This window comes from Carassius auratus, unplaced genomic scaffold, assembly GCF_003368295.1.
Source record: "Carassius auratus strain Wakin unplaced genomic scaffold, ASM336829v1 scaf_tig00035917, whole genome shotgun sequence".
In the NCBI taxonomy this organism is placed as follows: Eukaryota; Metazoa; Chordata; class Actinopteri; order Cypriniformes; family Cyprinidae; genus Carassius; species Carassius auratus.
Window position 1 is genome coordinate 10890 of NW_020526274.1, and position 62019 is coordinate 72908.

Consider the following 62019-nt stretch of genomic DNA (forward strand, 5'->3'; position numbering starts at 1 on the left):
ATTCAGAACAAGGAGAAGACTGTCAATTATGCTCAGCTTCAGGCAGATTGACCAGTCGAAGCACGTCTCAGAACAAAGGAGCAGAACCTGAAACATCTGCACATGACAAGCTGTGCGGAAAGGAAGAGGGCAGGCGGACGGGGAGATCAGAGGAGGACTGGGAGAATGAAATGCAGATTGGAGGTAAAAGAGAAAGAGTATTGGGAGGGAAGCTCTGTCAGTGTACGGACATACTGGACCTGTTCAAAGCTTCAGTGTTTGTTGGTTTGGGTGCAATTAGAAAGGTGCAGCGATCCCTCACCATCCACACAGCACAGGAAACACTGACTTCTTTCCAAATCTGAGACCTTCCCCAACCAGTGAAGTCGACAGCAGGTCAAATCAGCCATTACTAGAGTTTCACCATCAGCTCATCAAACGCAGAACTGCTGATTAACGTCAGAGCTCTAGAGCTAACCTCACACCCTTCCACATATTCACTGCTCATTCACTTCCATACAGTAATTGGAGAAAGTGTCTATCATTGGTAGCTCTTTTCTTATTGTGCGTGCTCATAATCCACAGCTAACCGAAATGACTGGAGAAACTGGAGAAGAGCTGTGGCCACCTAATGTGACTGGTTGAGCAAAGTTACCATATCTCATGAGATTATATGATACTGACACTGATGCATTGTTGAGCTGGGCATAATTACCATAAAATGAACAACAGCTATGGGCAAATTGATGTACTTCAGCGCAGATGCACTCTAAATGCAGGTGCATGAAAAATGTTTATTTTAAGTTTGGATTTAACTGAACTATCCAATGTTGTAAGTAACTGAGGTAACTGTTTCTCCTATCAAACCGTGAATTTCCTTTGCATGAAATCAAAATGGACTTTATTAACTTTTTTTTAGCCCAAATTGCTAGTCTTGATCCGATCAAATAATCAGATTAATTTTTTTTTGTCTTGGTAACACTGAATCAAATCTGAACTTTTACTTGCGCTCTGGAATGACATTCCTTCTCTGATGACGTTGGTTTGATGGCTTGGGCAGAATATCCTTAAACTCACCCCTCCAACCGTTAGGTTGCTACGAGTGAAAGACAGAGAGGAGAAACCCAAAAATAAAACCAAGCCCTCTATTCATTATTCCATTTCAGCTGGAAATATGTCTCTACACTGAAATAAAGTCAGCGGCAACTTCCAGTTCATGTGGACTTTAAGACTCCATCTTAACATATAGACCACAGAGCCCCAGAAAGCTAGTCATCTATAATTGCTTTCTTCAAGACGCCTTCTTTTAAAGTCTATGACAGAAAGCTAGACTAGGTGGACTAGCTAGACTAACTACTATCTGGTCAAACTAGCAGTTATTGCAACTGGACACTGAACACCATAACAACTGCACATATGTCCCCTAGCAACCACACAGAACACATCCTGGTGGCATTTTTTTCTTTTTCATAAAATGTGAAAATCTAGATAAAAATGAACTCCATCAGCAGATTTATCAGGGAAACCACTGAAGCTTGGTTTCTGAGTTTGCAGCGCTGCACGCTCTGGCACCACACGATTGTGATTCAGAAATCCAGGGATTAAAGAGCGACACCCCCTCACACACCACAAGAGACCGCCCACCCAGCTGGAGAATTTCACAGATGATGATCTCCTAATTCACTCTTCTGGGAATTGCTCCTCTTGTCATCGAGGTGACAGTGTGAGCACTCAAAAGACCACTTCAGCTTCGCAGAGCATTTATGCTGTTTTCTTGCTTTTCTGTTTTCTCATAGATGGAGCGGAGCCCTTGTGCAACTGCGTCATTTTAAATTCAACACTGTGAGATTATAAGAAATTAGATTTGCATACTTTACCTGCTGAGGATTATTTAGCAATTTCATTTGACTTTGAAGAAATGCATTGCTTGATGCAGTAATGGATGAGATGCAATAAGCAATGCTTGAGCTGCACTGATTGTCAATAGTATGTTTCAGTCGCTTGTGCCAAACATCATATACTGTCGTGTAGGAAAATAGGAGCTCATACTCAAGGATATATACAAAATAAAAAATAAATAAAAACATTTTAAAAAATCTGTTTTTATTCAAATATGGTGTAGTTGCTGATATATGTATAGCCTAAAAGTAAGATGAATTTGTGATAGCTTGTAATGTAAATCAGTATGGCAGACTACTTACTGTATATAAAATGCATATATCTTTAAGTAAAATGTTTTGGAAGATGATATTTAAGTGCTTAGTTTTCAAAGCTCTGAAGTTTAAAAAATGCAATGGAAGCCATTCTTGAATAAATGCTCCTCCAAAGCCTGATGATCATTTGTTACAAAAAAAAGATGTAAAATCAAAAAAAAAAAAAAAGGATGCATAATAAAGTAAATCTAAGTTGCTTCGATCCAGTAAGGTTTCATCTTATTCTAACAAATACTTTATAAAATGAGTCAAGCTTTTACAGGCAGTTATATATAAAATGATACTAAAAGGCCTTTTTTCTTGCTAGAAAGTATTAACCGTGTAGTAAACTGTTTACAACAGGTCTTTCATCATGTTTTGATCATGTTGATTTAGATGTCTTAGAAATGTGTGTATCAAATATGATAAAGGGTTAAACACTGGTGCATGACTCATCATTCATGAAGCACGTACTCTTGAAACATGCGCTTGTCGATTGTGTTTTTTGATGGTTTTAATTACATCTTTATCTGTAACCGAACAAGGTTTCTGGTGCTCTTTCTCTCTCCACGTGTTGGTCAGTCAGTGGTTGTATTTACTGTCGTCTTGTTATGATAAAGACAGATGGGGTTTCTTCATCAGTGTGGAAAAAATAGATCTTGTAGGCATTAAAGATGATGAATCGCGTTCACCCACACGTATCACATGTTTCACATGTTGTTGTTCTCAATCCTTTTTCTGTTTCTCTCACTTTCATTCTCTCTTTTTCCATTCTGTTTATTGTATTACCGTACTGGGTAACACTTTAGAATAAGGTTCCATTAGTTAATGTTAGTATTAACATGAACAAACAATGAATAATACATTTATTACTGTATTTATCCATCTTCGTTAATGTTAGTTAATGACAATACAGTTATTCATTGTTAGTTCATGGTAATTCACAGTGCATTAAGTAATGTTAACAAGCACAACTTTTGATTTAAATAATGCATTAGTAAATGTTGAAATTAACATGAACTAAGACTTATAAATGCTGTAGAAGGATTGTTCTTGCTTAGTTCATGTTAACGAAAGTAGTTAACTAACATTAACTAATGGAACCTTATTCTAAAGTGTTACCCTGTACGGTTCTTGTGTCTCGTATGGTACAAAATATTACCACGGTTAACCACAGTTTTTCCTATAGTTACATCATTGTATGTAGAAAATTATGTAGACAGCTAGACACCCAAACAAACTAAACCATCTGTCAGAAACAGGTGAAACAGTCTGATAATTTCTTATAAAATAGACTGCCAAACCCCATGTGCTCAAGAGATATTGTGGAGAGGTGATATTTTTCTAATGGCAGATTAATAGAAACATGTGGTTCTGTGAAAACGTGAGCATTGTCTCGAAACGACCTGCTGGATATCGCCAGACCTTCTCATGCAGCCATTATAAAACTCCTTTTCTCTCATGAACTCACAGGTTTTATAAAGAGCAAAATCTCAGCTTTAATGAGATATCACAGCCTCTTATGGGAGGTGAGCAACTGTTTTTTTCAAAGGATAAAAATGATTTTCAGATGAACCTCAGTACACAATCTCGGCTTCCTGTCAGTCATTTGACCTGGGACATAAATTAATGTGTGAGAAAACCTTCATGCAACTGGTGAACAAGACAGTTACTAAGAGATTTCATTATTGCACTAATGAGCAATATAAAACTAGAATTTAGGATGAGGTTTGTCCAAGATATTTAAAATAACAAGAAGGACAATTAGGAGTCATAAAACTGTTCAAAAGCTCCATGCTGAATACTAAATATTTGCTTATATGTGTGTGTGTTTACTTAGCTTACTTTAGCTTTCCTTTGCAATATATTAAACATAACTGATCTGTATGATCCTCTGCAGTGGATGGGTGCCATCAGAATTAGAGTCCAAATAGCTTTTCGAATTTTGTTAAATTAGTCCCTAAAGTATGCAAAAGTTTTATTTACAATATGAAATAACACTTTCATTACAGTGAGTGGACTGTGGAGAGTGTGCAGGACTGTCCATACTTGTTCAGGGTGAGCATCTATTATTATTTGCCTTATACAAAGACAACAGAAGTCTACGTCTCGTTTGAGACAGTGAGGAAGATGAGTGCATGCTTTAATTGCTCAGACAGGTGTGAAACAGACCCCAGCTGTGATGTGGAAGTGAAACAGAGAGAGGTGCCGAGCCGGGGTGCAATAACAGCAGTCAGACCCACTGAGACAATAACTCAGCATCCACACGCTTCCCCTCAATGAAATTAATGTTTTCTTCAGGCTAATTTTAGCTTCTGCTCATTGATTTTAGTGTTACTTTTTAAATTGCATCCCCCGTCGCCGAACTGTGTGGTGCACAATGTTATTTGTTTAAGAAATCACACGGTATAAGTACATAAGAAATTTTATAATATTGTTGAGGAAAGTAATTAAGAAAGATAAAATTACAGCTCTATCACAGATCTATTTATTTTCATAATTTCTCTCTTTGCCACCGTAATGTTAACATTGGTTACCGTATTTTTCGGACTATAAGTCGCACCTGAGTATAAGTCGCATCAGTCCAAAAATACGTCATGATGAGGAAAAAAACATATATAAGTCGCACTGGACTATAAGTCGCATTTATTTAGAATCCAGAACCAAGAGAAAGCATTACCGTCTACAGCCGCGAGAGGGCGCTGTATGCTGCTCAGTGTAGACTACAGGAGAAATGAGCGCCCTCTCGTGGCTGGAGACGGTAATGTTTTCTCTTGCTTCATTTCTCTTGGTTCATGTCAAATTAATTTTGATAAATAAGTCGCACCTGTATATGAGTCGCAGGACAGCCAAACTATGAAAAAAGTGCTACTTATGGTCCGGAAAATACGGTACACAGAATTTAACATGGAAACTATGGTTTCACCAAAGTATCATATTTACTATACACTCTCAGAAAAAAAAGGTACAAAAGCTGTCACTGGGGCGGTACCTTTTCAAAAAGGTACACTTTTGTACATTTTAGGTACTTTTATGTACACTTTCCTAATTAAAAGTACATTTAAAGTACCAATATGGACTGTTTAGGTACAAAAATGTGCCTTTTGAAAAGGTACCGCTCCAGTGACAACTTTTGTAGATGATTTGAATACTGTAAAAACACTAATTTATGACAGGATCTCTTTCTTTCACTTTCTTTAACTTGTATTCAGTGCTAGCTAATGCCAATTTTTTTAAAGTCATAATTTTAAGTAAAAAATTATTTAAATAATAATAATAATTTGTTATTTAAATGAAAAAGAAATGCATCATCTAGAATTTGATAAACATGATAAACATCACCTAGGCTACTGTAAATGCATTGATCATGAACACCTTTTCATTTCCGGTCTCCGTCTACATGGCTCAAATTCTCCCTGCTTTGCATTATTGTAAAGAGCTTGAGTCACAGACTCACAGTGCAGCTCTAAATGGTCTTCGTTAGCCTTCTACATTCGGATGCATCATTAAACTTTTGCATGTATAAATGATGAAAGCCTCTCGGTGCAGAAGGCTAATCCCTTGCTTTTAAGAGCCCTCTCTGGAGTTCAGATGTGTTGTTGCCTTGTATTCTTTTGGCTTTATTGCTGTCACCCCAGTGCAGCATGTGAGCGCTAAGAGACTGTCCTCAGTGGGGGGCTCGTCTCTCCAGTTCAGACCTGCTCTAATTGGCCACTGTTTGCATGTAATATTTCTTGGCACTAATAATGAAAATAGCTCATGGATGCCTTACATACACCAGTCTGATCAGTAACAACAAGAAAAATAAAAAGGAACTAACCATGCTATCAAAAGAGGACGCAATTCAGAAAAGAGAAAATCCATAAACAAGAACAGGGATAATGAATAGTGGAATGTTTTTTGTTTATTTCATCAAATTGCATGGTTCTGAAGTTTCATTTAAAACCTCAAGTTTTACCTCAGATCTTTTTTCTGAAATTTCTTTGGAAAAATAGTAACAATTTATGCAGTTGTTGACATGCAGTTAAAAAATACTGTGGATAAAATTATATTATTCGATGAGAAATATTTGAATTTGACGCTCTTTGCAGACTTCGGCATCTTGGTATGTGTGATCTCAGTTTGAGAGACTCACCTTGTCAGGAGAAACATTGAAATATTAAAGAGATCTTAGTTCTTTCATGTATTTTGACACTCGTCTTCATTCGTTTTATCAGTTTGACTTTTTTCCTGATGTAAGTAGTCAGGATTTCCAAGGATTTTCTTCCTTTTTTCCATAATTCTCTGACGATTTGTCTGATCTGGTAATTAAAACTTGCAGTGGATAAGGAAACATTTCTTAAAATTACACTCTTGACGTACATATAATGTTAACCTGTATCTGATATCCTTGTCTGTAACACTGATGAGCTGTTTTTATGGAGTCATGCAGCCATTTTTGGAAATATCGAGTGGTGCTTGGTGCTGGTTTCATCACATTCACATAATATCAAAACAAAACACCGTAGTCATTTAACAGACTAATAAATTATAAAAGGAATTCAAATTAATCTTTTAAACTATTATTTTATTTCAAGATTTCTATTTGGAAATCCAATTTCCCCCCTTGGTGGCAGTGATTTAAATGTGAAGTGTGTAATTTCTTGGTCATAAACGGCACCAAATGGAATTGAAGAAAATAATTGCTGTGTTAATTCTCAGGGTCCCTACACAGTTTTGACTGCAACAACATAATACTGAGACAAAACTTAAGCTGAGCAGAGAGCACTTAAAGCTGTTTTTAGTATGACTATACTTTCACATTTATGAAATGTTTTGCTTCATTGTATTCAGGGGTTAAATTGGGATTTATTATGCAGGGGGTCTGTGGTTTCAGGCCTTTGAGGGCTGCACGTGTGTATCCAAAGCCTACAAAATCTTATATTAGCTGACAAACTGTAACATATAATAAGTTGAGAGAGACTGTTACTGTGTGAACAATAAAAAGCTGATTAAAATCATTCTAGGTGTTGGCAATGTGTGGAACATAGAACAAGTTTTGGTGATAACTAAAGGAATATTTGATTACTATAATACTTATTTCTTGCTAGAAATAACTTCAAAAGTGCAAAACGTTAATCATTAACATGCATTTATACACAACCTGATCACCAAATGCAACTTTCAGACACCATCTTTATTTTTAGCTCAATCATCACGGAATGGAACGCACAGGATTGTGGGATATCAAAGGCAGTGAAGCATACATCTATGCTGCTTTCAAAATTTGATCAGAAGAAGGTACCTCTGGAGACAAGAGGATTGCCTTTGAAGGCAGCATTTTAAAGCTTTCGGATGCAGCCAGGCTTATTGAAAATCCAAATAGATTTTCTGCCAGTAGGAGGCGCTTTGTCCGAAATAAAGCTGTTTCCCCAGGAACGGCTCTAAACAAAGCAGCGCTGCGCTCATGAACGCTCCTTCATCAGATAAAAAACTTTTCTGAAGACACTCTCTTCATTTCAGAGATACTAAAACATCCATGTTGCATTATTGCTTGAATTAGTAAGAATGGTTAAGGTGTTTAAAACTATACCCTATAATGTTGAAAATGTACGAGGAAAGTCCTCTGATGAGTTACCAGGGTAAAGCCCCATTCATATCTATCTATCTATCTATCTATCTATCTATCTATCTATCTATCTATCTATCTATATATATATATATATATATATATATATATATATATATATATATATATATATATATATATATCTGTCTGTCTGTGTCTGTCTGTCTTTCTGTCTGTGTCTGTCTACATTTGTCTCTCTCTCCCTGTATTATTTTTTGGAATTGTGCTGAATGTGATGACATCCACTTTTCATATTGCACAATGAACATGCAAAAAAACTAAACAAAAAAGATCCACTATAATCTTCCATTATTCAGTTAGGCTGGGATATGAGAAAGCGTTTTGAGATCTGAAACAAATCACATTTCTAAAGTTTATTGCTCCTTCTGGCTGCTTTTGCATATTGGAGCAAACAAATGATTCTTCCCACTGTTTCACTGTGACTTTCATGCCATCTGGAAATGGCTCTCGTGCCCTTGATAAAGCCAAGAAATCTTCGCTTTTTGGCTCTAACAAGATTTTTAACAAGAATATTTGGCAGAAGTGCGAAAGGTCTTTAGCGTGAGTTGATTCAAAGTCCAGTTGATTCAGGCACGCTCTCATTACCTTTCCGCCCACTTATCTCTCTCAGCAATGAGGATTTCATGATCAAAGGAAACCTCTGCGGTTAACACACTCTTTCCACACAGCATGGATTAATGAACAGATTTACCCAGCCTTATCTTGGTCCGCTTCACCTCTTTCTTGTTTCTAGCCCTCTGAACACCAGTATGAAGCTGAAACCGCCGGCGCTGCTGGAACATGTGGTGTGTGTGTGTGTGTGTACCAGTCTCTAGATGGGTGTCAGTGCACATGTTGCACATAATTAAAACCTTTGTGATGTGTTTCTTCAGCTCACGGGACTCTTATATAATACCATCTCAATTATGTGGCTCTTTCTCACAACCGACTTACAGAGGGATCAATCCATCTAAATGCCACCTCACAAAGGAATAGCACTAGTTAAAACCAATGAACTTGGCTCTGGAAAGCGGAAGCATGTGATCAATATTTCCTTTCTTTTGATAAGTTCTTGTTGGTCAATGGTGCATTGAACATCTCAGACTGACCCCTGTACTAGAGACGGCAGGCGACGCCACTCTCTGACGCTGAAGTCAATTACGGAAACAAAAGCTACTCCGAAATGCCACTTTAGTCACGACTGATTCATTCAGAGCGTACAAAGCACAGCTGTTGTGTTCCCATTTACTGACGTACGGTAGAAAAGAGAGTCAACAGCAGCGGTTTTAACTGCAGAATCAGCCGCTGGGGCAACTTTCAATTTCAGCACTCAGTGTGTGCTGTGGAGAGATGGGAACGAAGGGAAAATAACAAAATATATCACATTTCTCAACCTCGCACCTCCCACCGGGTACAATTTGCTCGCAGAGTAATTTGCAGTAATGGTAATTTACGATGGGACGTGGCTGTAAAGTTTCTTTTCGGTCTCTGGAATCAGCCAGTGAAAAAAGGCTCAGCGTTTACAGGTTATTACCAACCATAATGATCGAATGCTGTTCCTGCAAAAAAATAAAATATGGCTTCAGATCCAAACAGGTGCTGAGGCTTTTTTGTTTTTCTCTAGATTCTGAGATGACAATGTGGACAGTGAACAGTAGGCTATGTGTTTTGGAGGGCCTGACACGGCTCTTCACATCACCTGCAGCATCTCACACTCCCACACTCTCGTCAACAACACCTACAGGAATAAAAAATCACGTTCACTCTAATGTCTTAATTGTTGATCCTGTACAGCAAGTGGAGATTTTATTTTGTAACTTTCAAAATATTTTTTTCTTCTTCTGAAAAAGACTGCACCAGAAAAAGCAGATACATTTTGGCTAATCTATTTCGATAAACAAACACTTTATTATTATTATTATTATTATTATTATTATTATTATTATTATTATTATTATTATTATTATCTACGTACTATACATCTTTTTTATTTTATAATGCTGACTTTTTTAATACATTAATCCATTTCACTATACAAACACTTTTTTTTATTTATTTGTTTTATGTTTTGTTTTGAAGCCCTGTCCAGGGACATTATCTGCAAATTAGCATTGTGCTAAAATCTTTATGTACTATACATATTATTTTTCATTTTATAATTTTGACTTTTTTTATTATACTGAAACAAACTAAATGAACGAATAAAAATACCTAAGTCTGCTAGCAAACCTCAGAGATCTCAATGTTAATTATATAAAAATATAAATATATTTTTTTCAAAACCAATTGATCAGTGTTATTTTAGTACCACTGAGATAATGTACTATTATAGTTTTTATTAGTATTCTGAAATTATTTTTAATGGTATTTAAAGTATGAGTAATTTTTTTGTGTTTTGTCAATTTTATTATTATTAATTTCTGTAATTTATTTTATTTTTGTAAATATGTCTATATAGTTTTATTAGTTTTCATTCATTTTTAAGGCCTGTTCACACCAATAACAATAACTGTAAAGATAATTACAGGTGCTGGTGATTTAATTAGAATATCATCAAAAAGTTGATTTATTTCACTAATTCCATTAAAAAAGTGAAACTTGTATATTATATTCATTCATTACACACAGACTGATATATTTCAAATTTGTATTTCTTTTAATTTTGATGATTTATAACTGACAACTAAGGAAAATCCCAAATTCTCGGGATGGAAAAGATGTTGTAGAAAAAAAAGTGTACAAGCAATATAACCGCACCCTGGAGAGGATTGTGAAACAAAACCCATTCAAAAATGTGGGGGAGATTCACAAAGAGTGGACTGCAGCTGGAGTCAGTGCTTCAAGAACCACTACACACAGACATGTGCAAGACATGGGTTTCAGCTATTGAACAACAGACAGCGTCAGAAGGGTCACGCATCAAAAAGGACTGGACTGCTGCTGAGTGATCCAAAGTTATGTTCTCTGATGAAAGTCAATTTTCACAGCCGTATACCAGGAAGTTTTAGAGCACTTCATGCTTCCTGCTGCTGACCAACGTTACGGAGATGCAGATTTCAGTTCCAGTGCCAAAGATGGTATCCCTGTTCTTAATTGGCCAGCAAACTCGCCTGACCTTAACCACATAGAAAATCTATGGGGTATTGTGAAGAGGAAGATGCGATATGCCAGACCCAAGAATGCAGAAGAGCTGAAGGCCACTATCAGAGACACCTGGGCTCTCATAACACCTGAGCAGTGCCACAGACGGATCGACTCCATGCCATGCCACATTGCTGCAGGAATTCAGGCAAAAGGACCCCTACTAAGTATTGAGTGATGTACATGATCATACTTTTCATGTTCATACTTTTTAGTTGGCCAAGATTTCTAAAAATCCTTTCTTTGTATTAGTCTTAAGTAATATTCAAATTTTCTGAGATACTGAAGTTGGGATTTTCCTTATTTGTCAGTTATAATCATCAAAATTAAAAGAAATAAAAATGTGAAATATATCAGTCTGTGTGTAGTGAATGAATATAATATACAAGTTTCACTTTTTGAATGGAATTACAGAAATCAACTTTTTGATGATTTTCTAATTATATGACCAGCACCTGTATATTATTCTCCACACCAGCAGATAATATCGTCTGTTTATTCTAAGCCCAAGCTTGTCTGCTGCTTTAAATTCTTCGCTTGCTATAGCAGGATTGGATGTTTTTATGGTTCATCAGCTCTAAAAGAAAAAACTGAAGAAAGTGATTCCAATGATATTGTTTCTCTGTGCCTTTTTCATTATGTGACTCTGGACCACAAAACCAGTCTGAAGTCTCTGGGGTATATTTGTAGCAATAGCCAACAATTCATTGTATGGTTCAAAATTATACATTTTTCTTTTATGCCAAAAATCATTAGGATATTAAGTAAAGATAATTTTTCATGAAGATATTTTGTAAATTTCCTACTATAAATATATCAAAACTTAATTTTTTATTTGTAATATGCATTGCTTAGAACTTAATTTTGACAACTTCAAAGGATATTTTCTCAGTATTTATTTTTTTATTTTTTTATTTTGCAACCTCATTTAAAATATACAAATAGTTGTATCTAACCAATGGAACCCATACTAGAAAGTGGGCTAATTTAGTCCCAAGGAGTACACTTACAAGTATACTACTAGAACACTGATATTTGTATACTTGCTACATGAAGTATACTTAAAAGTATACTTGAACTTTACTTAAGTAGTACATTTAGTCAAATTAACTCGTATACTACTTTTCCGTAAGGGGTGCCAAAAACACACAGATAGCCTAATACCACAGTAGGTAAATCAAGTCTAAATCAAGAAATAAGAGTCGACACAACTAAAACTTTAGACATATACATACATTGTTTGTAAAACAACCCATACAATTTCAACAATTGTTTTCTTTTGCTTATTAAAGATATTTAAGGAGAAACAGCTGAAACTATGTTGAAATCGATGTAGAAGTTAATTAAAAGCTATCATAAAGCATAGATGAAATCTCCTGGAAATACAGGTGGAACAGTGGGAAAGTACATTATAGCATTTTAAAGGTAAGAGGGATAAGCCAGCCTTCAGGTGAGTATGTGTTCTCTTTCTTTAGAGTATGAGCTAGTTTCTTTGGTTCACACTTTCTTTTATTTAGTTTCCCTCTTCCTGCTGCTGTGCCAAGACCGCCGTGTAATTATGGTGTTTCTATTTGCAGGTATGACTTCTCTGTGTGGATAATCAGCTCCATGGTGATGACAAACTACTTTGACATTATATTTCACATCCTGATTTCTACCGAACACGATGACGATGACGCTTGTTTGTTTGCATCATTATTACTAGTGCTCACATTTAAGAGTCAGTGATTTGACCCCTAAATATTTATTACGATCTGATGTTTTCTGTCTTTCATTCAGTTCATTTATTTTAATGAAAGGGACCCAAAATGACAAGCTTCTTCCAGTTTAATGGTACACTGAGTCACAGGAACACCAACTTACTCTCATTATCTGAGTACATGAACATGAAATGGTGACTAGTGACTGAAGATAAGGAGAAGACCATCTTTATGAAACATTTAACTTAAGGAAACGTTGCTTTGAGGTTAGTGCATATGCTCTAACATATATATGTTATGCATACATGTGTGTGATAAATCCAGTTTCTTCATCATTTACAGTAGCTTTTTACATAATAGTATGAGTATAAAAGGGTAAAAAAAAAGAGAGAATGAAAGTAGATCATATCATTCGGTACAAGTGTGAGTACAGATGTATCATTTATTTAGACTAAATGAGTTCTCTCATTAATGTATTAAATACATGCAAATTTACAAACAGAAGTCATCTGTTAATTAGGAAGGTGAGTCAGAAATGTGGTAATTTATAGATTTAAGCAGCTTAAGAGACTTGAGGGCATTCACAACAAGAACAATTAAAATTTCTAAAATTTCTAATGATAATTAAATTAGCACCCACATCAGTGCATGCTAACATTTAGTTTATTATAAGCACATGCTGCAATTTATTGTCTTCAAATTCTTGAGCTCTTCAGAGCAAAATGGATATCGATTGGCTGTCAGTGTTTTTATTGTTGGTCAGCTGGGGGGGAATAAATGCTGTGAAATTGATTCCAACTACATCATTACGTTCTGTCTTTATTTGCTATAGTTGTGTTGTGGACTTTACTATTCTTACAGGATTATAACTATTAGTAAAACTCTCTAGTAATCTTTATCATTACAGTCATTGTCATTGGTGTGAACAAGCCTTTAATGTAGATCTCTGTTGAATTATCAGTTTTGTCTTGGATGTTACTTTCAAAATCCCTAGGGAAATAATAATAAAAAAAACAAAAAAAGGTTGCAAACAAGACAATATGTGATATACAGTAGGAGTATAGAGCTATAAAGTTAATGTGGCATTGACACTGATCTATATATAATGTTCTCTATTATAGATCAGTGGGCATATCTCATCATTAGTTCTTGGAAGAATTTGAAGAGAGTTCATTAAGGCTGTGAGATTAATCCTGGTCAAAGTCAAAAAGGAATATAAAACAATTTTAGTGGACTCAGAACAGTATGATTTTGGCCGTCCTTTAGAGCTCTGATTTAGACCATAACCCTTCAGCCTCCTGTTGCTGGACAATTATTTCCTTGATTTCTCATCCTGGCCGACAGCGGACCTGTTCCAGGACCGACCGCTGTGCCTTCGTTTACAGCCGCTCCTATTTAAATCCCCTCCCTGGCAATTAATCACTCTCTTAATTGGATCTGTGCATCTTAATGGCAAAGGGCCTCTTGGTTAGTTTCAATCTGTGACTCTGATGTGGAAGGAAGGAGGTTTTAATTAATGACTTAGGTTTGTAAAAGGCAAGATACCAGAGATATCCCACTGTTTTCCTTCACCACGGGACCCCGTCTACACCGAGCTCTCTGTGATAGATAACTGCAAACTTGTCAAAAACACGCTGTCAGGGATTTTTTGGAAGCTGATTTGTAAGCGTGTGTGTTCTTTGTAGAACCACAGGGATGAAAAGTTCTCTTGCATGTGATTTATGCAATGAAATAAGAAGCAATTTGGTCTTCGGCGGTGACTGTCCCTGATGTGGAAACTGTCTTAGTAATCCTGACATCAAGAACAGAAGACAGTGAGCACTCTGGGTATTTGTGTGGCCGTTTCCTGCTGAAGCATTCGGGAATATTTCAAATCCTGATGAATGTTTTAACCTAATAAAACACTGAGCTGCTATGCTAGCACCTCAAAAGCATTAAGCAACTTTTTTTTGTGCAACAACTGGTGTAGTAATTGCCAGTTTAACGATAGCAGTTTGAACAATCCCATATAGCAACTGCATTATTACTCACTATGACTTAACAATGTGTGCTCTTGTTTTTGTGACATATCAGGACACAACTCTGTATAATGACATGGGTATGACACAGGTATTACAAGGACAGGGTGACTTATGAGAACATAACCCATGTCCCCATTTTTCAAAACGCTTATAAATCATACAGAATGAGTTTTTTGGAGAAAGTAAAAACGTTTCCTGTGAGGGTTAGGGTTAGGTGTAGGGTTGGTGTAGGGCCATAGAATATACAGTTTGTACAGAATAAAAACCATTACACCTATGGGATGAACCCACTTTTCACAAAAACAAACATGTGTGTATGTGTACGTGCGTACACCTGACAGATCTGAAAATATTGGCCTTTTTTGCCTGATTAAGTAAATCGTGCTGTTTTTATCCACTTTTTAAAAAAATGATACACAAATATATATAGTAAGCTGGAAATTGTAGCTATCCTAACTTAATAATTATGATGCAAATGTTACTATACTGAAACAGTGTGATAGTGACTGGTTGATTCAACATATTCTTAAATCAGCACAATTTGAAAACACACAATACATAGAAAGGTTCACAGTGCAAAGCATAAGATTTTATGTAAAATACTGATAATGCACTGATGGCAACTAGTCCCAACTTCTCTTTCCATCCTTATTATTGAATCCTTTTATACATGCCAGTATTTATGTCCTTATGGTCCAATAATTAGCATCAATGATGAACGTGTACATTTGTTTTTATACTTTGCAACTTTATTTAAATATTGTTTTAGCCAATTCTGTAAGCGAGGGAAATTGATCAAGCTGGCTGACATAGATGAGGTTTTGTTGTTTTGTTGAAGTCTGACGGTCTTTGTGTCATGATTGATAAATGACTAATGTTTGACACCGTAGGCTATGCCATCATTCCAGCAAAACTGTCACAGAGTTACATTATAACTTTACATCTCTTCCTATTATTGCAGATAGAATAGAACATAAATTATTTGTTGTAAACTGTCTTTTCAGTGTTGATAAAATATTGCATACATATAGTTTCTTGATACTGTTGTTATGGTTAATTTTTTAGCGAGGCTAGTGGAACAGAAATGTCTATTGTGTCCCAAAATAATAAGGCCTCGATAACAATGGTGAATGTCCATGCATTAATTGTAAAGGAAATCCCTGAGGAAGAGCCAGAGTTAAGTGCCCAAATCACGTGTATAATGACTAGAAGGCAGAACTGACGTCTTAATAATACTTCAGTTTCATGGGTCACCCCTTCTCATAAATGATCATCTGACCTTTATAGCAGAAACATTGATCCTGAACAATTACTGTGTGTCCACACTGGACAGCAGGCACAAGCAAAGGACTGTGAGATTGACTACAGCAGAGCAAGCAGTGAGGGGGGAAAAGCTGCTTGCTCTGGGATGACAGCTATTCTCTGAGGGGAAGACGATCCAAGGTTGTGATGTCTGGCACAAACTGCAAGCTCGCAGGAAGCATTCAATCAAAAATTGCACCCTCGTGTCATTCTAAACCATTCATGCTGTTGAATGCAATAATTCAGAATCCACGATTGTCAAAAATACACTTTTAGAATAAAGAGCTATCACTGGGGAGGCACTTTTTCAAAATGTACACCTTTTTACCCTATTTACCCATAAAGGGTGCATTTTAGTCCCTTAATGGTACATATTATTACTTTTTGAAATTACACCACTCCAGAAACAACCTTTTTTTCTAAGAGTGTACATAAGCACACCTGAAAATGAGATTTGTGAACTGCAGCAGAGAGGAAGATTTTCAGTGAATCCCTGCATATATTTCTCACAGCAAATGCATTTTGCACGGCTTCAGCGTGAGTAAATGATGACAGAGCTCTCATTTCTGTGTACAGAGTTCTGGCATTCAGCACATTTTCTGCCATTACTGGTCGGGTGGTAAGATCGCAAACTTCCCGCTGTGCAGTCAGATGACGAGAGAAAGTTCTGCGTTCCCCGTGGAACTCTCTGGTCGCTGCGCTGAGCTGCACATATATGGTTGCTATTGGAAACAGAGGCTTGGAAGAGCTCTGGCGGGTATAAAGTGATCTCGGGTGCTCCCAGCTCAGATCCAGTTTAAAGCACATAAATCCAGGACGAGACCTTCACTATCAAACATCAGAACTAAAATCAATACTGCTTTTATTTCTATCCACCTTATTTTTAATATGAGAGAGGGATGCCCGTTTGTAGCTTGAATAGGTTGGGCTTCTGGCGTCATTGGCTCCAATGTGCAAAAACAGCTTGATATTGCAAACTGGTATATCATTTTCATTTATTATCATAAATAGTTTTTTAGTTGACTGCATTTTTATATTTCTTTAATTTATTTACTTACTAATAGGGATCTAATGAATCAAAGTCTCGCACATTCATATATATATATATATATATATATATATATATATATATATATGTAGGCTAGTACATTGTGCTCATTGTAAATTGTGGGAATAATTTTTCCTATTAAAAATTGTGATAATGGGGAGGGTTAAATTAAAAGTCTGAAAAACCAACCAACAAAGGAGTTAGAAGCCCCTGAGTGCTTCTTTCCTAAAGGCGGGCGAAAATCTCAAAAGGTCTGCATAGGGACACTTTGGGAGTGTGTTTGTGTATGAGCTGCCAGTGGCAGCAATGCTGAAGCATCTTCTCTCGAACTGTCAGTGGCCATGCATGTTACTCACAGCTTGCCTTTGCGGATTCACAGCTGTGGAGAAGCCCATATTTCATCTAGAGCAAAATGAAGAAGCATGCAAACACAACATTGCCATTGAAATGAGCAATGTGCTCTAAGTTAATATGATATGTGAAGCAAGTTCCAGTTCTGATAGCAATGTAAATGATTAAACTGTTCTTGAGACTTGTTAGACTAATTATGGAACTTGAAATGGATCTGTACACGGTTGAATAAGTAGATGCATGTCTGAGAGCATTTGTAGTCAAACAGTGCCCTCTTTTTGTTTGAAGAAACAACACGTGAACAACAAGAATAACCGGATTATTGATCACAAACATCTGCTGCCCTCTGCTGTCAGAGTCTACTCTGCAAATCACTAGGCTACTGTTGTGCAAAAAGTTTTTTGGGGGGGAAATAGCAAAAAGAATTTGTATTGTATTACTGCAAAGACATGATATAATATGAGACTATTATTTCCCATATTTAGACTAGAGTTAAAGATTAAAGTAATAGTATTATTAGTTCACACAACATTGAAAATTCATAATTTACTCATTCTCATGTCGTTTCAGAGCTAAATGGATTTTTTTGTCTGAGGGGGACAATAATAAGAAATGGCCAAATTGTCCCTTGAATATTTGACAATACATATCTTCCTCTTCAATGAATGAGATGACCAATCAAATCAAAGAAGGCGGGCTTCAGTGGGGAGAATCTGTTTTTAATGGTGAAAAAGTTTGAGGTAAGATGTAAATATCTAAACAAGTTGACAACTTTTATAAGGGATGCATACAACCCTTTATTTATTTTCATCCCTTTTATTTCTTTGTTTTTGGTTAAATGTCATTGTTTTGAATTGATAATATAGACTGCCATTTACGTGATTGATATAATTCATAATTAAAAAGATAAGTCGTTTTGCTTTTCGATTTTCATAAAAGATTAATCATATGAAAAATGGTCATCATAAGAATGGAATAATGTATTGACAAAAATAAATATGGGCATATTTTTGTCTACATCACAATCATTGATTTACATGATAGCACTACAGGTGTTCTGTATAGATTTATCTGCTATATTTTATATATTTCCATGAATCTTAAAAAAATAAAATGCCTGCATAACATACAGCATCCACCAGGAGGACTTGATTAAGATTAATATAATTTTTTTAACATGTACTTCCAGATGTGCCCACTAGATGTAGGCAGAGTTTAACAATTGTGATGTTTAATTACAACACCGTTAAATTATTAACATCCTACCTACAGTCACACGCTATATCAAAATATAGCCTTGTCATATTTCTTGTTACATGCACAAGATTTCCATAACTTACTCCTTTAATTTCTGCCTTCATAACTAAGAAGTATACATTACTATCGTTTTGTGAGGGACAGTAATTCCAGAATTATATGCTGGCAATAGATTTTACATTTTCATGTGGCTATTCAGATTTAAAAAAAGTACTTTAGTAGCATTAGTAATCATAACAACAACAATCCTAATAATAATAATCGAATCTCATATTTTCACTTTAATGATCGTTATTCACTTTTTTTTATCCGCGGGATTAATAAAGTACTTGATCTGATACAGTAAGTGAAACAGCAAATCATAATTATTTCGTTTAATGATTATTATTTTTACAATTATTATTATTATTATTTATTATTCTTATTATTATTATAAATCGTATTCACAATTTCCCTTTTGAACCATTAAAGTATATTTATATAGAGCGAGCTTTATATGTAGAAATGTGTTCTATAATGCGAGACTTCAATGCAATAAGAATAAGAGACACACCCCGGGAAGCGAGCACTTTCTGAACGCCTGACTGACTTGTGCCGTCGACCAAACTTGACAGTTTCTTCCTGTTATCCGCATAGACAGATAAAAGAAATGCGCCTCCAGAACATTTTCTTCACAGTTCCCGCCTCCCCTCTCCTGCTGGAGCCCTCGTTCCCTGTCAATCATCCGTTTGGATTCAAGCTAGTGTGCGCCGCAGCTCCGCTGATGTAGGAGTAGACGCTGCTGCTGTCATCTGCAAAAATTAATAAATAAAATGAAAAAAATGGCATAATCCATTTTTAAAAGCAGCTGGCTTTTTCCCTTCAAGGAATTAAAATTTTTCTACAAGTGTTGTGACTGAGCGCTCCCAAACGACGCGAAAGGGAATGTTTTTGACCACTATCAGTGAAACTGACGATTCATTCACCACCTTTTCTGAGAAGAAATCTGGTTTCCCATCATTTGAAGGGGTGGAAAAGGCTGGAGAGGGGGACACAGGAACAGTGGATGTTGCAACTGTGTGATCTGTCCCGTTTTCACCGGGACCCGTGTCGGTGGTGAGCCGTTGTGGGAGTGTCGCACGCACGCGAGGATAGTTTGCCCTGGATTTTTCAATCATCTGCGAGATAAGGTTCCTGGACCTCCTCCTCCTCGTCGTCGTCGTCGTCGTCGACGCTACCCTCCCTTCCTCATCCTCCCGGTTTTTTCTTCCTCTCCTAACGGTACCTCCGTAATTTTGTCGCGGTCTGCACGCGCGGTAGAGGCTCGCGCTCACCGCGGGAAGACTGAACACAGCGCGCGCGAGGCCCCCGACCCCCTCCCCCACTCTCAAACCCCGTCAGATCATCTCCTCACCTCCCTTCTCATTTTTTCCTTAATTTTTTTTCCTCAGAGAAGTTGAATTGTGAGACTATTTGATTTTTACCCGCCTTTTTACAACGGCCACTCGAACCGAGTGATATTTTCTTGTTTGAGTGGAGATGACTTTAGAGTCGATGATGGCCTGCTGCCTGAGCGAAGAGGCCAAGGAGTCGAAACGAATCAACGCCGAGATCGAAAGGGAGCTCCGTCGAGACAAACGCAACGCTAGACGGGAGTTGAAGCTGCTTCTGCTCGGTAAGAGTTCTGCCGTTAAACTCACTCATACACACATAATATACAGTCAGTCGACAGGCTTCGCTGTGGTTTTCAGTGGTGCTAAACACGCCACCTCCGTTTTATCGCGATTTGAGGTGGTTGCGGTTAATGTCTTTTTTGTGTTTTTTAAATCCAAGTAAATCGTTTGAATACTATCTGCGTTAGTGAAGAGTGCTAAGGCGTTAGCGCGTTAGCATATGCGGGCCGAATGCTGGACAGGGCCTGGCATGCAACAGCACACAAATCTCAGCATGCTCTCTGTTGTGTACATATACACGTAACTTCCATGTAAGTGTACATCGGATGCGAAATGGTTGTACACTGGGCTGGTTTGTTTTTGTAGCTGTCAGTTTTGTGTTATGAGTCAATCCAAGTGGTCTGTTGTATGATATTGCATGTTTGCATGCAGTTAGAGAAGAATATGTGCAAATGTGCAACCGAGGAGGACTACTATATGGCAGAGTTGTTTTGTAAATGCAAAATTAAACGAGAATGCTTTGTGCAACTGCATGAATCCTGTCGGATTACAGTATTCAAATCTTTAAGAAATCAGGCTGAGGTTTGTGAGCATGTGAGCTGAGCATTTATTGCTTTAGTGATGAAGGTAAATGCTTTTCAGTAAATGCAAATGATGTTTGTTTGAATGTTTTTTTTTTAATGATAAAAAAGTCAATTAGTATGTAAGTATCAGCCTGGAGTGCTAACACATCAATCATTTTGGGCATCTTGGGAGCATTACCACGTCAGTCTGTGCCACCTGTTAAATTTGGGTCGTGTTGCACTTTTAGCATTTATTCCTGGGTTGAATTATCTCAAAATGGTGGAGAGTTATTGCCTTATGAGGGTGTGAGGGCTCTGCACACTGGACTCTGGTTACTCCCAAGGAAGGAGAATTGGATGCTTTATCAAGTCGTGAAGTTTGGTTGCTGTTCTGTCTATGACGCAGTGATATCTGACAAGGACAGCCTTCATTTATTTCCTATTAGTCAGGACTGTTTATCCTCTTAAAACCACAAAATGAGCTGCTTGTATTAAAACTGGATCATACAGTAGGATGAAACCATGTGTTGATGACAAAGTCAGAAAGGGAGATGGACAGAAGTGTGAGTTTTTGTGAAATCATGTGGAAAAGAAGACCAGTTGACCCTCGCTGAACTCCACCCACCTTGGTAACGGTTGCCAACTCTTAGAAGCTTTACAGAACATCCCTTTGGAATAACTTGAGATTTCCATGATGAAGTTCCAACAATATGACTTCTTTTTGGTATTATGTTTTCTTTTAAATTAAAGGTCTTCAGGATTCCCAACGAGGTTGCATGTGTTTGAAAGAGATACATTTAACAACTGTTCTGTTTCATTTAACCAAATATATCTCTTCTTATTAATATCAAACAAGACTTTAGTTGACTGGTCAATTGAAACACTGGTGAACATGTATGCAGCATTATTTTACATTTTATTTGAAGTTGCCACCACGCAAGCTTGTCAATGCAAACCAAGCTTTGCATAATTGTTCTTGAATGCTGGATAGGAACAGGAGCAGTTCTGTAACAGTGAATGATTCTGAGGACACAGTGGTTCCTATGTGGCTCTGTGACCTCTCATGTGAATACATGAGATTGACCTTTACTGCTATGAGAGAATTAATAAGTTAAAGTTCTCTTGTGTGCCACAAAAGGAAGAATAAGAAAAAGCAGCTTGTTACTGCTCAGTCATCCTATTAATGGCCCATCCTGAATAAGTTACAACTGTCAAGCTAACTCTGGATAAATCTTGGCTAGTCTGGATGAGCCAAGACCTTAATAGGCTTTGCCAACACATATTTGCTCCATTGCTGATGAGACCATAGCTGCTTTGTGTTAACCAGCGTCTCACTTTGTAAACAGATTAGTCTAGATGGTTAAGCTTTGGGAAATTGTGGTTATTAGTAAGGCTGGGTGATATTTCAGATATTCACTATGCAGTGATTTTTGGACAAATTTGTGCTATCTTGTTTTGCGGCCTGGATGTATGAGAACATTGTCACTATGTGGCAATATTCCTGTGGTGAAATTTTTTCTGGAAAACATTTTTATTGTAAATATTGCTGCCTATGTGTTTTTGCCCCTGTATTGTTCTGTATTATGTCATGCATTACATATCATGCATTTAATTGGCCACAGTGGTTCTTTGGTCAAAATGGATTATCTGATTGGAACTATATATATATATATATATATATATATATATATATATATATATATATATATATATATATATATATATATATTTGGCAGAAGTCTTAGATGTTTTCGTTGTTGTTTTTGCAATACGGCCCATTTCTAATTATATCAAATTTGGCATATTATATGAAATTTAGATAGCTGTGCTTTTGATAGATTGATAACACAAAAATGTCTTGCATGTATAGATTTGGAAGATGTTTTTATCCAAAATACAAAGATTGCATCTTGTAGGATTCTTTTATCATTTTGCTTCATTCATGCATTCTAGTGCTGCAACGTCGCATCATCGATTATGTCGACTACAAAAATACGTCGACGTGCGTGAAATGCGTTGACGCGTCACACTGTTTGTTTACATCTCGCATAAATGACATACTGGGAATGGAGATAGTTGCATTCTATCACAAAAACAGATAACACCGTTATCAAAAGCATGGGAATACTTTAAATCGAGGACAAATAAAATGGCCCTTTGTTCCCTTTGCAAAACTGATATGGTGTACCACGGCAGCACAACTGCGATGTGCGCACGCCTCAGAGGAGAACATGTTGGCACTCTCCGGTGTTACGGTTTAACTGGTTACCGTGTGATCTGGTGACCAACTTCCTGGTTCAGGTCTGAAATTCTTGCGCTTGCGGCATTCTGAAAAGTTGAGATGTTTTTAACTCGATGCGGTGCAGACGTGCCTGGAAAAAACGAGCGCATAGCACCGCGTGCGCGTCGCTTCCATTATGAATGCACTTATCGCGCGCTTAGAATGGAAATAACGAACTTGAGCATGCAAAAGAGGTGATATGTGAACAGCCCCTTAAAAGACAGCGCGCCGCGAGACAACAGTCACAAAACACCGAGCCACCCCGAATCAACCAGATCTCTTTAAACCATGCTAAACCATAGCAGAACCCAGACTACATTTTATGGTTTGTGATGTTAAAGAACATTTCATGACGTCTCAGACAACTGTAAATTTATGACTACTGTGGTTTAATTATAAACGCTATCATAAACTCATTTACCATAGTAAAATAATTTTCTTTGCCTCTTTATTATTTTATACTTTAAAAACTTCAACCACATTGGTTAAAAATTAATAAAGGTTGAAATATTATATTAGAAGTTGTACTTATATTTTTTTTGTAAAGTTATCCAAAGGATTCATTAGCTAATTAAAAAAGAACATTAGATTAATTATTTTTTTGTAATAAAAATAATCGTTAGATTAGTCGACTAATCGAAAAAAATAATCGTTAGATTAGTCGACAGAAAAAATAATCGTTAGTTGCACCTTTAATGCATTCCCTGAGACTCAAACGCCTTGATCTTGGCGATAACAGCGCTATGATCTACCTGTAGTCAAACAGTAGAGCATGGTGCTAGCAGCACCAAGATCATTGGTTTAATTCCCAGGAAATGCACGAACTGATAAAATGCAATGTAAGTTTCTTGTATAAGAGTGAGCATTTTCTTATATTCTCTTACAAACGCTTTGAAGTAATTTTTATCATCTAGAGCTTTTTTTATTTTAGTCCAGAAAGAATTCTTCATTGTGCCGTTTTGAGTCTGATTCAGGTTTCATTAGGATCAGGTCTTTGTGGCTTTACCGTTTGCTTGGGCTACAGGTAATGCAGATTCACTGTTGAATTCAGTAAAATGTAGAATTGTCCTATTTTTTTAAGGACTTTCATTGAACTCTTTAACTCTGAAACATACTAGGACAGTGTTCTATTTTCAATGGGCTGTAAAATGGAAAGCAAGTGTACTGGATGCATTGAATTAAATTAACAGGACAAGCATTTTAATTGCTGATTTTCTATTTTGAGGTCACTGGCTTAACAATAATTGTTTAAATGTTACTGCAAAAAAATGCATTATTTAAAAATGAAATGTATGAATTTCCTGCTGTCAGCGCTCTAGTAATGTGCTGTGTGTTGTTTGAAAGCTCAGAGAGTTTTTAAGTAGCTGTGATCTTTTGAACTGAAATATGGATATGTTATGTCATTCACAATGTGATATATTAAATAATTTTAGTTGTACAGAGAAAGGTATTTTCTGTATGACCTTTGATATCAAAGTAGTGTTGCATTTATCCAACCTTAACACTAGAACAGGAGATTGGGCCTTCTGGAGATGTAACAGACTGTAAAGGTTTGTTAGCCCTGCAAAAATATATTATGATATGTAAGGGATAATGTACATCGAGCCATTTGTTATCTCAGAATAAACCTCAACAGGGTGATCAGGACCCAGATGCGAAGCGGGTATTGAATTTAAGGGAAACGGTGCAGACAAACCACTTATTACACAACATTTCACCACAAAAATAATTAAGGCAATAAAATAAAGACCAAATTTTTTTTAAAACCTTAACAGTTTGATAGTTATCTTCTAATCCATTACAGCACCCAAAACAATTGTAGTAAAGTGGACGCAGATGCGTGTGTATGAAATGAGAGTGAGTCCGCGATACCAGGATGACATAATTAAATAATTGTATACCATTTTGAATCGAGTTTTAATATTTTATTGGCTAAACAAATGCAAAGGTTCCAAGAAAAAAAATTTGTTATTTGCTTTTACTGGTTGTTATCGAGGTATAACATTCCCCGGATTTTTGTGACTGGCCAATCAGAATCAAATATTCCACAAAGCTGTGTTTTTAATAAATAAGAAATTGGAAATGTTAAAATGTGCTGGTCTACTTCCCTGGAAACCATGCATTCTAGGGCTGTGCAATTAATCGAAATCGAAATAAAATTGCGATTTGAGTTCAGTCACCAATCAGGATGCAGCACACCTAAGTGGAGCACGAGAACAGAGCAGACTGGGCATATGTCTAACTCCAGGTTCACACACACTGTCTGTGATGTGTAGCCTTTTTTTTTCGAGCCCATGTTACTTGAACAGGACGTTCACACTGCACGCGGTAAAAGATCAGAACAGAAAAGGTTATAAATAGAAAGGTGCGAAAAGATTTAATATATTGTGAGTTGTGAGTGCACAGGACACAAGTTGAGCGAGAAGAGACACGTTGTAAGGCAGCATATATCTGAGCCTTATACAGTCTATGATCTGAGCACGCGCATCTGGTTTTGTTAACAGAGCGAAGGAAATCTGCGTGCGAGTCAGTGATGTGTGGGTTGATCCAAAATGAGCGGGTGCCTGCAGTTGCCCGCGATTACGAATCATCCAAAAATATTTTTAATGATATTCGGGTCGCGGTCGCGCGGGTCCTTTGAAATAAAAATGCCAATTAAACCTTTGTCATTTATATAGTTTTTTATTATATACATAGGCCTACACTTTATTGGCTGAATAACTGGTGAAGATGACGTACGATCTCAGTCTGCACGTAGAGATGGAGGCGGCAAAGAAGACTGCATGGGGAGCAACGTCGCTGTTTTTGGTAAAACATGATTTTGACGACTTCATTAAGTTTTGTTTTATAGAAAACTATTTTTAAAATTTTCATTTTGTATAAATTTTATCTTAATTTTGATCAATGTTTTATCAATCACTTGCCCGTATTTAATAAATAAGAAGCAAATATATAGCCTAGCAGATAATGTAATAAGGCGCCGGCACGATCACTTGCATTGCATGCGAACTAAACTCAGCGTGTGCCTCACAGATTTGAGAAATATAGTCTATATATTACAGAAAGCTTTAAATGTCTTTTAAACTAAAATATTCAAACCGAAATAAATGGGCTACTCTCTGATGATGTAATCCATATGAAATGTGCATTTCTCTCTGGCGTTCATGGCGAGTCTGCATTGTCAACTTCATCTTTGCAATGACACAGAAAACACCAGTTTATTACTAAACAATAAAATGACTCCTTGCATATTTTCGCACAAGCAGGCCGTTCTGGGTTGTGCGAGACCCCACGAAATGAGCGAGCGGATCAAAATATTCAGAAATGCGCTCTCCGCTCACGAGATCTGATCGGAACAAACCTTAGCCTCAGTGTCTGCTGACCTTGCAGAAACATACAAATAGACATAGCCAGACTAGACTATTTTAGTACAAATTATGAGCTTACTGACGATTTTTAATAATTCTTGATAAAAAATGTTTATAATATATTAAGTTTTGTTGTTGTTTTTTTTTTTTTTTGCCTACGTTCCTATGACCCAATGACGCTAAGATGAGCATTTACTGCTTTTTAAAAAATGCGGGTCAGGAAGTGGAACGGGTACAAAAAATTTATTTATTTTTATTTTTTGTTGCGTCCGAGTAGTGGGCGGGTTAGTTGAAAACGTCGGTCGGGTGCGGCTTATTAATACATTGACCCTCAGTACAGCCACTTCCAAATATAGCTCTTGAGCGTACCGCCACCTCTCCGTGCGCCCAGAACGTGCTTTTAGCGTACCGGTACGCTCATTTGGACATCTGTTTTAATAGAGGCTTTAATCTTTTACCTGCACTGCCGATTTTCAGAGCGTCCTTCACAATGCAAGCTTCCTAATTCATCCCACCGAGAGCAGAAACTACATTACCCATTCACCCTTAAGTTATACAAGTGAATAGCGCATGTGTCGCTTTTCCCACTGTTAAGTGTCAACAACTCAACGTGGCCGGAGAAGATGTGTGAAACTCGTTATGAGTGTACACCACACTCGGTTCGGTTACACAACAACACTTAATATGTTTTCTTGGCTTCAGACTCTGAATATTACAAGAACAAGACCAGAATCAGATGATTCGCTGACTGACACCTCACCAAAATTGAATCCTATCACTGCAGGTCAGACTCAAGCTAATGAAGTAATGCAGCTTTTTCAGGAAGGGTGACCAGACGTCCCAAAAAATTCGGGACAGTCCCGAAATCTAAACTGTTGTCCCGACTCCCGAATCTGGCCCTAATTGTCCCGAAAATTATACTAAAGCAAAATCTTGAGTATTTATTGTCTGATAAACATTAAAAACTGTCTGCGGAGGTTGAGTCGTCCTGCAGCCCCCGCTGGCTGCTCATTGGCTGCAGCATCTTTTTTCTAAGTTCTAAAAAAATACCGTAGACGGCAAGGCACAAATTTAAATATTCATTTATCTAATTAATCTATAGCCTATGCACAAAGACAATATGATCTTTTTGTCCCCTTTTTGTTTTAAAGCTTGATGAAGAGAGAGAGCGCAAGTTGCTGCAGCTGCGAGGAGGACAGTGATGCACGCGTACAGGAGTGATTGACAGTTCGCGGCACTGTGTACAAAAAATACTCCGCTACACAATTATTTTGTTATTTTCGTTTAAGCTTATTAACGTTAGCGTTACAGAAAGGTCTGATTTACGCACTGTTACATTCATTGTTTTTTTTTTTTTTAAACAATGACATTTGAGTTCATGATTTTAATGTTGCTGTTTCTTGTGGCAGACTGAAGAGTAATCCGGCAGAGTTTTAGACTGAAACTTTCCGTCTAAAAGTCCTTCCTTGGTCTTATCCATTTCTTTGCACGTTGAACACACGTAGGCCACAACCAAAAAAAAAAAAAACTGCAACCACGTTAACTGCGTTATTTTGTTTTTACGCGTTAAATATTTCAAATTAATCGAATGCGTTAACGCGCTAATTTTGACAGCACTAATTTTTTAGTATTTTTTCCATATGTCTAGACATTTTGTTTGACATCTTTACTTAGGGTGTACTCACACTAGGCACGGTTGCCATGAACCGGGCCCGAGTACGATTGTCCCCCCTCCCCACTCCCCCTCTGGCCTGCACTCACATATAGGGTTTCAGCATTCGTGCCGGAGCACGCTTACGTCATTATGGTGCTACGGTTTCGGGATAAACAGGAAGAGCGGCACTCTCTGAACACAATGGAGTCCATCGGTCTGTTTTCTTTGTGGATAATTTTGTGTTGTTTGGTCCACAGCCTGTTGTTAAACAGATGTGTCGCCTTAGTGGCGCGAAAATTTTCACGTAATCGTACTGCTCGTATGAGGGTGTTTGCAAGGTACCAGCTGAAGTGCAGCAAGGACTTTGCAGTTTTTAGTTTTTTTATGCGTTTTGCACCTCTGCCGTAGACCAAAGCGACCCTTTCCCTGCCATGTTGGTTTTGGAGCGTCGCAAAACCGTGACGCAACGCGTCCTTTTCCGTGCTCCGGCACGGTTAGCGCTCACACTGCATGCGAACCGCGCCCGAGTCCAACTGAACTGTGCCCTGGCCCACCTCTTCCAAGCGGGCCAGGGCCGGCCTATCGAGCCGTGCCCGGGCACGGCTCGGAGCACTCACACTAGTCAAACGAACCGCGCTTTGGTGGTCAAACGCACTCAGGCACGGTTCAAACTGGCTAGGTTGAGTACACCCTTAGTGATTATTTTAACTTATGTCTGTTCTAGAGACATTTGATAAGCTCTCATTGGTTTTCTTTTGGAAATATGTTTAAAATTTATACTGAATGCATTTATAACTGTAAAGCATGTCTGTGTGTGTCAAAATCGTGATTCAAATCGAAAATCGCAAAATTTATCAAAAAATCGTGATAGTTTTTTTTTTGTCCATATCGCACAGCCCTAAGCATTCTTAGTTTGTATTTAGTAAAGTCTATTAAGAGGTTAGTCTGTGTTTAGCTTCTCGGATCTTCTCAGAAGTCTTGGGTTCTACGCCTTCAAAAGTTTGGTAGCAGCAAAAAACCTATGCATATACACATCTTAGAAGTGTGTGTGTGTAGCCTTTTCACTTAAGCATGATTGCTCATTTAAGAAATTCCCAGAGAATCCTAATTATCATATTTTTCGGACTATAAGTCGCACTGGACTATAAGTTGCATTTATTTAGAACCAAGAACCAAGAGAAAACATTACCCTCTACAGCCGCGAGAGGGCGCTCTATGCTGCTCAGTGTAGACTACAGGAGCGATGAGCAGCATAGAGCGCCCTCTCACGGCTGTAGACGGTAATGTTTTCTGTTAGTTCATTTCTCTTGGTTCATGTCAAATTAATTTTGATTAATAAGTCGCACCTGACTATAAGTCGCAGGACCAGCCAAACTAAGAAAAAAAGTGTCACTTATATTCCGGAAAATACGGTATGTAACCGAGAAGCATTCCAAAATATGCTGCATCTTGGTGTCATCTGATGGGATCCAAGTATAAGATCTTCACTAAGTTGTAATCTCATGCACTCTCTCAATTATGGAGATGTTCTCCTGATATAATCATACTGTTGATGTTAACAGTGCGTTTTATGAACCACGTTTTATGAGATGCTTTCACCCATGCAACTTCGACATAAATTGACAAGCATGTTCTAATGGATTTAATGGACTGTTCATTATTGTATGTATTGCTATCATATGGACATAAGATGTTTGGCACAGTTTTTATTTCGTTCAGTAGTCATCCACAAACTCGTTGTTCTAGTCACTGTATTTTAACTCATCCTAATCCGCTTCTTCACCTGTCTGTCCCCCGCTCTGTAAAGAGTTCCTTTTATCCAGCTTCTCGATGGCTAAGTTTGACAGGGCCATGACTTCCTGCCAGTGCCATTCATTTTGTCTCTCGCTTCAATGAGCTGCCCGCTCCACCCTTTCCCGCTGTCCGTGCGGTCTGTGTTGCCCCTGGTCTGCCCTGAAGCCCTTATCAGGTTATGGAAGGGCTGGATGCACTGGGGCTTGTCACTCTCTGTACTTGGTCAAAACAGATTAAAGCTAGAATTTGTCCCCCAAAATTAAGTAACCTCTATTGGAATGGAGGGTATTGTCTGTTACTGGTGCAGAGGTTCTTGCATTGGGCTGCATATTTTTCTTGCTAGTTAATGGTTTGAGGTCAGAATTTGTATAAGGGTCTCTGGTGGCGTACTTTCACGCTATTGTCTTAAGCCTTGAAGATTTTATTAAGGATGAGTTGAATGACTGCTCAGCCAGTTTTAAACATCAATCAAGCATGCAACATCACAATTGTGTAATTTTAATAATCTTTACATATTATAGTATTCATTCATATTTTTAATTAGCTTTTATTTTTATATTTTTGTTTTATATTAGCTATTTGTTTCCGTTTTAGATTTTGAAATTTTAGTACTTAAACTTTATTTCTGTTCATTTCCACGGCAACATTTCTAATTTTAAGTCATTTGTCTAATATTTATTTTACTTCAGAAACCGAGAGACCGAGCCTGAGGCTATTTATCTCTGTGATGTATAAAATTTTATTGATTTAGTTATTTTATATATTTTCTCTTTTTTTTAGTGCTCTAGCTAAGAGGTCAATCTGTGACGATTAGATCCTATGTTGGTCACAAGTCTTTTTGTCTTACAGATTCACAGGTGAGACTTTAAACTTCACTCTGCCGCAGAATGGGATATTTTCATTCTCCTGTGTTTGCGTGCATATGAGTGGAGCACAATGTGTAGTTTCAACGTGCTAAACCTTTTACTTTACGGGTAGGTTGGCCAGTGTCACAGATAAATGTGCATGTCAAAACCAGCCGATTTGATTTCAGATTTTTATGCACCAAAAATGGCCTGGTGATTTGGTGTGAGTTTGCATTGTTGACAGCGTGTTCGCATTGGCAGCAGTTGTTTTGGAGTGTTCTGTTCCTAGCTGTCCTACTGAGGATTAAACTTCACTTCTGACGACCACATCATGTTTCAGTAAGGGCCTTGGCTTCTGCACACTTTCAATTATGGTGCTCCCAGGACACATCTGTCTTGCTTTTTCATAAGCAATCCTTTAACGAAAGCCTGCTTTGCTTTCAGATCAACACTTGAACTGTTCTCCGATCAGTCGCCGTCCTGCTTTCCACTCCCTCCCAAGCAAGGCTTTAAGGTGGTTTCCATGGCCAGTGCAAACAAGAGGATTTGCACTTTGGACTTCCACCTAGCAGGTGACGAAACTCTTGGCCGGCGTGTGCATCAGGTGTCTGCGCAGGGCTTTTGTTTGATTGTGACCCACTGTCGCAGGGCATAATGGATATATGAACATGCTGTGACATCCGTCATGATCAAATAAGGCAATGCAGTCATGACTGTGCCTTTGTGAAGAGCTGATGTGACAGGCCCTGTCTAGAGCTGGAGGGTTGCTTCCTGTCACTCCTGTCCATGTTAGGAGAGCTGATAGACCGAGTTTATCACAGAACCACCCGCTTTCTCTGCTTAGAGAGTGGTGGATCTCTGCTGAATGTTAAGTGCTAGTCATTGAAATGATGTCAATAAAAATCTCCAAGATCTACATTTATGCTGCAGCTAAATGCATTGCGGCATTATCATGTTTTTGTCAGACAATTCAATCTGTTTGACTGGCTAAGCTCTCTGTCCATTTGAGTATAATGTTTCAAGCGTTTTCTTTGCATTTTAACCTTACGTCCAGCAGAGTTGAGGGGAATTTCAGAATTAAACAACTGACTTACAAATGACAGGAAGTAGAATTTATTGAATTCCAAGAGATTCAAGATTCATAGATTTTAAATTCTGCCATAATTTACTCATCCTCATGTCTTTCCAAATATGCATTACATTTTATTTTCATTTTCATACATTTTAAATTCATTATAATATGCCTTGTTTAAATTCAAATTTCAGATCTGTATCCAGTTTGGTACGTCATTTGAAATCTACAAACCACTTCTGAGCACAATGTAAACACCGGAAATCAAGGTTTTTGAAGATAGCTTCAAAAGTGAAGAATTTATAAAATGCTGACATTTTTGGACAACATTGACATCATGAACACTGTTTGTTTATTAATACTGAGCATGCTTGAATCTGACATAGTTTTTGACTGTGATAATGGACTCTAGGTTTTTTTTTCTTTTTTTCTTTTTTTTTGTCAGCTGTTGTAGGTTTGATGACATTTATAAGTGTTAGGAAGTGGTTTGTATATTTGTTTGACATCAGGAATAAAGGAACTTCAATTGATGTATGCTTTGTGGGATGGTTTCAGCAATTCCTTGCCAAGCATAATCATGTCAACATTTGTATTATCACATGGACTCACTGTAGGTATGCACAGATTTTTTGGGGGGTCCACATTTATCCAAATACTATAAAAAAAAAAAAAATTAATGTATTTTTTTCTATTTTTATGCCTTTTTATTTAGATCGGGCAGGAAGTTGAGTTGATGAGAGAGAGGGGAATGGGATTGGGGGAAGTCTCCTATCACTCTCCTATCAGTCCATCAAGTCCTGTATCATAATTTTGCAATTTTGCAAGTGGAATCCTGAAGTGTCCCTAACATGATCTGTTAGGCGAGTTAGGTGATCTGTTCTTTAATGAGGCTGGATTTTAATTGGCTGCGATTCCCTGCTGTTATTGTTACGCAAGCAGCTCCGCATACTAACCGGCCTATAGAGAGCGCTGTTGTCTGAATGCACATGCTGCTACACACGGCGCCTAGAGCCAAACGGGGCCAGGTGCTCTCGGAGGAGAGCTAAGTGAAATCGAAGTGATGCAGGCTGTGGTGCCTTGCCCTCACAATGCTCTGAGAAATTTGTGAATATTTTCATCCCAAACCCACCTTACAGTGAGATTTCTATGTAAAGATCCTCATTTTCACTGACACGCATGTATTAATAGACGTATTCTCTGTTATCCTTGATGAAATTCTTCAAGGAGGTTAACTGACCTGAGTTCGTCCGCTGCTCCCCCTGTGGCAGTATTTATAGAACAGGTGCCATTCTCCAACCATGCCACAGAGACCTGAAGCGATGGATGGCACACGCATGTCATTCTTTATTTCTCCCTTTCTTTTTATCATTTTTCTTCTACTCAGTCGCTTTATGTGACAAACAGAAAAATATGAGTGTATGGTGACCATGCATCTAATTACACACAGCAAACCTTGAATGGCCTTTCCTGTCAGCCGTGTTGCATGCATGCATACACGCTTTTCCTTTTCTTATCCTTGACACATTTAACGGATCAATTTCCTTGCAAAGTAGGCCAAAGAAATGCAAGAATACAGGCAGTCTCCTAGCCATGTCATTGGTCGCAAACGTTCAGTTTCTAGTTTGCTGACACTTGGTCACAGATGCTCGACTGTAAACATGCTCACATACCAATCATTATAGTATAATGCAGAATTTGAACTTGGCATGATTTGCCTCCTCTTTGTCAATCGTTGGCTTATTGTTTGTGTATTTGAAAGAATACTTGGTGTTCATCTAAAGCAGTGGTTCCCAACCTTTTTAACTCGCGGCCCGTCCAACCAAACACATATTTTTTCGCGGCCCACTGCAAAAAAAATTAACTGACCCCGCTATTGTTGGGTTAATAATGAAGTACTCAGAAACTAGATTGTTAACTGTATTTATTGAATGAACTAGGGTTGTGCGATATAGACAAAAAAACTATTGCGATTTCTTTGATACATTTTGTGATTTCGATTTTAATCACAATTTTGACACACACAGATATGCTTTACAGTCATAAATGCACTCAGGATGAATTTGAAATATATTTCCAAAAGAAAACCAATTAGAGCTTTATTAAAAAGTTGTAAAGTAGTAACAAAATGTATAGAGTTATGGCAGAAAAAATAAATAAATCCAGTGTCCAGGGACTTTTTTATTTTTTGCCATGCATTGTTAATAGAGCTCATTAATTGTAGCTGTGCCTCAGGTGTTGAAATAGATTTCTTATACATTATACAGGTTCACATGTAGTCTTCTCTGTTAGCAGTGTGTATACAGTATGCGGTGCAGAAGCATTAGCGATAGCTCATTAATGTAACGCGAAAGCACATTAAAATAATGCACGAGCGCGAATCTCTCCACTCGCATGCAGATTTCCTTTGCTCTGTCACAAAACCTCAAATACACGCTGCTCTCGCCCACTAGTGAAAACCACTGATCTACAGGTTTGGTGGCAAGGCCTGTCAACAATCTGTTTTCGAGGGTTGTGATTCATTAAGAGTTGAATTGAGACTGGCTTTTCTAGTTCAGTTTGTGAATTTGATTTTTAACAGGATGCAGCATTGTCATTTTGAATTTGAAGGTATGTAGAATTAAAATGATTTGAAATTCAAAGAATGTATGTTTCTGCCGTTTGTATTTAAAAAAAAAAAGCTAAGTTTGTCAATACAAAGTTTGAATGTTGGCTTGATAAAACGGTGTATTCAAAAAGTTTGATGGATGGATGAAGTCCCACCTATAAAAATGTTTAGTTTATACATTTTATATGATTCGTCATATTTAATAAATTCACTTTGGTGTTCCATAGTTGGAGAACACTCTCTTGTCTGAGAATGCATTACCTGTATTTAATTTCTTTGAATTTCTACAGTTCAGTAAAGTTCTCTTCCTGTCACTCTAATCCAGCATCCTGTGTTGTGGGCAATTCAATTTAAATTTGCACTTATGAAGTGAAAGGAGCCAATTCTGAGTTTTGCAAAGTCCTGCTGGTTACCAGCATGGGGTGTCTTTTGGATGATGATCTCCAGCATTGAATGTTGGTGCATGGAAAATATCATTTTATTCAGTATTTGTGTCTTGTTTTCCAGTAAATATAACATTTTAAACAAGATGCATTTTCTTGAGAAACAAAACAACTAAAATGCAGAAACTATTTGCCAGCGGGGTTGGAAAAATAAACTTGTTTTCCCTTTGAATTAAGTTTATTTTTCTTACCCCATTGTTTTTTTTTTCTTCTTTCTTTTTTTATGCATACAGAACATTAAATTATGCTTGAATCCTTTGAAAATCAGACTTACATAATTTTGAATCTTAATTAAATGAAACTTGTTTAAAGGATGTTAAGATATGTTTACAGATAAGCCAAACATCTTAATTTTGCTGGTCCAGGTTTAACTAGTGCAGACAAGCATTCATTTTTTAACCACATCTCTTATTGATAATGCTTTCACGTTTTTGTTTTGAAGAATGAATTTTTTCGATTCAGTGTTTTGTTTAGATGTCATTTACTGTTCTTCTTTGTAGACGGGAAAGAGTTTTTAAATTGTTATTGGCTCTGTCCCTGCAGCATTTCCTGTTTTCCTGTAGTATCGTTGAGGCATGGAGCATCCCTGTTTTTCAGCATTTCCCTCCGTCACTCATAAAGAGCACAGAGAGAATGGGAGGCAACGCTGCCAGTCTACAAGTAGCCATTCATTAACATTACATTCCATCCAGACGGCAGCTTTAACTAGGAATCATAAGGCAACTAATGTGAGGAACCGCATACTTTTGTTTTGAGAGATGACAGGCAGCTCCAAAATGAGCACTTTTTAAGGCTGGTGAAGTAGTTTTTGGTTCCATTAATAACCTTTTAAAAAGTAGCCGAGACGTTTTTGTGGACAGTATGTCAGCCTGACATAAGAGCAGCTGTGCTTGTGTACATTAAAGGGTGCTTACACAAATTTCTCAAAGTTTCACCAACTCATTTTGACCTCTTGAGAGCTTTGTTTTAAAAAATTATATTTCAAATTATATTGATTTATGGGATTGTGGAAATATGGCTATGTATTATCGTATGTTTTCAGACAGGGTGGGTCTGTGAAGTCATGCTCATATTATTTAATTACATGTTATTTCTGTGTACATTATTAAATAATTATTTCATATTTTTTATTTATCAGCCATATAGTAACACGCACAAAACCCCGAAACAGCTTGTGGTTATGACTTCTGTGCGATCAAGCACCATTAAGATTCTTCTAATACTATTTGTCTTACGTTTTGCTCATCTTAATATTTGTTTTATGGAGTTCGACATCAGCCATTACTCTAGAGTAGGGATGTCAAATTTCGATTATTTCCATGATCGATCGTCGTTTAAATTAACGATCAATTAATCGATTAATCGTTAACCATAATACTGCAAAATGCGTCTATTGCAGGCACACAGTCAGCGGTATGACAGGATGTGCAAAAGCCACACACACACACAAAACGCTTTCTCACTTGAATTAAAGAGGTTTTAGTCTGAATAAAATGCTAGTAGCAGGATTATAAAATGAATAGATGCGATTATGATCATTTGATAAAATGAAGAGAGCGCGCCATACTTTTGAGGTCATTTTACTTTGTTGACAGTTTCCAATCCCGCACGGAGAACGCTGAACGCGCCTCTTTAAATGGTTTTGTGGTGCTCGTTGTTGTATTTTAAAGCACAATTGCGATGTTTTCAACTGACATTATTGTATAAAATTATCTGAAATGTGGAGCGCGTGTGACTGCGCTGCACATTAAGTGAACTACATCGGCGCTGCTGCACCAAAACACAGTTGCTCACATTAATTTGATCCTGCTGGATTCTGTCCTAGAAAATGTCAGATTTTTTAAAATCCGGCATACAGCGCATTAGATCGTGACAGTGCATGCGTGCAGTCGAGGATGAGCGAGCGCGGATTTGGCTAGATTTATTTGGAGGTTATTGCTCATGTCTCATTCGGCACAAATCGAAATGTTTCCATATTCGCAATGTATTTGAATGTTAAACTATTATTTATAATGTAAACTAGGCTTGTACTTAACACGCATTCGCATATAGACGGAAAAGATGATCCTCTTCATATGAGCAAAAACGTCCTTGGCATAACAGCAGAGTGGACCGGTATACTACGGTCTATTTAAACTGAATGCTCCAGGAATGTGTCGGTCACAGCGCCTATTAATCGCTGTTTTGAATCCAGCAATTATTTATTTAGAAATGATAAGATCTGATTATGACAAGTGTGGTATAAAAGCTTTGTTTATTAGAGGAATAATAGGTTAACTGGAAAATGTTAGATCGCGACCATGCTTTTGGACCCCATAGTCTTCATTTACGCGGCTTTGTTCTTGTTTGCCGGTTGGTCACAAATTTCCACAAATTCAGTATATTTAGGCATTGTTTCTTTTCCTAAATCTTCATAGTCTAACCCTCTAATTTCCCAGGTTTATTTTATTATCTTTCGCTTTTAATAACTGTTTTCGCATCTCTTACTGTGGTAAAAATGGGAAGGGAAATTAAAGATTTCATGAATTAAGAATTCGTTCGATTTATTAATTTGTTCCCTTATTTCACTTAAATCATGGGTTATTTAGGGAACAAAATTAATGAAACATGGACAATTGCCACATTAATAATTCGTAGGAATGAATTAACAAGTTGTAGGAATGAATAGACTATCTGTCCTGTCACTGTGTCCCGCAGCCCTGCAAAGCGCATGATATAAAACAGTTATCTGATGAAATGATTAGTAACTACATTTCTATTGCATTTAATGTTGAAGAACTTTTATGTTGTTTCTATTTTAATGTACTTTAAAGTTTAAATCACATTAAAAGCTTAATTTGTACATTGTGAATGAATGATGATGCTTTTATATATCGTCACCGTCACTCACAGCCGCTCGCACGTGTTGAGTGCGCATGAGCCGCACGCAGCCCAACATTGAATCGGTTAACCGACCATCGATAGCCTTAATCGATTGCATCTCTTATCGACAATTAATCGATCATCGATTAATCGTTGACATCCCTACTCTAGAGAGCCTTTTTTTTTTTTGTCTTTCTGCTCATCATTTTGAAACACATGATCAAGTGTCAAAGGTCAGAAGCATGTTGAAGTGAAGTTTGAATTTTTGGAGGGCTTTAAATTTTGTTTCTACTTTCAGTAATATAGCATACATTTGATATAGTGTCTGTTACTTGCAACCAGCTGTTAATGGTACTATAAGGATGAACTAAAACAGCTTACGGTAATCAAGTTTGTAGGTAATGCTTTTAAATAAAAAATAATACAATATTATTGCAATAAAAAAAACTTTTTCCATTTGAATATATTTTAAAATGTAATTTATTCTTGCAAAGGCAAGGATGAATTTTCAGCTGCCATTACTCCACATGATCTTCGAAGTTGTTAAGATTTGGTGCTCAAGAAATAATGATTATTATGCTCTAGGTTAGCCTGCTGGAAAACGTAATATTGGTAACAAAACAGCCGCCCATATATCTGGATTTTTGATCCATGGGAATTTTTTATTTTGTTATAAAGACATATTTGAAGTGTTTTATTGGCTGAACTGTTTCAGTCATGTGACATCCAATATTGCATCTCTGCAGAATAAGATCCATTGCAGATCCACGAGTCAAGCTGTGAGACTCTTTGGCCTTAAGGAGATAGTTTACTGCAGCTGGTGCTATTCGAGGTCATACGGTCAAATAAAGTAACTGAGCACTTCCTTTTTGAACCATGTAAACCTCAGTAGGTAATCTCTGTAGCTCATGCAAATTCTGTGGTTGCTGTTTATCTGATAAGCTCACCTCAAATAGCTCGATGTGGTTACTATGCGATGCAAATGGCCTACCGGCTAGATTTGCATGCTTTCTAAGAGCAGCCATGTCACTTCCGTGTCTGCAGTGATTCAAAACCTGCGCTGACCGTAAAGTCAGTGTAATGTACAGAAGAGGGAGCGCACTGGAAGTGGGTGCTGCTTATTGTGTGCTCACGCTACTCAAAGCAGGAAATGCGTTATTAAAATGGAGCCGCATTTGCCATTTGACCCCAGTTTTTTTTTTTTTAAGCAAATCTCTCTGCTTCTGTCGCTCCTCCTCTTCCCAGAATCATCGCCTCGGCTAACTACACTGAATTGATAAAAGACAAGTGCTCTTGTTTTATATGTACACTTAGAGATTGACTGATTGACTGATGGTGATTTGTAGCGGGGGAGGGGGTTTGGCCTGTCACTATGGCAAAAACACAGTTTTTCGGTTCTGTCCGCCCATGTGGTGCTCACAGTGCACGTGTTGCCTCCCCCCACATAGCCCCACAGTTTCAGGCCGGTCTCTGAATGAGACTTCTGCAGGACTTGAGGGACAGTTGTAGCCTAGATTAGAGTGACTTTTCTGGCTCGCGCACTCAAATGCTGCCAGCGTCTCTGGTGTTATACATGCCACTCGTGCTGGGCTGTAGCCCGAGGTGCCGCCATATCCTACATCCCAAACTGCTCCCCTATTTCCACTGTTCTTGGAGTAATTATTGGGCCTGAGAATTGGGAAGTGGTTTTGGCATGCTGTTCAGCCCAGATTCTGTGAGTTTTCCCCGATTAATGTCACTCAGAATGGTTATTGTTAGAGGACGAACAATGTTGAACTAGAATGTACTGCTGTCAGAGTTTTGAAATCTGAACATTGACTTAACTAAGTTGCTGAACTACGAATGAAAATTCATATATTAACAAATATATTTTTATTCATAATATATTATGTGTACTACTAGGGATTTAACAAACATAACAGTTCGGCACATATCAGTTTTGACGTCATTGTTTGATATAGTTTTGGTACAGCAGGTGGAAAAACTGAACTTAAATTATTATTATTATTATTTATTAAACAGTGGGTTACTAAACAAATTGCTTAACATTTCTTAATATTATCAATGTTGAAAACACTTGTGCTGTGGAACACATATTTTTGTGGAAACTATGATGCATACTTTTTAGGATTCTTTGACTCATTCTCAAGACTGAGTCATAGTTTTGCAACTTAACATTGTTAGTCTTCCCATTCCTTGACCTCTGACATTAACCATTTTTGGTTCTGGTTTAAGACTAGGGTTTAGAAATTGCTTGATTTTTTTTTTAATTCTTGTATGGTTGACTGAAAACACTTATGGTGCTGTGTGAGTGTAATTCACCATTTACCGTCATTGGGGTGAGTACATTTACAAAATTGATAAGTCAACTGATAAGTCATGTATCTGTTTACATTTACATTGTTTTTTGCTCTGTCATAGCTGTACTTTTCCCCATAAAAAGTACAAACATACTCTTTCGCTCCCTAGATCTGCTCCCTAGATCTGCTCCAACTGAGCTGCTCGTCCAGTTGACAGGTCCTGCCTTTGGTTTTGTAAGGAAACTGATGCTGAAGTGTGACTCCAGACCTGGAGACCTATAATAGCTGCCCCTTTATTTCTAGGTAGTTTAAAAAAAATAGCATAGAGAAACATTTGAGGAAACATTACTGGACAAGGAAGGAGGGCTTGCTGTTCAGAGTAGCTAAACAACTGATTTAAGAGGAGCGGCTGTCTGTCCTCATACTCGAAGCAGAAGGAGAGAGGGAGCGAGAGGATGGAGATAACAGCAGCCCGGCTGCTGGAAGGGTGGAGTGTATGTTGGGGGGTGTTGTAATCTTGTGACAGGGTCACGAGAAATAAATCAGACGCTTTAAATTATTCTATTTCTTTTCCTTGGCTCGTCTGGGAAGGGTTTGGAGGAGGAACCGCTTGCTTCATGAATGAATGAGTGTGTTTAGAGCTCAGCTGGAGGAAACGCCATGTTTAATTTGATGTGAATGAAAACAGCACTGTGAGAGACAGGAGTACAGGCCATTCTGTGTCATACTGGCCTGAGGTCACAACTAAAATCGACACAATTTAAGTCAACCATTATTCTGTGACAAAAAATATCTATACCTGTCATCCATATATCGTTCTATCTTTCTATCCATCGTTCTATATATAGGTCTTTGTATCTCTGTTGTTCTATCTATCGTTCTATCATTCTGTCTGTCTCTCTAACTGATCTATCTATCTGTTGTTCTACCATTGTTTTTGTTGTTCTTCCTGTCGTCCTTTCTGTCTGTCTATCCATTGTTCTATCATTCTGTCATTCTACTGTTCTATTTATTCCTTCCATCCATGCATCTATATATTGTACTATTGTTCTATTATTCTATCTGTCGTTCCACCTATCTGTTGTTCTATCATTAAAAAGCATAAGACACGTGCTTGCACATTTCAAAATCGAAACCCGTTGCAGGTGTTTTTATATTACTGTATTTCTTAAGGAAACCGACTGTAAGCAGACTGACTCTGAAGCAATCGCAAATTTTTGCACAGTTTATGGAGATAAATGCTATGGCCCCGCTAAAAAAAAGCCTAGCGATGCCCATGCTTCTTGTGACATCTCGGAGAACCAGGACAAATATTTAAATCGATCACTCAGGCATTTAAGAGGCACCGAATGAGGCACTGAAATCTGCGTTCTGATTCGGTTTGGTGTAAACTGATTCCATAGGTTTTGGGACCCAACCCTAGTCTCCATCTGTCTAGCTATCGTTCTATCGTTGTCTCTGTTCTGTCTATCTTTTTTTCAGTGGTATGTTTTGTTCTTTCTGTCATTCTGTAACATTCTATATATCATCTATTCTCTTTCATCATGTGTCGTTCTATATATTCTATATCTCATATATTCTCTTTCATCATGTATCGTTCTATGTCTATCAATTTTCCTATCATTCTGTCTGTCATTCTATCATTCTATTTATTAATTCCATCAATCCATCTATTTATCTATTGTTCTATTATTCTATCTGTCATTCCGTCCATATTTATTTGTCTGTCTATCTACCTATCATTCTATTGTTCTGTCATTCTATCTACTGTCGTTCTACCATTCCATTCTATTCATTCCTTCCATCTGTCAGTTCATCCATCATTCATTCTGTTGTTTGTCTATAGTACTTTATCATTCTGTCATCTGTCTGTCTGTTTATTCATCTATCCAATCTATTCAGGCAGGTAGTCAGCTGACTGACCAAGAGAAATGTGATGTGCCAAAGTTCATGTTGTACTGCAGCAGGTGTTTTTTAGATTCTTCCTACTGTAACCACTCATTCACACGAGATCCAGCAGCGAGAGATGCTGATGCGTGTAGTATTTCTGTGATGGAAAGAAACTGGATGCACTAAAACAAACAAAGGGGAGTTTCTACTGCAACCAAGTGAATGTCACTTTGAACTTTGAATGCAGATTGTTTTTTCTTCAAAGCACTGCAAATATTTGTTATCAAACTTTCACTCTTTATAATCATAGTTCATAAAGGTGTAGAAGAGTTTAAGATTTCCCACTTCATTGAAAGCATTGTGACATCATCTGTTTCGGTTAAAGGTGTGCACAGAGTGAAGAGTGGCCTTCGATTTTCATTGTGTATTAAAATTTAATTTTTCTTGAGATTTAATGACGATGTCAGTAATGGAATGTGACTGAATGAGACCATTATAGCAGCTTTAGACTTTTGATCGCAGACTTTGGTGCTTTGGCAGATCTTAGCTTGAGATGTAGATGAGATCTGGAGTCGTTTAATCAGGTTACAGATCTTAGAAGCAGAACCCTTCTGCAAAAATCTCCATTTAATCTACTGTATAGAGAAACAAGTTTGGATTTATTTTTTGGGGTTTGGGTCTTTTGGGTTTGCTGGACAGGGCTGAAACGCTCAGAGATGAGAATGAGTCACATGCTCATTAGATACTTTCAAGAGCTACAACAAATCTATTCGGCATCAGACATTTCTAGAAAATTCCCTGCTACCTGAAATGAATCATAAGCCATTAGAGCTCAATCTCATCTATCTCTTCCCCAAAAAGGCTTGCGGTTTGTTTTGATGGACATCCTATAATAAGCCAAGAGTCTCTTGGCATTAATGTATCCCTATATTTGGATAAGATGGTTTTTTTTTTGTGATCGGGAAAATCCCCTTTTCACATGCTTTCCGCGTTTAGGACATTTCCTGGTTGTGCGGGCAACAAAGCCATCTTTTCTGCTTTTGTGCAAAGATGCAGTAAGAAACATTGTGGCATGTTGCTCAGCTGCAAGATTAGCCGCAACAATTAGACCTGATGCATGTTTTGCGGGTTGCATGTAAGTTTTGATTGATCCATAGATGCTGTAATTTGATGCAGTTGGATTTGCTGTTTGACCTGTTTGATATGAAGCACATTGACTCTCCAGGGATCCAGTCCTGTCATAAGATAATCAGCACTGACCCATTAAAAACCAGCTTGGGTTGAACTCTTCATTTTGCTTTTAAGAAGCATTGTGCACCTTTATCATTTCTCTTGGTTAAACCTCGGGTGTTGCCACTTCAGTTGTCTAATACATCGCTTCTTACTGTATTTCCATTTTGGAGCTGCTACACAATCAGCGTGTTTAACGGGTATCTCCCTTAGCATGAATCCACTGAGAGTAAAGAGAAAAATAACATTATTTTGGCTTCTCCTAAAAGATCAATTACCTGATTTCTGTAGTTTGTGTTTGGTACTTATAATATCTGCAGAGAGACAGTTGAATGACAGCATCCAGTGGTTTTCTAAAAAGATTTTAAATATTGTTTGTGGTAACATCCCTAATTGATATAAAAAAAAGAAATTCCAACTAAAAAGCAACATATCAGACCAAGAAAATATTAGCTTGTAAAAGGTTGACCCAGTGCATTAAATGCAGCCTTTTTTGTTGAAAGAGAATGTTTATTGCTCTTTTATAAGATAAAGTGCTCCATTAAGAGGTTATGAACAAGAATATTATAAACCACTTTGCACATGACCAGCAATGTCTTTTAAGAAGCAAAATATAACATTTGTGCCATGTAAAAAGCAAATGAGTGTGATGCAAATGGGAAAATGTTAACGGAACATTTCATACTTTAGTTAGGTGGTTGAAGTTGCAAAATTTTGTGGTTAGTCACAAATTCAGATGGGGAATTGTTTGGGAAACCTGTTAGCAGTGGTGCTTGGTATTGCCTGGTGGACAATAAAAGTGGCAGAAAAATCTAGGTGGTTTTGTGCTGCACGTAGCATTAAAATCTCTAAAAGCAGTTTAAACTGCAGCAGCACATTTACATTCCTCAGAGCCTCAGCGTTTTTCCAAAAACTGAGTAGGATTTGGCTTTATTTGTACAGATATGTTCGTGGCCCTTCGCTGATCGGTTCACTTCCTGCAGTCACAGAGGGGATGAAGGACTCCTCTCATTCTGAAAAAATGGCCTTCCTTTGAAATCCTCACGCAGCTGAACTGGGAGTGTTATGTAACAAGAGGGAAGGAGAAAGAGCTTTTAATTGTGTGTAAAACAGAGGGACTGTTTTGTTTGAGGGGTTTACAGTTCGACAGAAAACTGCATCTTTAAAAATTTGTCATGGTCTCTCGATAGGTTTGTTCTGTTGCTGGAGGTGTTGCGCTTTAGAAAATCTCTGTGGTTTCCCACCAAAACCTACGCAAAGGTTTCACCTCCTTCTGCTGTGGCTACAGTTTAATAGAAGCCACTTTACACACCATGGAAGCGCCATTTTGCCCCTAAATAACCTTTCAGAGAACAGTTCTTACCATTTTTTTCTTAGTGTGAAGAACATTTTTAAAATGTAAACAACCATTTTGTTTTTGCTGGAAATTAAATTTTATAGAATGAATAGGTTCCTTTGGACATTGAAAGTTCTTCATGGAACCGTAGATGCCAATAAAGAGTTAAGATTGTAACATTCAACTTGACATTTAAAATGTACTCTGTCTACTTTCACTATGTTCTGATCATAGTGCTCTTTTAAGGGATTCATGCTATTTTAAAGGACTTAACCATTGAATACCCTGTTTCATTTCAAATGTGAGTGTGATTTTATGTTAGCTTTAATCTGTGTTTCAATATGAGGGTCTGTGTGGGTGTGGGTGTGATTTTGTGACATATCAGGACAAAACTCTGTATAATGACATGGGTATGACACAAGTATTACAAGGAGAGGGTGACTTATGAGGACATAACCCATGTCCCCATTTTTCAAAACGCTTCTAAATCATACAGAATGAGTGGGGTTTTTTTTTTTTTTTTGAGAAAGTAAAAATGCACAAAGTTTCCGGTTAGGGTTAGGTGTCAGGTTGGTGTAGGGCCATAGAATATACAGTTTGTACAGTATAAAAACCATTACGCCTATGGGATGAACCCACGTTTCACAAAAACAAACGTGTGTATGTGTACGCGCAAGTTCACATGTGTGACAGATCATATGAGCCCTTTTGAAGTTCAGACTCTGAACCTCATTTAGATTTATTTATTTTTTATATATAAATGCATTGAATTAATGTAACCCAGGAGTTTCCCAATGTTGATTGTCAGTTGAAACTTTTAGATGTAAGTTTCTTTTTTTTTTTTTTTTTGTAAATGTCAGTTCAGTAAAATTGTTTTTATTTAAAAATGACATTGCACATTACATTACCAAAATGCATGCTTTAAACACACAGCGCATACAGAGATAGAGATTCTGAGAAGAAGTGTTTACTGTGAATTGAACCACTGTTAATTATATTGGGATTTTTATTTCATTTTGATTAATTGTGCAGTTCCTTCATGAATCCCCACGGGTTTGCAAACTGCCATTTGGGTAATGCTGATGTAACCAAAAGGAGCATAAAACTAACCAAAAAGTGTGCTGCTTACAATTACGAGTAAAATAAATGCCATAGAATTTTTTTTTTTTTTTTTTTTTTTTTTTTGACTGGCAGCTAACACAGGCACGTATTTGCTCTCATTAATTAGAAGAGGTTCTTTTCTCTCAAAAGAACAATTTAGTTTTGTTGTTTAATTAAATAATTTCAAGTGTCCTGATTTGCTCCCACATTGTGACCAAGCCCAACAGATGATCATGAATGAAGGGTGCTGTACAAATGATCAGATTTTGAAGGTAAACCTGACCTCTGACCCTTACCTCTGTTCTAGGCACGGGTGAGAGCGGCAAGAGTACGTTCATCAAACAGATGCGTATCATCCATGGCACCGGGTACACAGAAGAAGACAAACGTGGTTTCACCAAGCTAGTGTACCAGAATATCTTCACCTCCATGCAGTCGATGATCCGCGCCACAGAGAACCTGAAAATCGGCTTCAAGTATGAGCAGAACAAGGTAAAAAACCTTAATGTTGACTGTTGAAGTTAGGAACTGATGAAAACATGTCTAGGTCATGTTTCACACCTAAATCAAAAGACGTGTATTTCTGCTCCACTAGTAGGCTCTATTGCAAAAAAACTTACCAGAAACAATTTAGCTCATCATCTTTAAATTAATAGTTCACCCAAAAATGAAATGTACTCACCCTCAGCCCATCCAAGATTTCCAAGTTTGTTTTTTGTATGAACAGATTTGGAGAAATTTAGCTGCATATCACTTGCTCACCAATGTATGCTCTGCTGTGAATGGGTGCCATCAGAATGAGAGACCAACATCTGACAAAAACATAAAAATCCACTCCAGTGCATTAATGCCTTGTGAAGCAAAAAGCTGTGTTTCTAAGAAGTAAATACATCATTAAGCAACTCAAGTTTATCTCGTCTGAATCAGGTTGCTCAAATCAAGACTCATTTATAAGCTAAACAAATATGTAGATGGATTTTGACATGGGAGGACAACATGGGGTGGATTTTTTTCCCTGGAGGAAGCATCATTCTGGATTATGGCTGGAAGAAACCGTTTGAAGTTCAAGTCTTAAAGATGGATTTGTTTCTTACAAACATGCAGTTTTGGCTTCACATGATGTTAACTGATGGACTGGAGTGCTGTGGATGACTTGTGATTTATTGTTATGTAGGGCTGGGTATTGTTCAAAATCTTTCGATCCGGTGCCAATTTCGATAACTCAGTTTCGATACCGGTTCCTAACGATACTTTTTTCGATACCATATGTTTTAAAATCCATTTCAACATCAACACAAATACATGAAACACAAAACTTTTTATGTTTCACCTTAATTAAAACAAATTCTGGTAACACTTCACAATCAGGATAACATTATTAATACAACTGGTTGTGCTTTTTGGATAGGGGTGCGCCATTCAGGGGCGGACTAGGACCAAAAAGTGGCCCTGGACTTTCTGGCCCACAGCAGCCCACCACATCATAACGCAAATGCTCCTGTTTTGATGTCATTTATTAATTTAATATTTAAGTAAACAGTTTTGGGATTTTAACCAATATGGCAACTGATCCTCCTTAAAAAAAAAATAAAAAAAAAGGAAAGCAGCTGTTCATTTAGCGACTCCAAGTGAGCGATACATGCTCATCAAGACACAAACATTATTCTAGAACTCACACTTTGCATTCAGTTATTAGATCCATACAAATCATGCATGAAATTGAAGTTTATAAACTCAAACGATAGCTTTATGTGCTTTACAGATGAACTTGAAGTCTTTATTCATTCGAGATATTCAATAACAGATAATCTTTGGCTCGGTAATACAAGTTCATGATCCGATTAGTGAACCGATGATTCTTTTGAGTCAATCTTTTGAAATAATAATTTATTTTGTTTAACGAAACCAGCGTGGAAACCAGTATTTCACAAACTGGATAGATCTGAGGTGCAGGGCTCGCAAAATCGCTAGCCCCACATCCCGAGGCTATTGTGTTTTCCAGTCCGAATGGCTATCGTGAATAGTGATGTAAAATTCCTAACTTGATTCGCGTTGTTCACTCGTTTCTAAATATTGCTGATTCAAGCGTTTTAAACAATTCACGCACGTTCTGAGCTTGCGCTCACTCATTCAAAGCATGCACTATGAGCAGCATTTAAGACAATGCACGTACAGAGAATGAATTAATCTTTCGCGTTTCGTAGCTTCTGAATGAACACATACACACGATTGTATAAAAATAATTGTCTCTGCAAGTATTCTCGTAAACACAGTCGGTTATGTTTTACGTGAACGTATACAGAGGCCTGCTGCTCAGAGAAATTCGCTGATAAATCTGTCTCTCTCTCTCTCTCTCTCTGTTTTTTAGACAACGTGATAGGGGGCGTGTTTCAAGAAACGCAATGGAGTAGACCAAACTAAACAGGGAGGGAGGGCAAGCCGGCTTTGGTTGCAATACTCTTATCGCATATGTTGCACTTTGCTGACTCGGCATCCACTTATAAAGTGTAGCCACACTTTAGACCTTTTTGACATTGTAAAACGGAAACGTTTTGAGAAAAAACAGCTACACAGTGTTGTGTAACTACGAGTATCTTAAAAAATCCTCCCCGTCAAGTCACGTGGTGGTCGACAGCCATTCACGGCGAATTTAGGTCCTTACATGCACATATGCTACAAGCTCACACAGACCCAGCCGCTTGGCAAAAAAAAGAAATTTGGCACCGAAAGATAAATAATTTTTCGATACTCATAGTATCGAAGTTTTTCGTTCGATACCATAAAGGCATCGAAGTTCGGTACCCAGCCCTAGTTATGTTTTAGCAGCTGTTTGGACTCTCATTCTGACGGCACCCATTCACTGATCATTGATAAGCAAGTGTGTGTTATGCAAAATTTCTCCAAGTCTGCTCCATGAAAAAACAAACTCATCTACATCTTTAAAAAGATTTAGATTCAAATTATGTCTAGATTTTAGCTGATGTAACTGGTTGTCGTTGCTTCTAACCAACCATTTTAACCATGGATTAGTTTTCACCATTCATATGCTTTGGTGGGGCAAATGAAAAAAGTGCATATATTTCACGTGGTCCTCACTATTAATAAGATGTCATGCATAATAGAAGCTCCATAATTATAGAAGGGCCAGAGCATGTTGAAAATAGGTGCACATCTGCACTGCTGTAGATTCTCAATATTCTTTATTGCTTTTACATTAAAGCTGCGGTAGGTAACTTTTGACACTCTAGCGGTTAATAAACAGAACTGCTTGCGTATTGTGGAAGAACATTGTAGCCGGAACTACTACTCTCTGTTTATGTCTATGAAGAATCACAAAGGTACTGGGTTATACTGCTGCAACGGCGCGTCAACGTATTTTTGTAGTCAACGTAATCGATGACGTTGACGCGTCGTTGCAGCATGAAATGCGTGAAATGCATCGACGCGTCACACAGTTTGTTTACATCTCGAGTAATGGCATACTGGGAATGGAGAAAGTTGCATTCTATCACAAAAACAGAGACCACGGTTATCAAAAGTATGGGAATACTTTAAACAGAGGACAAATAAAATGGCCTTTTGTTCCCTTTGCAAAACCGATATGGTGTACCACAGCAGCACAACTGCGATGCGCGAGCATCTCAGAGGAAAACATCTTGGCGCTCTCCGGTGTTACGGTTTAACTGGTTACCGTGTGATCTGGTGACCAACTTCCTGGTTCAGGTCTGATATTCTTGCGCTTGCGGCATTCTGAAAAGTTGAGATGTTTTTAATTCGATGCGGTGCGGACGCGCCTGGAAAAAATAAGCACACGTTGCACCTCGGGCGCGTCGCTTCCATTATGAGCGCGCTTATCGCATGCCTACATTGGAAATAACGAACTCGAGCGCGCAAAAGACGCGATGTGTGAACTGTCCCCTGATCTATAATATAGAACGTGTGTTTTTTATATATATATATATATATATATATATATATATATATATATATATAGATCAGTGGAACTGCCCCTTAAAAGACAGCGCGCCGCGAGACAACAGTCACAAACCACCGAGCCACCCCGAATCAGCTCCAGATCTCTGGAAACCATGCTAAACCATAGCAGAACCCTGACTACATTTTATGGTTTGTGATGTTAAAGAACATTTCATGACGTCTCAGACAACTGTAAATTTATGGCTACTGTGGTTTAATTATAAACGCTATCATAAGCTCATATTTACCATAGTAAAATAATTTTATTTGCCTCTTTATTATTTTATACTGTAAAAACTTCAAAAATGAATAAAGGTTGAAATATTATATTAGAAGTTGTACTCATATTTTTTTTGTAAAGTTATCGAAAGGATTCATTAGCTAAAAAAAAAAAGAACATTAGAATAATTATTTATTGTAATAAAAATAATCATTAGATTAGTCGACTAATCGAAAAAATAACTGGTCCGTAACTGCAAATGGCAATAGGAGCTTGATTTTTTTTTTTTTTCACAGATTATCTGTCTCATATTCTACTGTCAGGACATAATGACAGGTTTAACAAATGTAAAAAATATATTTTTACAAAGTTACCTACTGCAGCTTTAAACTGTTCATTTGCTCTGCGATGCAGGCAAACGCCATGCTGGTGAAGGAGGTGGACATTGAGAAAGTGTCGTCATTCGACCAGCCCTACATTAGTGCCATTAAGATGCTGTGGACAGATCCAGGCATTCAAGAGGCCTACGACAGACGCCGAGAGTACCAGCTGTCAGACTCCACAAAATAGTGAGTATATCTGTCATCATCTTTGTATTGAGTATAGTGTGATTATTTATAAATAACAATTATATATGCACACTGTTGTGTATCCTCACAATCTACATGACTCTAAAACGACCCTGTTAAATTTCCAAAAATGTGTTCCTGGTGATATTGTGAATGATTAAATGGTGCATGGTTTTTTCATTGTAAAATATTCATACATCTGGAATTTTGTCATTGTTTGCTTATCCTCATCCCATTCCAAACCCGTGTGACTATATTTTTTACTTGGAACACTACAGGGGATTTTTCCCCCCCCATGTAATTACAGTGAATTAGAACTGAGGCTTTCCGGCTTGCAGAAGTTTGATTTGACTCACGTGCTCTAGACTGAAATGTGAGACTTTAATAACTGATTCTTTAAAAAAAAAAAAAACTTTCAAAAGGTTCGTTTGAATTCTGAATCCCACATTGCTATTTCTCATGACCTCTGAACGAGAACAACTTTCACTGAATAATTCACACAATGCTATCATGTGACAGATTTACAATATCGCACATGAGTCATATAGACTACTTTTATGATGCATTTTGTGTCCTGTATAGAGCTTGAAAATTCGCGCTCCTATTCTTTGTAAATGAAAAAACAATTCCTAAGAAATTCTCCTGAATATGAAATGATAGGTCGAGTAAACGACTTTGTTATTTTGGGATAAACTATTACTTTCATGCTAACTGATATCCAAGATGTTATTTTATCTGGAAAAGGGAGAAAATCAATATCTGTTCATCTTGTGCAACACATACAAATTAATTAATGTCTCAAAGACTGTGTTTTAGTGTTTCGTGGCTCTTTTTCTGAATGGGTTGGTGTCCATGTGTCTCTGGTGATCCAATTGAAGAGTTTGGCGGCAGTCAGTCTTGTCCTATTTCTTTTACTGGCCCGATAAAATATAGAGGCAGTGTGTATTTCACCACATTAATACACACAGATGTATGAAGCCTGGAGTCTGTTCAAGAATCATTGGCATCATGTGTATCACACCCCCTGCTGGTTTTCTGTGGTAAAACAGGTCACATCAGTGCAGTAGGAATATCTGGGTGACAAATACATTTTAGAGATTTTACACACATTAGAGATCATAATCATTTAACAACTTGACTCTTTATTTATATAAATGTATAGTTAATCTGCCGTGACAGAATACAGAATTTGACTAAATATCTTGCTTCAAAATGCAAATGTATTGAAATGAATCAGTGAATTTTCATGAACCATTTTCAATCAAATCAATCAGACTTTTCCAGCACTACATATGAGAAGATGGGATGTTCTACAAAAAGATATTTTCTGTAAATAAATATTCTCTTGAATATATTGTAGTTTAATTGGTTAAAAAAACAAATATATTGTAGTTTCATTGGTAAAATGAAGGTCAGGGGTGTATATGGCCACAATATCTTTTAAAGTATTAATTTTGTAATATATATTATTTTATTTGTGTGTATGCAAGAAAGTAAAAATAATAAAGACTAACATTAATTTCTTTATTCTTTTATCTTTTTTTTCTAGGGATATTTTAAATTTTCCAGGGTTTAATTGCATGATAATAATGTCACAATGCTATAAAATCTTAATCATTGTAAAAACACCTTAATATTCTTTATGCAGAATATAATTTCTAGAAATTATAATATAATGTTTATAGTATTTATAGTTTAGAAAAACTATAATGTTTTTCAGAAACATTAGATCGTATGCATTGTACATTCTGAATGCAAGATAAGTCTACCATAGTTCGACCAGACACACAAAACATTTGTCTTCCCTATTTAGCCATTGTGTTTTTTTTTTTTAGATTGTCTCACAAGACAGCATAATGAGTATCCTCTGAGATCTGCTGACAGGGGACGACGTCTGACTCTCGAGGGTTCTGCTGGAAACATCCTTTACTGAACCACCCGCTTGTGATAAAAAGGGGTTAATGATGTTTTTATCTCTGTCTCCTTGTCTTTCTGTAGCTATCTAACTGATCTGGATCGTATCGCCGAGTCCTCCTACCTTCCCACCCAGCAGGATGTTCTGAGGGTTCGAATCCCGACCACAGGGATTATTGAATACCCGTTCGACCTTCAAAGCATCATTTTCAGGTAGAGGACACAGAACAATTATTCGTCAGCTTTCGTTTGAAATTGAGGAACTTAGCACTGAATGTAGGTTAGCATTGAAAATACATCCATGGAGGAGAGTTATTAATATTTTCTGAGTCGAGCTGAAGATGACTTTCTAGTGTGTGACCTACAAAGATACAGCCCACTTCACACCCCACATCAGTCAAAGTTGTCTATACTGCACTTCTGCAGATTTTTTTTTTTTGTCTTTATTGTGCCATCAAATTTTCTTTTAAAAGAGGAGCACTGTCATGAGCAGAAGCACACAGTTAAATGGGTATTATGTACACTAATGTTCAAAAAGTTTGGGGTTGTTAAAGCATTTTAATGCTTTTGAAAGAAATGCAGTGTAGGTCTGTCAAAATAACTGAAAAACTAAAAACAAGCCTTTTGGCTTCTCTCCTGAGGACACAAGAGGGCGCATCGTGCAAAATATGTACGTTTCTTCAAAGCATAATAAAAAAAAAAAGTTTTCAAATTCTTTGGGGGGGAAAAAGTACGTAATGTTTAAAATAATGCTTATAAACCATATGTTATTAATAAAGTTGCTGAAATAATTAGAAAGAAAAACTGCACCATGCATGTAGTTGGTATAGTTTAATACAAAAGACCGAAAACCAATCAAAAACAGTAGGCTACTTTCTTCATTGAAAACATGGAATGGGGAAAAACCGTGAATTTTGTTGAGACTTTAAAGTTTAACTTGCAGTAATTTTACATGGCTTTCTAAACATGCAAGATGCGAGTGCAACGCTGATAGATGTCCTTCTACAAAATGTGATAAATATGCATTCTGTGTGAACGGTTTGGTTTCATTTTTGACGTAAACATCATCATCTTCACACTGATGCTCTCGTTTTCAACAATATATTAAATGAACAAAGTAGCAGTGCCACAACTAGGGAATAATATTTTATATTTAATTTTTTTTTTTTTACTGCCCTCATGCAGTTTCCCAAAGACTTGCACTCAATGTGTGGCGGCACTTCCCCTGGGGGAAATGGGTACGTGGCTAAACATTTAAAACATGATTATGGAGAGACGCTAATGAGATTTACATAGTTTTTTTTTTTTTTTTGAGCGTTATGAAAACACACAAGATTATTTCTGGTAATCATTCTATATAAATGATTACCATCAGCTCGGTGTTTGTTAATCTGTGTTAAACTGTCTTAAACCTAGGGCTGGGTTTAGATTCAATTTTTTTAATATAATTGTTTTTATTACATTCAGTGAATATAGTTTTTATACAGATTAGGGCTGGGTATTGATTCAGATGTTCCAGATCGTTTCGATTTCGATTCACAAGCTCTCAAATCGATTCGATTTTTAGATTCTCGATTTTCTATACTCAATTCTTACGAAACCTAAAATGCTTCCATACCTCTGACTTTTTATTTGAAGGTGGCATCAACGTCGACAAAGCACCTGAAACCCTTTAAGCCAGTGTTTCTCAACCGTTTTTTTCCACCGGGCCGCATTATGGTCCAAGTACAAGTCTTGTGTGCCGCACGCATATAATTTACACATTACGTCACCAATACAAACCAACCTGATTTATAATATTATAGCCTAAATATTATGAAATCTATTGGATTCAATTCATTGAAATAAATAATTCTACTCCCCATAAATAAAACACCTGATTCTGACTCGATGTAGTAACAGCCCAATGAAGTTACGATTACAAAACCTGTGTCTTACTTTCCTCATGAGCAATCCTGACGCAGACACGGGCAGCACTAGCGCGGACTTCCATTTATACTTCCGAAAGCGTACACTGATGGTCCGCTCTGCAACAAACATGTGAACAAACAATTGCCCAGAATCATTGCACATCACTGTCTTTATATTCTTTATTTATGGATTGCACAGGTTCGATTGGCAATGGGCTTCTTCACACTGCCTGAACATGTGCAATTGTGCTTTTGAAGACTACTGAACACGCACGGTCATCTACTCAGACCCTCGGCACACACTCTCCGATGGCGATTTTTAAATCACGGCTACCTAGCGGTCCATAGCGGACTTGCGGACGCAGAAAGTATAAGAGGCTTTAAGATGCAGTCTGTAAAACGCGCACGGGAGCATGACTTGACAAGCGACATAACAGAAAATGTGCGTTCACAAATGTAGCTTATGTTGATCCAAATATGGAAAGCACTTTCTCTCCAGAGAAAGTTTTGTCACATTTCTTTAATTTAGGATGATTGCTGCGTAGTATAAGGTGTTTCCATTTGCTTGAACTTCAAGTGAGATGCGGGGCAAACCGAAAATCCTCCTTCACTGCTGATATTGCGACTATTCTTTTTTTGTATGTGTTCAGTCGCCGGCATTCTCCACATTTATTTTTTTTCTGCCTTTAACCGAACTAACTGCTTTTGATGACTATTTGAATTGAATTGTCAAAGTGCGAGCTTGTATGTGTTCATAATGTTATGGAAGTCTGCTCATGTCTGAAAATAATTATGAAAAACAAAATAATTTCACATAAAAACATTAGGCTATAGCTTATATTTCTTTAGTAGCCTACATTTTTTTAAATTATAAAACAACGTTTTTTTGTGTGTGTGTTCATCAAATGGTGGGCCGCATTTGAATTCGTGACGGACCACGGGTTGAGAACCACTGCTTTAAGCACTGAATGAATGAATGACAGGTTCGTTGGTAACATCGCACAAGGCACATAAGAGGGTGAGATTTGTAATTAGTTTAAGGCTAATCTTATGTTCAATGTCTGCGGAAAGAAATATGGAAAAAATTTATTCATTGCCTTTGAGAATCGATTTTGAATCGACCACATTTAAAAAAATGATTAATCGAAAAATCTATTTTTTACTCAGCCCTAATATAAATGCTATTGAAATAAAAAAAAAAAAAGAACAGTAAACCTCAGTTTACACCGTTACACTGATTGGTAATCAGATAAGGCATAAAAACTATTTAATGTATCTTAATCAAATGAAAAACCCTTATTTTTTGGCACACACAGTGCTGCGCATCAGAGGTTTACGGTTAAAATAAAAATAAAACAAATGTGATTATTCCTTTTAAAAATAAAGAATTATTCTTATTTATTAGTAGTAGTAGCATTATCACATTGAGTCTTAAGACTGCTAAATATTAATCTTTTTTTTTTTTTTTTTTATTATTATTATACAGTTTCTTCACATTTAAATAAACTTATTTTGACGATTTGCCGTGAGGACTTTGCAGCCCCTGTGAATGTGATATGATGGTAGTTTTGTCAAATTAAACAATATAATGCTAATGAAGTGACTCTCAAAGCAGGTGGAGATGAAATGTGTGTATTCATATCATCATAGTGAGACGATAGAGGCTGAAAACACCGCGAGCGTCGTCCGCGCTTGTGTAGACAAAACCATTCATTCATTCTATGCGGAAATTATGGCGCCTTTACGCCTGATGTCAAATGCTTCCACAGATTTTTAGTATTACTATAGAATTTTACCTGAACATTGCAAATCACGCTTTGTTCTTGGTTCTAGTGAACCGTGTCTCCTAGGGCTCCATGATAAATCGCTTGAGATATTAAATGCGCATCTTGTAAGTAAAGCCGGTTCTGTAATCAGTGGTAAATCTCTACATGTGCTTGATTTCACATGGAGCAGCATTAACTACAGAGGGCCGTTGTTCACTGACAAGCTGCGCTAAATATGATCGTGGTTTGGCACAGCTTGTCAGAAATTTACCGCTGATTACAGAACCGGCTTTACTGACAAGATGAGCATTAAATATTGCAGGATTTCTGTTGTGACATTGCACAAGGGAAATAAGAGGGTGACATTTAGTGAAGAAGACTAATGAAAAGATTCACATTAATTAAATTTTCTTTTAAATGTTTGCATAAATATCGGAAAAGATTGATTTACGATATTGAATCGATGTCATTTAAAAAAAAAAAAACGATTAATTAAAAAATAGTTTTTTTTGCCCAGCCCTACTTAAACCCTCACGAATCTCACGTCTAGCTTCCTGAAAGAGTAAAAGTGAGCGTGCACGGCCTCTCTCGCTCTCTCTGTCTGTCCTCCTGCCAAAGTTCGCTAAGTGTGGAGTGAACGTGGAGACTTGTCCTACATTAAAGAGCGTGTGTATGTTCAGAAGTAGGTCACTTAGCCCCTGGCTGAAGGAAATGAGGACGCTTCTATCTGAAGGAGCTTTATTTTGGGCAGCCAATCCTAGAGGGCTTCATTTATCAAAGGCCCCTCTGTGAACTGCTGGCTCAGGACTGGAGCGCTGACTCCACTAGGGGGCAGTGTAGAGATCCTGAAATGAGTGCTGGATAAACAGCACATGTTTCTGAAATCTAGGGCTGCGAGTATGTTCGGAAAATAATGATAAAATACTGCTTCTACTCTTAATTCAGTATGCATGTTGTGTTTAGTGTGCAAATATTTCCACAATATTTATCTTTATTGACTCATTATGTGACAGATGTCTACATAAAAACATTTGCATAATACTTTCTGGTTCAAATAGCGACTAATATTGGTTCAAAATTAAATGCTTGCATACTGCATACTACATTGTATGCATATAACATCGTTTGAAATAATGTATATTGCCTACTATTTTGTAAGACGCATGTAAAACGGAAAAAGTATGCTTTATGCAATGGTTGGTAAATAGTAATATTAATAAATAGTAAATGGTAATTTTTTATTTTTTTGCGTCAAATTGCATTTCAAATGTATTATTCAGAATAGTATTCCTGGACTGGCTGGATTTAACATGTAATATATTAAGAGTTTATTTGCAAAAACCATTAAACTCCACTTTTAAAAAAATAACTGAGTGCCATGCACTCTTCTCCACATAAAGTGCGATCTAAACCCTAAACACGTTTTGTCAAAATAGCCAGTAGTGTCCACTTTCAAGGAATCGCGAGTTCACGTTTTACTGCCGAAGCTGAACAAGCGCCTTGTTTGTGAACAGAAGGTGATATGTCCATTTTAGCAAATCAACACACTTATAAATATATAAATGTATATGCATGTAAACATTTTCAAAATATATACTGAATGAGTGTGTATTTATATATGCATAATAAATATGCACACTATACATATATTATGTAAACAAAAACTTTTATTTTGTATATGATTCATTGCGATTAATCGTTTGACCGCACTGATAATAAATATATATATGATTTTATTTTAATAATACACAGAATGCATAAAATGGCCGATTTTCAGTTCCAAATGCCTGAATTATATGCTGTGTGCATTTACCGTATATTGCCTTTTTAAGATATGTAAAGTATACATTATGTAGTGGTAAACAAACAATACTATGTTGCTGTCACATGACCTCAGTATATTGTATTTCAATCCAAATAATTTTAATCCAAATATGCTTTAAAAGTTCTTAACTGGCACATAATAGTTTGTCAAATATGAGTTCAAGTGTTTGATATTGCTTCCATTGCATTCAGAACACTAGAAACTGTGAGGTCTTTGCATTATGGGACACAGTGCTTCATGCATACAGAAGATTTGCAAACTGTGCACAATATAAGCATGAATTATTAATGCATATAATGTCAGTAATTAATAATTCAAACGCTTGCTCTCTTTGTCTTTCAGGATGGTTGATGTAGGAGGTCAGAGGTCAGAACGCAGGAAGTGGATCCACTGTTTTGAGAATGTGACCTCCATCATGTTCCTGGTGGCTCTGAGCGAGTACGATCAGGTTCTGGTGGAATCGGACAACGAGGTGAGCGACTAATTTATTATAGATATGTTTATCTTTACACTGCACTCTATCCTTACACTATTTCACATACTCTTCTATGCAAAGCATCTTTTGTTATATAGCACCATTCATACACAATGATAAAAGAAAGTGCTTTAAAGGGGATTTTAAGATAATCATAAATACATAAGCAATAAAAAAATGGATAAAAGTTGGAAATAAAAAATGGATTAAAAAAAATGTAGAATAGGTAGAGTTTAGTTGGAATAGTAAACCGCATATAGCTGCTGCATGTAGACCAACAATGTAAACATTTCTACATCTTTCATAAATGCTATTTGTGGACTCAATGCTCTAAAAGCTTTTATATTATTGGTTGGTGAGTTTCACTGTGCATTTTGACAAAAATGGCGATCCACTCTCTGTGTCTGTGTTCAGAATCGTATGGAGGAGAGCAAAGCTCTGTTCAGGACGATAATCACATATCCATGGTTCCAAAACTCTTCTGTCATCCTCTTCCTCAACAAGAAGGACCTGCTGGAGGAGAAGATCTCCTACTCCCACCTGGTCGACTATTTCCCAGAGTTTGATGGTATATTGTTGTTTTTTTGGGTTTTTTTTTTTTTGTTTTTTTAACAGTGATTTTCTAAAATTGTGATTTTAGCTAGTCAAAGCTGTTCAGAAGGCTGGTTTTAGAGGGGTTTTGACTACTTTCTTAATTCCTTAGGAACAACCAGCTAAAACCAGCTTATTTTAGGCTGGTTTTAGCAGTTTGGGTTTTTTTTTTCCCAGCAGGATAGAATAATCATTATCAATCGTGATTATAATTTTAATCAAAATAATCGTGATTATCAGTTTAACCATTATCGTGCAGCCCTACCTTTGTGAGTAGAAAATACTTCTTTCAGAATCGTAAAAACCTTACAAGCCCCATTTTAAACACAAGTATGTCTTAACTGAGAAATTTCTCAATGAATTTACAAATGACATGTGATTCATGTTGGAGCTGGTTGGTTTGATTCGTGGGGAGCAAATTAAGGAAATATTAACTTTTTTGGGGTTTTTCAGTCTTAAGTCTTCTAAGCTTTTCTAAACTCCATTTGGGGAAGTCGTGGCCTAATGGTTAGAGCGTCGGACTCCCAATCGAAGGGTTGTGAGTTCGAGTCTCGGGCCGGACGGAATTGTGGGTGGTGGTAGTGCATGTACAGTTCTCTCTCCACCTTCAATACCATGACTTAGGTGCCCTTGAGCAAGGCATCGAACCCCCAACTGCTCCCCGGGCGCCGCAGTATAAATGGCTGCCCACTGCTCCGGGTGTGTGCTCACAGTGTGTGTGTGTGTGTGTTCACTGCTCTGTGTGTGTGCATTTCGGATGGGTTAAATGCAGAGCACAAATTCTGAGTATGGGTCACCATACTTGGCTGAATGTCACTTTCACTTCACTTCACTTCTTTACACATTGTTTTTTAGGGCCCCAAAGGGATGCCCAGGCTGCACGGGAGTTCATCCTAAAGATGTTTGTGGATCTGAACCCTGACAGCGACAAGATCATCTACTCGCATTTCACCTGCGCCACTGACACGGAGAACATCCGCTTCGTGTTTGCGGCGGTGAAAGACACCATCCTGCAGTTAAACCTGAAGGAATACAACCTGGTGTGAGAAGTGCAACGAGTCCGACACATGAATCAGCATAGAACAGGCACCCACAGAGCGTGTGCACACCTACGTCCACACACACACACATACACACACACATGCATCATGTACTATTTCAGAAACACAGATCTTTTGATTTCTCTTTCCCAGCTTCCAGAGTTTTTCTCTTTCTGTCCAGTGGAATTATTACGGACGTATCCTGCTCGTCATTTGTTTTTGATTTGTTTGCCAAAGTCTGTCCGCTCATCCCCGGCAGCTCTCGTCAAAGGCATCTTTCCCTTTTATCAAATTTGACCACCGATATAAAGTGGCTCGGATTTGACAAAGGGCGCGTTAGCCTCTGACTCACCACTCCAACGTTTCACGTATTTCATGGAAATGTTGTATTGGGCAGAGCTACTATGAGAATGACCTGTGATACGCTGGCCTGAAAAACTGGAAGTGACGATCCTTCCCCTTTCCATTAAAGGTCCTCACTCCAAACACGTCATCTGCTCCGAGCATTTTCTCGGGAATTCTGCCTGGATGGATGGAAAAATCTGGTTTACACAGCCCTGCAAAAAGACAAAATATTAATAAAAAAAAATCACAACATATTTACATACTTGTACATGGACACATGGACTAGTGCTGTGGTGCAGGAACTTCCGAAATGGATCCTTCTAGAATTCCGAGGATTCCAGCGGATTCTTAAATCCAGTGGGTTCCAGCGGGTTCCACTGATGGTGTGGAGAACCTTTCACTCGCAGAGATGATTCTCTCGACGAGCCTAGTCTTCAACTCGTATCGATGAATGTAAACTTCACGTGAGAGCATCGCAAATGCCAAAAAAGACGACAAAAAAAAAAAGATAATGAACGCAAATAGTATAAGAATGCCTATATAAGCAAAACGATACAACGCCACGCAAGGGAGTGATGAAACTAATTAAATCTGTGTATATTGCTGAGATGATCATTTTAAAAACTTTTTAATGATAAGTAACTATAGCTACTTCCACTGCTATCGAATATAGAGTGAATTATAACAGCAGTCGAATTATATATGGGTAAGAGACAACGTTAAGGATTTTTAAATGTGCGCAAAACAGGATTACACATTTACGAAAGGTATTGTTCTGCAGATTTCCACATTTAACATTGAAAATGATTGCATTGCTTCCTTCCCCCATGGTTGTTATGTTTTATCTTCCTTCCTGGTTTTCGTTTTAATTTCGCAATCTAAAAAAGTAGTTTCGGAGTGTGCGATTATCTTTTTCCGCTCATAAACAGATACTTTATTAATTCACAGTCAGGGTATCATCGTCGTCTAGCGGCACTGATGCACACAATATATTATTTGTTTACGCAGTTTTTTTAACTGTCATAATGTAACTTCTTCGGTCGACAATTTCAAAAATTTTGCGGGGGAGGGTCGTGGGAGGATGGGGTCAGGGGGACAGGAAAGCATTTATGCGCTGAAGTGAATTGATTGTGTATATTTATATTTGTAAATACGTATACACATTATTGCTTATGTACAAAACGTCTGTGGTACACTATCTTTGGCAAAAAAGAAAAAAAATCACTTAATCGCAATTGTGTACGGTTCTGTTGGTTTTCTTATGAATTACAATATTATTGAGACTGTGATTCTTTGTTTTAATTTTTGATTTTAGATTTTTTTGGTCACTATGAATACGTCAAATGATATACACATAGCTGTTCCTTATGGTAACGTGTGGAGGACGGAGGTAATGAGTAATAGACTAATAGCAGATTTTGGAAAGCATTTGGAAACTTCGGAGACGAATGGGGAAACAGCCTCCTCCACTGTGTGAATGTTATATAACATAAAAATATGATTTTTAAGCAAAATAAAAAGTAAGATACAGAACATTTTATTTATATAATTTATAGACCAGATCTGAAGTTGTTGATAATTTGAATGCTATTGTTTCCTCTTTCCTATTTGAAGCACTCCCATGTTATGAGACAGAAATAGGAGACTAGTGTCTGTACTGCTGTATAAACCTCCGTTATGGATACAATTATCAGCCTTTTTTCTTCTTCTTCCCCCAAACACAAAATGTATTGTACTATGAATATTTTCCCTAACCACACTTTTCACTTTCCTACAGATTTTTTTTTTTTTTTT

The 62019-nt window shown here is 37.3% G+C and overlaps 1 protein-coding gene across 1 annotated transcript; it reads left to right on the forward strand.

The window, feature by feature from the left end:
* Positions 1–19613: 19613 nt before the first annotated feature.
* LOC113082387 (guanine nucleotide-binding protein subunit alpha-11-like) lies at positions 19614–60156 on the forward strand. The gene is made up of 7 exons (XM_026254049.1): positions 19614–20253; positions 45903–46087; positions 50205–50359; positions 52358–52486; positions 58117–58246; positions 58664–58817; positions 59696–60156. The coding sequence occupies exons 1-7, from the start codon at positions 20118–20120 to the stop codon at positions 59884–59886; spliced, it is 1080 nt and encodes a 359-aa protein (XP_026109834.1). The 5' UTR covers positions 19614–20117; the 3' UTR covers positions 59887–60156.
* Positions 60157–62019: the final 1863 nt, after the last annotated feature.

What these genes read in the sequence shown, in the direction of transcription:
- LOC113082387 (XM_026254049.1), top strand. Translation starts at nt 20,118, where the DNA reads ATGACTTTAGAGTCGATGATGGCCTGCTGCCTGAGCGAAGAGGCCAAG. An exon ending in TGGTGGAATCGGACAACGAG is followed by an intron (nt 58,247 to 58,663) that starts GTGAGCGACTAA and finishes GTCTGTGTTCAG; the next exon opens with AATCGTATGGAGGAGAGCAA. An exon ending in CTATTTCCCAGAGTTTGATG is followed by an intron (nt 58,818 to 59,695) that starts GTATATTGTTGT and finishes ATTGTTTTTTAG; the next exon opens with GGCCCCAAAGGGATGCCCAG.